Below are 71,750 nucleotides of genomic sequence, written 5' to 3' on the forward strand. Positions count from 1 at the left end.
GTCCTGGATGCAGATGTTGGGTGCTTGCTGCAGATGTTGGGTCCTAGCTGCAGATGTTGGGTCCTGGCTGCAGATGTTGGGTCCTGGCTCCAGATGTTGGGATCTGGCTGCAGATGTTGGGTCCTGGATGCAGATGTTGGGTCCTGGCTGCAGATGTTGGGTGCTAGCTGCAGATGTTGGGTCCTGGCTGCAGATGTTGGGTGCTAGCTGCAGATGTTGGGTGCTAGCTGCAGATGTTGGGTCCTGGCTGCAGATGTTGGGTGGCTGCAGATGTTGAGTCCTGGCTGCAGATGTTGAGTCTTGGCTGCAGATGTTGGGTGCTGGCTGCAGATGTTGGGTGCTGGCTGCAGATGTTGAGTCCTGGCTGCAGATGTTGGGTGCTGGCTGCAGATGTTGGGTGCTGGCTGCAGATGTTGAGTCCTGGCTGCAGATGTTGGGTGCTGGCTGCAGATGTTGGGTTCTGGCTGCAGATGTTGGGTCCTGGATGCAGATGGTGGGTGCTTGCTGCAGATGTTGGGTCCTAGCTGCAGATGTTGGGTCCTGGCTGCAGATGTTGGGTCCTGGCTGCAGATGTTGGGTTCTGGCTGCAGATGTTGGGTCCTGGCTGCAGATGTTGGGTTCTGGCTGCAGATGTTGGGTCCTGGCTGCAGATGTTGGGTCATGGCTGCAGATGTTGGGCCCTGGCTGCAGATGTTGGGTCCTGGCTGCAGATGTTGGGTTCTGGCTCCAGATGTTGGGATCTGGCTGCAGATGTTGGGTCCTGGATGCAGATGTTGGGTCCTGGCTGCAGATGTTGGGTGCTAGCTGCAGATGTTGGGTCCTGGCTGCAGATGTTGGGTGCTAGCTGCAGATGTTGGGTCCTGGATGCAGATGTTGGGTCCTGGATGCAGGGCTGTGGAGCGTTAATGAGCTCCAACACTGATGGGACCTGAATCTGGTTCATCCTGCAGATGTAGGACAGTGTTGAGGGCAAATCAGTTTTATTTCCAGCTGCAGTCCTTAGTTTCACCCTCAGATCTAAGAGTCTCTGGTTTGGACTAACGTAACCCTCCAGCTCCCTCTGGTGGTCCAGCAGCTCAGCTCAGCACAGTCCTCCTCCTCCTCCTCACCATCATCGCTGCCGGCTCTCCTGGAGCTGATTGGAGGTCGGCCGGCAGGTGGAGGCTTCGCTGGGCGGGGCCGAGCGTCAGCAGCTTCCTCAGGTGAGCCAGGACCAGGTGCTTCATGCTGCCGGACGGCTTAGAGTGGGCCAGAGCAATGGATTCTGGGAGATCAGGTCTGAGAGGAAAGAATGAAAACGCAGAGAGGTCAACTCAAGTGCTAATTACTAGCTTTTTCTGATGCTTTCAACAGTAGCATGATCTTCCCAAACAGAATACATTCATTTCACTGATTAAAACAGTGAGATCTGAGTGTGTTGCCTTTATGGCTTAAGTTTGTATATGCTTTAATTTTGAAATGTATTTTATTTTGAAATGGGTTTTCTCTACGGAGGGAGTTGCATGTGTACAATTCGCTTCCTGTTAGTAGTGAAGAAGCTACCAAACAATTCATGCTGTAAACGCCACAGAGGCAATGTCGTAAGTAGATAATTTCATGTTTGAATATAAATAATTGTTAAAAAAGGATATATTATTTACACGAAAAAGGATTTGATTGGTTGTTTTAAAATATTTAATTTATATGTATTTACAATGAGAAAAAGCACATGTTGAAAAGTAAAATGCAGATTTTTGTATTTTTATGTTACAGTTTTCACTCTGCCCTGTATAATGATACAAAAGAGGAACAGTAAACAGCAAAGAAAAGCTCACTATGCCTCAAGTCAATCATTTGCAGAGAAGAGTTTAGCTAGTTGGATAGCTGCAGTTGCTACACTGTAGTGAGGACAACATACTGAGAGACAGCAGTACTGGTACTACTACATTACTACCATTACACTATTGTCATTATTGCTGCTGTTCTACTACCATTACTATGACCACTGCTACTACTGCCGTACCACTACTACTGTTATTACTTCTTCTACTACTTCCCTTTAATTTCCTCTAATACTACTACTTTGAATACTGCAAATACCAGTACTACCAGTTCCTCTACTGCTCCTACTACAGTTATTATTGCCACCACTACAAATCCTACTTCTGCTACTACTACATTACTACTATAGCTCTACTGTCATTACTGCTGCAGCAACTACTAATATCACTACTGCTAATACTTCTACTATAATTACTACCACTGCTACTGCTGCAGTAATACTACTTCTAATGCTACTTCTTAGGGAACTGCAAATACTACTGTTCCTACAGTTAAGTCCAACTTCTGCTACTTCTACATTATTTCTACTGTTGTACTGTTACTACTCTACTAATACTACTGTTATTACTACTGCTGCAACTACTGATGCTACTATCACTGATACCTCTACTTCTTCTACTACTGCTACTACATCAAGTATCACTACTACTAATGCTACTGATATAACTACTACCAGAACTACAGGTACTGGTTGTACTCCTGCTGTTATTACTGCTACAGCTAGTACCAATACTACAATACTACTGATGTATTCATGTGTACTGCATCATCACGCATTAGCATGTCTGTCCATGTGGCTGTTACAGATGTTGCAGGTGTTGCAGATGTTGCAGGTGTTTTTACCTGTTGAGTCTGCAGTGGTGTCTGTAGTGGAGGTCGAGGCCCTGCCGCTGGGGTCCTAGGGGCCAGTGAGGACTCCCAGGGGCCCTCAGGTTCTTGGACAGAGCCGTCAGAGAGTCTCTGTAGATCAGACCGCGACGAGACGAAGCGACGGGACAGTGGTGACACGTCGCCAACTGAAGTCCAAGCACAGAGAGAGACATGGTTTAATTTACAGATGCTGCCTCCTTAGTTAATCTCTTTTAACTCTGAAGTCACATGATACTCTCAGTCAGAGCTGAAATTGGAAAAATGTGTCTTAACGCTCCTTACATTTAAACAACCTGTACAAGGCCTTTAAAAAGTGTGTTGTTAACCACCCTGCCAAATTTGAATGATTAAAAAAATCGCCAAATATATGAAATTAGGCTTCAAAGTTGTGTAAAAATCAGCCTCTTTCTCTGCTCCCAAACGCTGTGGGCGTGGCCTCCGAGTTCGCTGAAGCCCCGCCCCCTTACCAAGTGTCACCTGTCAATCAAAGTCACCACCTCTACCAGAAACATGGACGCTAGGTCTGAGAGCTTTCTGCTACTAACTTGGCGGCTAGCTCAGCTGCTAGCTCGACGTCTAGCTAGGCTGCTACCTCGGCTGCTAACTCGGCTGCTAGCTTGGTGGCTAACGCAGCTAACAGGCTAACTGTAGACTGTAGTAGTAGTGTGTGCTGAATGTATTTATACCTCTACAGCAGCAGGGGCGGGTTTATGCTAATCCTAGCTCCACAATTCAAATCTAAATGGTTGAAATGCTTTACACAGTCTTTAATAAATCAATATGACACATAACAGATTGTTTATTTTGGGTTCTTTAAGACTAGAAGTCTAAAAGTCAGTCTAGTATATTTATATGTGAGTATATATTGATATATATTTAATTGACTGGTACTTGAGTATTGTATTTCACTCTTTCATTTACCTACATGACTGGATGACAAGGCAAATCACTGGTCTGGTTTGTGATGTTTCCTGTCAGCACATCTCAGAGGAGCTTCAGTCTAAATAGAACAGAGACCTACTTCCTGCTTTAATTAGAGCTGCGCCTCCTTTAACTGCTGCCGGCCGGCACAGAAACACCCAGATCACTCAGCACAGTTTCTATCTATGGTCATAAGAATCATATTCAGTCATGTTTCTGTCTCAGATATTTATCATTTACATTTTAATGTATTGACCCCGTCTGTTTTGGCTGTTCCTTCCATTTTTATGTTTTTTCTCTCCTCTCTTTATTAATCTTGTTATATTTCTCTTTTTGTTGTTAAAACCTAAAGATGAATCTAATAATAAAAGAGAAATGCTCTGTTACTGAAGTAGTCACCAATTAAAGTACCATTTAATAAAGTAACAAGGTTAAGAGTCGTCAATGCATGAATTAATTAATACATTTAAATATTACACATAAACATGCAGAGATGTTTTAGTTTCCTGTGATTATAAAGATTAACCTAGTTCTATTAAAAATGGTTTACAAGCTTTATTTATTTATTTATTTGTTTATTTTACTATTTGTTTCTCTTTTAATCTTTTATTGCTTCACATGTTTTATTGTGAAGGCACATTTGAAAAGTGCAAAACAAAACATTTTATTCACTTTTTTACTTAAATAATGAAATAAGTACATTTATTTTTTATTTCTTTTGTGCATTAGTGTCATATTGTTTTAATGTTTATATTTATATGGTTTTAATTATCTTCTTATGTATAATCTGTAAAATCACACTCATCTATAAAAGGTGCAAATGAAGATTGATGGAATGATAAATTGAACCAATTTAAAGATATTAATATCAGGAAATACTTTAATAAACATAATCTGAGTTTTGCCAGTTTTAACCCATTTCTGAGGCAAAATATCAAGAAAACTTATAACACAATATAATACAATATAATATAGTATAATATAATATTCAATACAATAAAACAGAGTCCCATAATTTGCCAAACCCTAAAATGAATCTATATAATATTTAGCAGGTGTTGTTATTTTTGTGTCCACCTCTGAACTATAATGAACTATAACATACATCTGTATAAATAAGATTTTAAAAAAGCTTTAATTTGACATCAAGAAAACACAGGAAGTGAATAAACAACATTTTCTGTTCTTATTAAATAACAGAAACGTTCCTAATGTCTCTACAGATCATCTCCTCACATCACTTATAAATAACTCTATCGCTGCTTTTAGAGAATAAAACACTCAAATATTTAAAAAACGATTGAAATGAAAGATTTAAAATGTCTTTACTCACTGAGACGAATGTGGCCATGTTCCTGCTGTCAGCCTGAGAGATGAAGTGTGTGTGTGTGAGTGTGTGTGAGTGTGTGAGCTCTTTAAAAACCTCCATCTGGCCTCAGAATGTGTGATGTCATCAGAAGGGGGCGGGGCCTCGTCTACACAATGATGTCATTATTCGAGTCTTCCTGCAAAATGTAATCCAGAGTCAGATTAGAGATTAAAGACATGAGACATGCTCACACACACATTCAGACGTTCATGCACGTGCATCAGTGTGTGAGGACAGCAATCACACACACACACACACACACACACACACACACACACACACACACAGTTCTTTATTTGTGAGGACCGTCTCTGATATAATTCATGTCCCAGCCTCCAACCTGAGACTATAAAAACAAATCTGAGGCCTTTAAATATATCCAAAATGTCCTCATGTCCTAAAAATGTCCCAACATGTCTTTAGTTTTCCAAAAATGAATTTCCCTAGTCTCTGAAAATGTCCTCACTTCCCCTAAAATGGTCCTCATGTTTTTAAAAAATGGCCTCACTTCAAATGTCTCGTCTTAATCCTCACGTCACTTTCTAGAAATGTCCTCACACCGTAAAGATGTCTTCATTTCAATTTCTAACAAATGCCCCTGCTTTTTAAAAATGTCCCCACTTTTTAAGAAAATGTCCCCACCTTCTAGAAATGTCACAACTTCCTAAAAATGTCCCCACTTTGTAAAAAAAAATGTCCCCACTTTTTTTTTAAATGTCCCCCTTCCTTAAACTGTCCCCCTTTCTCAAAAATGTCCCAACTTTTTTAAAAAAAATGGCCCCTTTGTAAAAAATGTCCCCACTTTTTAAAAATGTCCCCCTTCCTAAAAATGCCCCCATGTTTTAAGAAAATGTCCCCCTTTCTCAAAAATGTGCCCACTTTCTAAAAAAAATTCCCCCTTCCTAAAACTGTCCCCCTTTCTCAGGTGTAACCCTCTCCTGTGTCCTCACAAAGACAGAACAAACTCACAGTCACACTTCAGTGTCCTATTTTATGTTCAGAGTGATTCTCTGACAGTCAGTTAGATAACAGTTACACAATGTGTGTGTGTGTGTGTGTGTGTGTGTGTGTGTGTGTGTGTGTGTGTGTGTGTGTGTGTGTGTGTGTGTGTGTGTGTGTGTGTGTGTGATAATAGTTTAACAGGAAATCAGAACTGTTGAACAGTAATGAAGTGATTGGTTACTGAGGCTCAGAGAGGAAACGGCGCCCCCCGGTGGCTGATGTGAGCACAGCAGGGATTCATGTGAGGATCAGAGTGTTCAGCTGGAAGAGTTTAAACATTAAATAAATCACCAGCAGCTTCACACATTATATTTAATGAATGAAAACAAATATTAACACAACCAATCATTTTCAGGTTTGAAAGAAACGCTCATAAAAAAAAATAAAAGTGTGCCTTTCATTTATTGATTTAATTAGTTTAGTTTGATATTATGAGGAAACATCCTTTAAATAACTCATAACTCAAAAGCTATCTTTAAAAATAAGTTTTATTAACAGCAACATGTTTTATTATCTTATATTATAGTTTAAAACAGGGGTCTTCAACGTTTTCCAGGCCAAGGACCCAAACTTGAGAGATTTGAACCCAAAGGAGAGATGGAGCGAGGACCCCCTACTTATATATATAGTATAAAATGGTGTTTTATATTAAACTGGTCCTACAGTGCCATCATGTATAACACACCTTGTTATTGTGCATTAACCCTCCTGTTGTGTTCGAGTCAAGGGAGGAAGGGAGGGAAGGAAGGAAGGAAGGAGAGAGAAAGGAAGGAATGACAAGGAAGAAAGGGGGATGGAGGAAGGAAGGGAGGAAAGGAAATAAGGAAGGGAGGAAGGTAGGAGGAAAGAAGAAAGGGAGGAAAGATAAGAAGAAAGAGAGGAAGGTAGGGGGGAGGAAGAACAGAAGGAAGGAAGAAAGGGGGATAGAGGAAGGATAGAAGGAAGGGAGGAAAGAGAGAAGAAGGAAAGAAAGAGAGAAGGAGAGAGGAAGGACAGATGGAAGGAAGGAAGGAACAGTCAAAACAGACGGGGTCAATTTGACCCTGGAGGACGACAGGAAGGTTAAATACTAAGATATTCAAATAATACCAAACCTGCAAAAAGTCATTTCAGAGGGGTCCGTTCGGGGGGGGGGGGGGGGCGTCAAGGAGCCGCTATCAGCTATCAATATGATCAATATGCGGGAGACTCCAGGAACTTCCGGGAGAGTTGGGATGTGCAAGGTATACGGTCTCGTGATTGGCGCAGCAGCGATAGGGGGCGGGTCCTCCTCGTTGGCGGGAACAGGTGTTGTGAGTGAACCGGTGCCCAGCTTGAAAGAGCTCGTGTGTGTCGCTGAATGTGTGCGAGACGTCTTCTGCCTCCATGTGTCTGTTCACTGCAGTGTGTTGGATTTGTATTTAACCTTTGTGTCTTCTTTCCTCCCTTCCTTCCTTTCCTTGCTCCCTCCTTTCCTTCCCTCCTTCTCTCCTTCCTTTCCTTCCTTCCTTCCTTCTTTCCTTCCTCCCTCCCTCCTTCCTTACCGCCTTCCTTACTCCCTCCTTTCCTCCTTCCTTCCTTCCTTCTTCCTCCCTTCCTTCCTTCCTCCCTCCTTTCCTTCCATCCTCCTTGCTTTCCTTCCTTCCGTCCTTCATCCTTTCCTTTTTTCTTCCTCCCTCCTTTCCTTTCTTTCTTCTTCCTCCCTTCCTTCCTTTCATCGTTCTTTTCCTTCCTTCCTCTTCCCTTCCTTCATCCTCTCTACTTTCCTTGACTCAAGGACAACAGGAGGGTTAAAGATATTTCAAGTTGTGGAAAAAATTTGCGAAGGGGAATATAAAAAAATGTGTAATCAACCAAAACTTTTGCGACCCCCCTGCAGTACCTCCGCGGACCTCCTGTTGAAGACCTCTGATGTAAGAGGATCCGAGTGTTCAGCTGTCAGAGTGTAGAAGGGACATTAAATAAGTCACTACAGCAGCTTCACACATTATTTTTTTTATTAATGGATTTGATGAAAACAAATATTAACACAACCAATCATTTTCAGGTTTGAAAGAAACGCTCATAAAAAATAAATAAAAATCAACAAGTAGCCTAGTAACAAGTCTGCCTCTTCTTCTGCAGAGAGATTACAGTCTATTTAATATTCTTATATCATTTCATTTATTGATTTACTTAGTTTAGTTTGACATCAGAGGAAACATCCTTTAACCCTCCTCTTGTCCTCGAGTCAAGGAAGGAAGGGAGGAAGAAGGAAAGAAAGGAGGGAAGGAAGGGAGGAAAGGAAAGAAGAAAGGGAGGAAGGAAGGAAAGGAAGGATGGAGGAAATAAGGAAGGAAGGGAGGGAGGGAGAAAGGAAAAGAGGAAGGGAGGAAGGAAATAAAGAAGGACAGAGGAAAGAAGGAAGAGAGGAAGGAAATAAAGAAGGACAGAGGAAAGAAGGAAGGGAGGAAGGTAGGGGGGAGGAAAGAAAGAGAGAAGGAGGGAGGGAGGAAAGAAGGAAGGAAGGAAGGAAGGGAAGGAAGGAAGGAAGGGAGGGAGGGAGGAAAGAAAGAGAGAAGGAAGGAGGGAGGAAAGAAGGAAGGGAGGAAGGAAAGGAAGGAAGGAAGGAAGGGAGGGAGGGAGGGAGAAAGGAAAAGAGGAAGGGAGGAAGGAAAGAAAGAAGGACAGAGGAAAGAAGGAAGGGAGGAAGGTAGGGGGGAGGAAAGAAAGAGAGAAGGAGGGAGGGAGGAAAGAAGGAAGGGAGGAAGGAAAGGAAGGAAGGAAGGAGGGAAGGAAGGGAGAAGGAGGGAGGGAGGAAAGAAGGAAGGAAGGAAGGAAGGGAGGGAGGGAGGGAGGGAGAAAGGAAAAGAGGAAGGGAGGAAGGAAAGAAAGAAGGACAGAGGAAAGAAGGAAGGGAGGAAGGTAGGGGGAGGAAAGAAAGAGAGAAGGAGGGAGGGAGGAAAGAAGGAAGGGAGGAAGGAAAGGAAGGAAGGAAGGAGGGAAGGAAGGAAAGAAGGAGGGAGGAAGGAAGGGAGAAGGAGGGAGGGAGGAAAGAGGGAAGGGAGGAAGGAAAGAAGGAACAGTCAAAACAGACGGGGTCAATTTGAGCCGGGAGGACGACAGGAAGGTTAAATAACTAATGACTCAGAAGCTATCTTTAAGAATAAGTTTTATTAACAGCAACATACTTTACGTTATGTCACGTTGTTCCCAGTCATTACACACATCAGTCAGTAAACAGCGTCAGTGCGCATGTGTGAGGCCGGTTAGCTCAGTTGGTTAGAGCGTGGTGCTAATAACGCCAAGGTCGCGGGTTCGATCCCCGTACGGGCCACATGAGTTTTGAACTGACACACGGCTGGTTCAATTTAGGTTTATGTTCTAATTCTGATAATGTTATGTGAGATATAATGGACGCAAATGTATCCGGTGATTAAATAATAACATATTAAAAATGTCAATTATGAAAGAAACATGCAGGAGTCTTGATGACGTCATGCTACAAACACAGAAACCATCACCAATAAATAAATAATAGTAATCTCTTTAAATCAAACATCCAAACCATAAAACTCAGCTATATTATCACTCAACATTAATATTACTATTATACATAAAGTTACGATTATTTTATTAGATTTATTTTTCTGCAATTGTTTTTTTTTATTGTTCTTCTTATTTATTGTTCTTTATTCTTTTTTTTATTATTACTGTCCACTCTGCTGCTGTAATACTGCAACTTTCCCCATCATGAGAATAATAAAGGAATATTTTATCTTATTCATATAAACTGTGATTACAATGCTCAGCTAACACTTCCTTTACAACTTTAAGATTATCTTTCTACTAAATGTCCCCACTTTCTAAAAATGTCCCCATTTTTTAAAAACTGCCCCCCCTTCCTAAAAATGTCCCCCCTTCCTAAAAATGTCCCCCTTTCTCAAAAATGTCCTTGCTTTTTGAGAAAATGTCCCCCATTCCTAAAAATGTCCCCCTTCCTAAAAACTGTCCCCCCCTTTCTCAAAAATGTCCCCCCTTCCTAAAAATGTCCCCCTTTCTAAAACTGTCCCCCCCTTTCTCAAAACTGCGCCCCCTTCCTAAAAATGTCCCCCTTTCTAAAAATGTCCCCACTTTTTAAAAAATGCCCCCCCTTCCTAAAAATGTCCCCCTTTCTCAAAAATGTCCTTGCTTTTTGAGAAAATGTCCCCTGTTCCTAAAAATGTCCCCCTTCCTAAAAACTGCCCCCCCCCCTTTCTCAAAAATGCCCCCCCTTCCTAAAACTGTCCCCACTTTTTAAAAAATGCCCCCCCCTTCCTAAAACTGTCCCCACCTTTTAAAAAATGTCCCCCCTTCCTAAAAAAGTCCCCACTTTTAAAAAATGTGCCCGCTTTTTAAAAAATTGTCCCCCCCTTCCTAAAACTGTCCCCACTTTTATCAAAAATGTGCCCCTTGAAATGTTCATATCTTGGTGTTAGTGAGTGTTAGTGAGTGTTAGTGAGTGTTAGTGAGTGTTAGGTGTTATCATGCTTCTTCTTCTTCTCTGATATTGTTTTGCTTGTTTTTTACATTTCTTAATAAAAGTTGAAAAAAACAAAACAAACAAGAACATGCTGTCAGTGTGTAGTTGTGTAGTTGTGTATATTGTATATTGTGTGTGTGTGTGTATTGCATGAAGTCAGTGTGTAGTTGTGTATATTGTATATTGTGTGTGTGTGTATTGCATGAAGTCAGTGTGTAGTTGTGTATATTGTGTGTGTGTGTGTATTGCATGAAGTCAGTGTGTAGTTGTGTAGTTGTGTATATTGTGTGTGTGTGTGTGTATTGCATGAAGTCAGTGTGTAGTTGTGTATATTGTGTATATTGTGTGTGTGTGTGTGTATTGCATGAAGTCAGTGTGTAGTTGTGTAGTTGTGTATATTGTGTGTGTGTGTGTCTTGCATGAAGTCAGTGTGTAGTTGTGTATATTGTGTGTGTGTGTGTGTGTGTGTGTGTCTTGCATGAAGTCAGTGTGTAGTTGTGTAGTTGTGTATATTGTGTGTGTGTGTATTGCATGAAGTCAGTGTGTAGTTGTGTAGTTGTGTATATTGTGTGTGTGTGTGTGTTGCATGAAGTCAGTGTGTAGTTGTGTAGTTGTGTATATTGTGTGTGTGTGTATTGCATGAAGTCAGTGTGTAGTTGTGTAGTTGTGTATATTGTGTGTGTGTGTATTGCATGAAGTCAGTGTGTAGTTGTGTATATTGTGTGTGTGTGTGTGTATTGCATGAAGTCAGTGTGTAGTTGTGTATATTGTGTGTGTGTGTATTGCATGAAGTCAGTGTGTAGTTGTGTAGTTGTGTATATTGTGTGTGTGTGTATTGCATGAAGTCAGTGTGTAGTTGTGTATATTGTGTGTGTGTGTGTATTGCATGAAGTCAGTGTGTAGTTGTGTAGTTGTGTATATTGTGTGTGTGTGTATTGCATGAAGTCAGTGTGTAGTTGTGTATATTGTGTGTGTGTGTATTGCATGAAGTCAGTGTGTAGTTGTGTATATTGTGTGTGTGTGTGTGTATTGCATGAAGTCAGTGTGTAGTTGTGTAGTTGTGTATATTGTGTGTGTGTGTATTGCATGAAGTCAGTGTGTAGTTGTGTAGTTGTGTATATTGTGTGTGTGTGTGTATTGCATGAAGTCAGTGTGTAGTTGTGTAGTTGTGTATATTGTGTGTGTGTATTGCATGAAGTCAGTGTGTAGTTGTGTAGTTGTGTATATTGTGTGTGTGTATTGCATGAAGTCAGTGTGTAGTTGTGTAGTTGTGTATATTGTGTGTGTGTGTATTGCATGAAGTCAGTGTGTAGTTGTGTAGTTGTGTATATTGTGTGTGTGTATTGCATGAAGTCAGTGTGTAGTTGTGTAGTTGTGTATATTGTGTGTGTGTATTGCATGAAGTCAGTGTGTAGTTGTGTAGTTGTGTATATTGTGTGTGTGTGTATTGCATGAAGTCAGTGTGTAGTTGTGTAGTTGTGTATATTGTGTGTGTGTATTGCATGAAGTCAGTGTGTAGTTGTGTAGTTGTGTATATTGTGTGTGTGTGTATTGCATGAAGTCAGTGTGTAGTTGTGAAGCTCTGAAACTCATTTGACTGTCAAACTGGAACCAGAAACCAACCTGCAGCTCATCAGCAGCTTGTTTCCATCTTTAATGATCCTCTCCACACATGATGCAACTTATATATATATTTATATATATGAATATCCTGCTATGAATCATAATAATAATAATAATAATAATAATAATAATAATAATAATAATAATAATAATAATAATAATAATAATAATGTGTCTTATGAAGGTTTTCTGGACTCCCTGAATATATATTACATGCTAGTTTAAGTGTCTTTGTGCACTGGAGGCTGCAGGTTGAATATTGGACAACAACTGGTGTCATAAATCATGCAGATACAAACAACTTTATCTAAGGCAGGGATGTCAAACATGCGGCCCGTGGCCCAGAACCGACCCTCCTTCCTTCCTTCCTTCCTTCCTCCCTTTCTTTCCTTCTTGTCTTCTGTCCTTCCTCCCTTTCTTCCCTCCATCATTCTGTCCATCCATCATATCTTTCTTCCCTCCCTCCCTCCTTCCTTCCATCTTTTTAATGATCCGGCCCACATGAGATCAAATTGGGCTGTTTGTGGCTCTTGAATGAAATGAGTTTAACTCCTCTGCTCTAAGGTGAGCACAGAGAACATCATCCAACTGAAGTAACAAGATGAAAAACATATTATTGAGTGGACTGAGCCTTTAATAGCTTCACTAGTTGTATTTGTCACTTGTGTTGCTGCCTCTCCCATTAAAGTTGTATTTATCAACCCGAAACTATAACAACGCGGCCTCAGACACACCATCACATGCTTCTCATGCAAATATCTAACAAATAGCTCCGAGACTTTGACTCACAAATCTTCATTTCCATACGAGAGACGAGGAGAATCCACTCTGCTGCTGACGACCCGCGAGCAGGTAGGACTCCGATTTCACCTCATAATGACTAAATATGAGTTATAAAACATGAACTAGTTATATAAGAGGATTAGTTTGGAGAGAAAAGTGGGACAAACACGTCACACCAGCAAATTAGACTTTTGGAAATCCCCAAAATGATTTCTTAATGGGATAAAAAACAAGTTACAGCACACAGTTAAGTCTTTTGTGTAACAAACGTCCATTTGTCTGTTCTGTAACGTTGAAATTGGGACAGTGGGACAGATCATCATGTTTTATGCTGACTATGAACAGAGTAGAGATCCCTTGTGTGTGAGCAGCTTAGATAATATAATAAGAGTTTAAATAGAAATTGAATTAATTATTTTGACTATTTAACTTAAATATAAACTATGTGTAAAGTTTCTATATTGACTTAATGATCTCTGAGCAGCATCTAGTGCAGGGGTGTCAAACATGCGGTCCGTGGGCCAGAACCGGCCCGCCGAGGGGTCCCACTTTCCTTCCTTCCTTTCATCTTTCCTTCCTGCCTTTTTTCCTTCCTTCTTTCCTTCCTTCCTGTCTTCTTTCCTTCCTCCCTTTCATCTTTCCTTCCTGTCTTCTTTTCCAACCTCTCCTTTTTTCCTTTGCTTTCTTCCTTCCTCACTTTTATTCTTTCCTTCCTTCCACCTGTCTTTCCTTCCCACCTTCCTTCCATTTGTCCTTCCTCCCTTTCTGCCCTGATTCCTGTCCTTCCTTCCTTTCTTCTTTCCTTCCTTCCTTCTATCTCTTCAATGATCCGGCCCACATGAGATCAGATTGGTCTGTTTGTGGCCCCTGAATGAAGATGAGTTTGACACCTCTGCTTTAGTGGATGTTGGATTAACTGCTGCTGACTTCAGTTATACAATAATCAAAAAAATCAATTTAACATGACAAACATAAAGCTTTCTGAACTTAAAAAACTATGTGTAAAGTTTCTATATTGACTTAATAATCTGAGCAGCATCTAGTGGATGTTGGATTAACTGCTGCTGACTTCAGTTATGAGTTCTTATTGAAGCCCGTCTCCATCTCGTCGTCCTGTATCTGCGACCAGACGGCAGCAGTGTGAAGTGAGGGTTGAGAGGGTGGTCCGGGTCGTTAGTTATTGCTTGTGTGAGGCGTGTGACTGCTCTGTGGTTGAGCTCGGTGAGGTTTGGGTGTGGGATGGTTAACCTTCCTGTCGTGCTCCCGGGTCAAATTGACCCATCTGTTTTGACGCTTTCTTTCTTCCTTCCTTCCTTCCTTCCTTCCTCTTTTCCTTTCTCTCTCCTTTCCTTCCTCCCTCCCTCCTTTCCTTCCTTCTTTCCTTCCTTCCTTCCTTCCTCTTTTCCTTTCTCCCTCCTTTCCTTCCTTCCTTCCCTCCCTCCTTCCTTCCCTCCCTCCTTCCTTCCTTCCTTCCTTTTCCTTTCTTCCTTCCTTCCTTCCTTCCTTCCCTCCTTCCTTCCTTCCTTCCTTCCTTCCTTCCTTCCTCTTTTCCTTTCTTCCTTCCTTCCTTCCTTCCTTCCTTCCCTCCTTCCCTCCTTCCTTCCTACTCGAGCACAACAGGATGGTTAATGATCTTGGATGCAGTATGAGTTATTATATCCTCAGCTCTCTGTTTCCAGTCCCAGCTCACTTCCCTCTGACTCCCCAGTCCTTACACTTTCCTTTCTTTCCCCGTCTACTCACCTGTTTCTACTTCTCATCAGTCCTGCAGTTAGCTGACCTACTCCATCCTCCGCCTCCTCCGCCCTGCAACTCATTCCTTTGTCAGCCACTTACTTAACAACCGGCCCAGATCCTTTGTTCCCCTGTCAGATTATTATGGTTATCATGAGCCTGTTGTTATCGGTTACCCGGACCTACAGCTCTGTGGATTAATACTACTCCTGGTTAGATGATCTGGACTTCTTTATCTTCATTGAGCTGTCCCTGCCTGCTCTTTATAATCTGCATCAATCTTTCCCCTGCTGTAACACACATGACCTGAAACACCACACCATCATACAGGGTTAGGTTTTCTAGAGTATTAGCTCAACTCGCCGGGTCGTTGTGTCTACACGGTGACAAACCTCCAGAATCAGGCCAAACACATCCAACAGTAATACTGAACTGTAGATACTTAACCCTCCTGTTGTCCTCGAGTCAAGGAAGGAAGGGAGGAAGGAAGGATGGAAGGGAGGGAGGAAGAAAGAAGGAAGGGAGGAAGGAAGGATGGAAGGGAGGGAGGAAGGATGGAAGGGAGGGAGGAAGAAAGAAGGAAAGAAGGAAGGAAGGATGGAAGGGAGGGAGGAAGGAAAGGAGGAAGGAAGGAGGGAAGGAAGGAAGGAAGGAAAGAAGGAAAGGAGGAAGGAAGGATGGAAGGGAGGGAGGAAGAAAGAAGGAAGGGAGGAAGGAAGGATGGAAGGGAGGGAGGAAGAAAGAAGGAAAGAAGGAGGGAAGGAAGGAAGGGAGGAAGGAAAGAAGGAAAGGAGGAAGGAAGGATGGAAGGGAGGGAGGAAGAAGGAAGGAAGGAGGGAAGAAAGGAAGGGAGGAAGGAAAGGAAGGACAGAGAGAGTAAAGAACAAAGGAAGGTAGCAGGAAGGAAGGAAGGAAGGAAGGAAGGAAGGATGGATGGATGGATGGATGGAAGGGAGGAAAGGAAGAAGGAAGGAAAGAAGGAGGGAAGGAAGGAAGGAAGGAGGGAAGGAACAGTCAAAACAGACAGGGTCAATTTGACCCGGGAGGGCGACACAAGGGTTAAAAAGACTTCAAAGAAATTAAAACCAGTGTTCATATCTGATATTCAACAAGTAAACCTTTATATTGTGCTGCCAGCCTTTATTAGCTTGTGATGACCTCGCCCCCAGATCATCAGAAATCAGACTTTTAATTAATTACTCTCATTATTTGAGGAAACACAGGGTCTGAAGTACAGTCTTGAGGTACTTGGACTTTACTCAGCTCTAAAATAAATATATTGTGTATTTATTGTTATTGTTAAATAAACAATAAATTAATAAAATACCTTGTCATGAATTTTATTCTCTCGTCACAAAGCACCTTCCTGTTTCAGAAAGCTTTATATTTGAGCATGGTCCCGTCTGCCATCTCAGCACTCAGTAACCTCCCCCAATAACCCCATATGGACCCAGCAGCCCTCCTCGGTGTGATGTATGTGTCGGTTGTTCAATGTCTGGTAGTGTTTGTGCAGTGTGTATCTATCTATCTATCTATCTATCTATCTATCTATCTAGCAGATTTTGAAAATGGCGTGTTATGTCAGCCAACTCAAGGTTCAAGGTTTATTTGTCATTTACATGTTTGCACAAGAAGCTAAATTTGTAAAAATAATCTATAATAACATCACAGACTCAGGCTAAAAAATATACATCTCTGTTGTTTGTAGTAACGTACAAGCGCCACAAGATGGCAGTAGCTACATTTGAGGTTCTCCTGCAACTATACTTGTCAGACAGAGCAAATCAGAAATGAAGGCTTCTTCCTAATATAAGCCTGCTTCTAATAAAGGCCTGGTACGCTCTGCAGTTGAGGTGAATAAAGTACCAACAACTATTAGAGGAAATACAGACTTACTTTCCATAACTGAAAAAATGAATTAAAATCTGAAAAAACAGAAGGACAGTACTACATCCCAACTAGGAAGTATACTGTACCACCAGTAGTAAACTTAACCCTCCTGTTGTCATTGAGTTAAGGAAGGAAGGAAAGGAGGAAGGAAGGAAGGAAGGAAGGAAGGAAGGAAGGAAGGAAGGAAGGAGGGAGGGAGGGAGGGAGGAGGGAGGGAGGAATTAAGGAAGGAAGGAAAGAAGGAAGGAGGGAGGGAGGGAGGGAGGGAGGAGGGAGGGAGGAAGGAAGGAAGGAAGGAAGGAAGGAGGGAGGGAGGGAGGGAGGGAGGAATTAAGGAAAGAAGGAAGGACAGAAGGAAGGAGGGCGGGAGGGAGGAATTAAGGAAGGAAGGAAGGAAGGAAGGAGGGAGGGAGGAAGGAAAGAGGGAGGGAGGGAGGGAGGGAGGAATTAAGGAAGGAAGCAAGGAAGGAAGGAAGAAAGGAGGGAAGGAGGAAGGAAGGAAGGGAGGAAGGAAAATAAGACAGGAAAGAAGGAAGGACGAAAAAGAAGACAGGAAGGAAGGAAGGGAAGATGGAAGGAAGGGAGGAATAAGGAAAGTGGGCCAGAGTGGACCCCTCAGCGGGCCGGATCTGGCCCACGGGCCGCATGTTTGACACCCCTGGTATAAGGATTTGTTTTAAACACAGAATTAATTCCAGGTTCCTCTCCAGAGACTCCAGAGACCTAAAGAGACTCATGGCTGATCCTGTGGTCAACATGCGTCCTGTGTGCTTCCTGCTGCTGGCTGCACTGATGATGCCAGGTAAGATTTACTTCTTTCCTTCCTTCCTTCCTTCCTTCCTTCCTTCCATCTGTCCTCCCTCTCTCCTTCTCTCTTTCTTTCCTTCTTCTCTCTTTCCTCCCTTCCTTCTTTCCTTCCTCCATCCCCCTTTCTTCCTTCCTTCTGTCCTTCCTCCCACTACCTTCCTTCCTTCCTTACTTCTTTCATTTGTCCTTCCTTCCTTCCTCCCTTATTTCCTTTCCTCCCTTCCTCCTTTCTTCCTTCCTTCTGTCCTTCCACCCACTATCTTCCTTCCTTCCTTACTTCTTTCATTTGTCCTGTTCCATCTGTCTTTCCTTTCTTCTTCCCTTTCTTCCTTCCTTTCTTCCTTTCTTTCTTCCTTCCTTCCTTCCTTCCTTCCTCCCTTCCATCTTTTTAATGATCCGGCGCACATAAGATCAAATTTGGCTGTATGTGGGCCTTGAATGAAGATGAGTTTGACCCCCCTTGGTGTAGACTGAAGCCTAAACTTATTTTGTCTACCCTTTTAACACTTTAAGGTACGTCTGCGTTGGCCTCAAGCTGTGGTAGTTGTTTCCTTTGTAGAAGAATTTCTTAAGAGTTGATGTTTCTCTGAAGAATTAAAAACACTGAGCGATTAATCTTTCTCTTAACTCTTTACATGCCAGCACGGAGAAGGAAACACATCCTCAGTTTTTATACTGTAACTCCTAGTGGCCATTATGAAGAACAGAGTAATAAAGCATATAAAGAAAAGTCGTTGTATGTCCTTTAGGCATTTAACAGAAGTTAAAGTATACACATGACACAATAAATCCCTCACACTTTCTTTAAGGAGAAATATGATGTTAGAGATCTCAGCCCATTCTTTTTTCCTTTCCCAGAATCCATCGCCACTGTACCTGAAAACAACACGGGCCTGAATTTCATTGCTGTTTTTCCAGAGAACATTGCCTACTATCATCCTTCTGACCCCCAAAATCAGGTTCATATCACCGCCTTGTACGGCAACACCCAGGTCATCATCAAACAGTCTAACTTCGAAACCCAATATCTGACGTTGTCCGCTGCAGAGAAACGGGAAATCATAGTTGTAAATAAACTGGAGATGAGAAAGACAGACATTTCCGACAGGACTCTCCAAATTACCAGCACCAAGATTATCACTGTCCACGCCGTCAGTCTCAAGGAGAGCAGCGTGCAGACGGCTCTGGTTATACCTACTGACAAACTGGGGACGGAGTACTTCATCCCACCTGTACCCACAATCCAAGGAACCACTGACTCTAACATAGTCACGACTTCTGTCACTGAAAGAGGTCCATTCAGACTTATTGTTGTCAATGCAGATCAAGAGAACAAGATAACTGTTGAAGGTGCAATGACCAGTGAAGTTCCTCTTCAGCCCTACGAGAGCGCTCAGATCTTACTAAATACAGAGGCAGCATTGCGGACTGTGAAGACAGACCAGCCGGCTGCGGTCCTCTTTGGTCACACTTGCGCCATGCGGCACAACTGCTCCTGTGGGATGCTGTACACCCTCCTGCCTCCAGCCAAGAAAAAGAAGCTCAAGTACTTTATTCCTCCTGTACTGGCCACAGATGCTGAAGCTGAAACATTTGTACTTCTGTCAGAGGGAAAATCCACCAAAGTAAAAGCCTTTAACCCGAAGTCACCCCTGGTGGAGACCACCGGTACTGCTGTTCTCTACCGTCCCGGCTTGCTCCTCACTCTGATCCCAGAGACAGACTTTGGCTCTTGTTATGTTGTCAGTTACATTTCCAGCATGATAAACAGGGCACTGATCATAGTCCACAAAGATCGTACTGATGGGGTTCATGTTCACAGTCTTCCTCTGGAGGGTGCGGAGTGGGAAACACTGACAGGGACAGAGTTTGTCTCAACGCTTATTACTTTGTTGCCGGGAAAGACCATCATCTGGCATTCTTACTCCAAGATGGCGGTCTACTTTGTAGGACAGAAGGACAGCACTCTGTTTGGGAACCCAGCAGCTATCATCAGCAAAACCCCAGGTAAGGAGTCTCTTTCTTTCCTCTGTCCTTCTTTCATACCTTCCTTCCTTCTTTCTTTTCTTCCCTTCTTCCTTCCCTCCTTCTTCCTCCCTCCTTTCCTTCCTTCTTCCTTCTTTCCTTTCCTTTCCTCCCTTCCTTCCTTCCTCCCCTCCTTCCTTCCTCCCTTCTTTCCTTCCCTCCTTCCTCCCTCCTTTCCTTCCTTCTTCCTTCCTCCCTCCTTTCATTCCTTCCCTCCTTTTCTTCCTTATTCCTTCCTCCCTTCCTTCTTTCCTCCCTCCCTCCTTCTCTCTTTCTTTCCTCTGTCCTTCTTTCATACCTTCCTTCCTTCTTTCTTTACCTCCCTTCTTCCTTTCCTTCCTTCCTTCCTTCCTCCCTCCTTTCCTTCCTTCTTCCTTCTTTCCTTTCCTCCCTTCCTTCCTTCCTCCCTCCTTACTTCCTTCCTTCCTTCCTCCTTTCCTTTCCTTCCCTCCTTCCTCCCTCCTTTCCTCCCTTATTCCTTCCTCCCTTCCTTCTTTCCTTCCTCCCTTCTTTCCTTCTCTCCTTCCTTCCTCCCTCCTTTCCTTCCTTCTTCATTCTTTCCTTTCCTCCCTTCCTTCCTTCCTTCCTCCCTCCCTCCTTCTCTCTTTCTTTCATCTGTCCTTCTTTCATACCTTCCTTCCGTCTTTCTTTTCCTCCCTTCTTCCTTTCCTTCCTTCCTTCCTTCCTCCCTCCCTCCTTTCCTTTCTCCTTTTCTTTCCTCCTTTCCTTCCCTCCTTTCCTTCCTCCTTTCCTTTCCTCCCTTCCTCCCTCCTTTCCTTCCTTCCTTCCTCCCTCCCTTCCTTACTTCCTTGATTCAAGGACAATAGGAGGGTTATGAAAAGTGCTCTCTAATGTGAGTTCTTCTCTTGTGTTTCGTCTTCTCTCACTATTCACCAGATTTCAGAGGTTGCGCCGTCACTGCAGAAGTTGTACAAATCGGTGAAGAGGCAGCCAGCTGGCAAGAAGCTCTGAAGTACTGCAGAGACAACAACATGGAGCTGGTCAGCATCTCCAAAGCCAAACTCCTGGAACAGATCAAGGAAAAAATTCTGCAGGCGAACGACGACAACCTGCGGGAGGTGTGGATCGGCATGCGTCGGAGCTCCCTGAACGGAGAGTGGTATTGGCTGAACAAGGATACGGTTGAAAGCACCAATTGGGACGATGGGGAGCCCGGCACGGTGCAGGACGGCCAGTGTGTCAGCATGAGTCTGGAGACCGGAAAGAATTTTGTTTGGAGTGACAAGGACTGCTGCCAAGCTGCCCGTCCCGTCTGCTACAGCAGCCCCGTCTTGTTACCCATGTATTGAGACGATCAGGCGGTCAGGGGGAAGAGGTTTAAAGCCACTGGAAACTCAAATCCACAATGGCATTCCTCTAATATAATTTAGGGTCTTAGTAAAGCATTAGAAACTAGATTTAATCAATAATATTGGTTTGAATTGTGCCGTGGTTATGCTAAAGAATGATAAGTCAGTCAAGCTACTAACATTTTGATCGTCTATTAATTGTTGAAGTGGTTTTTCAAGTAAAGCTGCCAAATATTTAATGCTCCCAGGTTCTCTGATATAAAAAATGTGTTTTTATGAATGGTCCTCTGTTATATTAAAGCCACTGGAAACCCACAACAGCCTTCTAACTATGTAATTTAGGGTCTTGAGTACGTAATCTAGAAAGTAAATTAGTTTCAATCCAAATTTGAAATATTGTTTAATTTTTGTAACTTTCCTATTATTGGGTTGAATTGTGCTTTAGTCATGCGATGAATGCAAAAGCTCCCCAACCAGTCATAATCTACATGATGTGCTGCAGAGATTCCAATCATATAAACATTTTTACTATTTCAAGCCAAATGTTCCAGAAGTTTTAAGGGATGTAAATACTTAGACCATGGGTGTCAAACTGTGGCCGGTGGCCACATACTGCCCAATTTAATCTCACGTGGGCCGGATCATTAAAAAGATGGAAGGAAAGAAGGAAGGAAAGCAGGAAGGAAGGAAGGAAAGATGGATGGAAGAAAGGGAGAAAGGACAGATAGAAAGAAGGAAGGAAGGAAGGAAGGAAGGAAGGAAGGAAGGATAGATGGATGGAAGGAAGGAAGGAAGGAAGGAAGGAAAAGGAGACAGAAAGGAGGAAGGAAGGAAAAGAAGACATGAAAGAAGCAAGGAAGGAAGGATAGATGGAAGGAAGGAAGGAAGGAAGGAAGGAAGGAAGGAAAAGGAGACAGAAAGGAGGAAGGAAGGAAAAGAAGACATGAAAGAAGCAAGGAAGGAAGGATAGATGGAAGGAAGGAAGGTAGGAAGGAAGGAAGGAAAAGGAGACAGAAAGGAGGAAGGAAGGAATGTCTGATTAAATGTTGTCAAAAGGCTCTGAGAAATTGTGAGTAATTATTATAAATATAGTGAACATGATTATGAATCATTCAGAAACCGTTAACTTCACCACACATTGGTCATGTCAGGTATGAAGAATGGAACATCAGGTTTATAGGATGCATAAAAAACAATAAGAGCTGTACATTTCTCTTTGATCCAAACGGTAATAAATTATAGTTCCCTATTCAACACAAGCATAAAGTAAAGTTTTAAAATAACTGCTGATGTCATTTTCAACTCTACACGTTTTATTTTGATTTTCTTTGAATTATTGGTTGAAGTAGGCATAAATCATTGATTGATTGATTCTTTCAAAATCACTTTTGTCTTAATAATTGTTTGAATTTGTTATTAAATAAATAATTTTAATCCATTTATAGAGACTCAGTGTACTGTGTGATGGTGTTGATGGTGTCACTGTGAGAAATGAGCCTGTGTCTTACTGTAAAAGTGAAGAAGGATCAACGATTGGTTTGATCATTTTAATCTAAGATTCACTAGCAAAGACCACGCCAACTAAGATATGAGTTTTTTATTTATTTATTATGTGGAAGGAAAAAGGGTTGAGGGATAGGGAAGAAGGGATGAGGGGTGAGGGGTAGGGATGAGGGGTAGGGATGATGGATGAGGGGTAGGGATGAGGGGTGAGGGATGAGGGGTGAGGGATGAGGGGTAGGGATAAGGGGTGAGGGTAGATGGGTGAGGGGTGAGGGACGAGGGATGAGGGGTGAGGGTAGATGGGTGAGGGGTGAGGGACGAGGGATGAGGGGTGAGGGTAGATGGGTGAGGGATGAGGGGTGAGGGGTGAGGGATGAGGGGTGAGGGTAGATGGGTAGGGTTGAGGGATAGGGAAGAAGGGATGAGGGCTGAGTTCCTGGAATAGAACAAAATAGAGAAAGACGTTAGAAGGAGGGTGAGGGGTGGGATATTCGAAATGAGACGGAGGGCGATAGAGTGGTCCGGGTGTGACTTAAATACTGCTTGTGCGGAAATTGAGAAGGCATGGGGCGTGAGGCGTGAGGCGGGGTCTCTGCTCCTGAACTTTGTTTTAAAGCTCCATGTGTGGATGTAGGATCACTGCTTCCCTCTCATGGCTGTGTGTCTGGTGGAATGTGTTTCGTTGTTGAAGGCTCATTGCTCTTCTTCTATCTATATATATATATATATCCAAATCAGGTAGAAGCTCAGAGTCCTGGTCCTGGGTTTGGGGACTCTGGGAAAGTGTCAAGAAATCATTAATGACCTGAGGGTCTGGTTTTAAGGCTGCATGAGTGTAGGATCTGCTCCGTGGTCGTCTACTATTGGGTAAAATGATACAGGCTCATATATGTATATATATATACACATATATATATAATAGTTTAGACTCTTTGCTCGTTGAGGTGAGATGATGTCATCCTGTATGTTTGCTGTGTCCTTATTGTACAATAATAAATGTTTAATCTTCAACCCAGCTGTGTTTGTGTATTATTTCATATTTATGTTTCTGTTTCTTGTTTTGGAGCAAATGTCTCTTCATGTTTGTTTGATTGTATAAAATACCACACAACTTCATTATCAGTTTACACTTTAATTCATTTATTTCAATAGAATTTAATTTCAAAGTCAACAGAAAGACACACTTACACACAAATATAAGTCTACAGAGAAATGAACTGAGTAGAGTCTGAACTGAAACACATTATTATTATTATTATTATTATTATTATATGTGAGGCAAATAAACACAATCTGACTGATGGTTAATTTCATGTCTACAAGCAAGTAAACACTTCAACATACACTACCAGTCAAAAGTTTGGACACACTCTCATTTAAGGGATTGGGAAAGTGTGTCCAAACTTTTGACTGGTACTGCAAAAGGAAAATATATTTCCCAATAATACATAAATAATAACTTAATATTATGTAATGATTTCTATGCATCACTCCAGAAGAAATCAATAGATGATAATAGTTTATAATAAAACATTTTGTGAGGACTTAATAGTTTTTCTGTCAGGATGAAAAAGCTCCTGAAACTTTTAGATTATGTGATTAACCCTTACATATTGTTCAGAGTCCAATTTAACCCATTTTAACATTTGAGAGCTTTAAAAAACATCCTATTACACATTTCCTCTAGGTTGACTTTTCCTAATGTGATCCCGAATATACAAAAACAAAAAAATATATATAATTTGTTTAATTTTTGTGCAGCTGATAAACATTATAAATATGCAAATATCTAAATTTGATCTGTGTTTATTGTAAAATTCAGAAATCACCATTCAAACATGTGGTGGTATTCTTCATATTCTATCAAATGTTCTCCTGGACTATACTATAGTGATTGTGAACGTCTTTTTATCCATAAATAAATAGAAGAAAAACCAGACAGGAAGGAAAGAAGGAAAGAAGGAAGGAAGGAAGGAAGGAAGGAAGGAAGGAAGGAAGGAAGGAAGGAAGGAAGGAAGAAAAACCAGACAGGAAGGAAAGACGGAAGAAAGGGAAGAAAGACAGATGGAAGTAAGGAAGAGAAGACAGGAAGGAAGGAAGGAAGGAAGGAAGGAAGCAAAACAAGACAGGAAGGAAAGATGGAAGAAAGGGAAGAAAGACAGAAGGAAGGAAAATAAGACAGGAAGGAAGGACAGATGGAAAGAAGGAAAGAAAGAAAGAAAGAAAGAGGGCTGGATTGTACCCCTTGGCGGGCCGGTTCTGGCCCACGGGCCGCATGTTTGACACCCCTGGTGTAGAGACTAATTATGAGTGATAATATGAACAGTATGTAAAGGGTTAATCACACACAGTCTGATGAACATGTATCTATCATCAGAGCAGGTTACTTCCACCAGCAGCTGATTCCCTGCAGAGCTCCACCCTGCACCATCCACACCCCCATCCCCACCAGCAGGATGACCTTTGCCCCCAGACAGACCGACAGCAGCAGCAGGAGAGGCGGCGATGTTCTGGCCATGGACATGGGGGGTCGGGGGGGCAGGACGTACAGCGTGGCCTGCTCTTTGCCCAGCGGGTTGGAGGCGCTGCAGGTGTACTGGTGCCCAGGCTCCACGTCTCTCAGCTGGCTGACGGTGTGGTAGCGAGCCGGAGACTCCTGAGCCAGCGGGCCGACCGGCGAACCCTCCAGCAGGTCGTCCGGTCCGAGCCACTGGACGTCCGGCAGCGGGGAGCCCTGCACCCGACACAGAGCTCTATAACCCACCTGCTCGCTGCCCTCCACCGACAGATCCAGGATCTTTGGAGGAGCTGCAACAGGAAGAGGAACAGATGAGTAAGTGATGGAAATGAAAAGTGTTAGTTTAACAAACCACAGCGTGGTGTCTATTTCAGATGTTTGTGGGAGTTCTACAGAGGTCTATCAGACTACCATGCATGTTGTTTAAACCAGTGTTCACCAACCCTGCTCCTGGAGAGCTACTGCCCTGCATGTTTTAGGTATCGCCTCACTCTAACACACCTGATTCTAATAATGAACTCATTATCAAGCCTTTGTCAAGCTTCAGCTGCTAATAATAATAAGTTCATTATTAGAATCAGGTGTGTTAGAGTGAGGCGATACCTAAAACATGCAGGGCAGTAGCTCTCCAGGAGCAGGGTTGGTGACCACTGGTTCAAAGAAACATCGGAGGATGAGCTGGGACATTAACATTCATGTTCTATTAATGCATCAATAAGCTAAACTTCTTCCCCGGAGTTGTCTGTGCTTTCTGGTCTCACAGGTAATCTGGGCCTGGAGACGTCCGGATGACAGATTCCAGTCCCGGACCTTCAATGTGCTTCTCTCTCCTCCTCTTCCTCTCTCTCTACTCCTCTTCCTCTCTCTCCTCTCCTTCTTCTCTCTCTTCCTCTTCCTCTCTCTCCTCTCCTTCCTCTCTCCTCCTCTTCCTCTCTCTTCTCTTCCTCTCTCTCTCTCTCTGTCTCCTCTCTCTCCTCTCTCCTTCCTCTCTCTCCTCTCCTTCCTCCTCCTCTTCTTCTTCCTCTCTCTCCTCTTCTTCCTCTCTCCTCCTCTTCCTCTCTCTCTCTCTGTCTCCTCTCTCTCCTCTCTCCTTCCTCTCCTCTCCTTCCTCTCCTCTCTCCTCCTCTCCTTCCTCTCTCTCCTCTCTCTCCTCTCCTTCCTCTCTCTCCTCTCTTTCCTCTCTTTCCTCTCTCTCTCTCTCTCCTCCTCTTCCTCTCTCCTCCTCTCCTTCCTCTCTCTCCTCTCTCTCCTCTCCTTCCTCTCCTCTCCTCTCCTCTCCTCTCCTCTCCTCTCCTTCCTCTCTCTCTCCTCTCTCCTTCCTCTCTCTCCTCTCTACTCTCGAGGCAGATGTTCTCCCACTCTGAGTCTGGTTCTGAGGTTTCTTCCTGTTAAAAGGGAGTTTTTTCTCTCCACTGTCACCAAGTGTGTCTCATGTGGGAATTAGGCATGGGCCGGTATGAGATTCTGGCGGTATGATAACCATAAGCAAAAAAATCACGGTTTCACGGTATGGCGGTATTGCGCAATAGCTCTAAAATGTTCCTAAAAGGAAGAAAAATAAAGACAGACATGTTAATTTAACCTGAATCTGTAATGACAGAGTGAGGGGTCGTGATACTCTACGCTGCAGCTGCACCACCTGAGGGGTTTCTGACCAGCACTTCCTGTCTTTGACCAGCACTTCCTGTCTTTGACCAGCACTTCCTGTCTTTGACCAGACTAAAAACAGCTCATACCTCAAGAACGGTATGAGGAAGGAAAGGAAGGAGGGAAGGAAAGACAAAAGGAAGGACGGAAGGAAGGAAGGAAGGAATGGAAGGAGGGAAAAGGGATTAGGAAGGAAAGGAAGGAGGGAAGGAAAGACAAAAGGAAGGAAGGAAGGAAGGAAGGATTTATATGACCAGACTAAAAACAGCTCATACCTCAGGAACGGTATGACAGAAAATTTGGCGGTTTCGGTTATTGTGGCTTTTTCAAATCGCGGTGAACCTTGAACACAGTTATCATCCCATGCCTAGTGGGAATGTTGGGTCTCTTTAAAGTTAAAACCTGAAGAGTTCGGTTTAGAACCTGCTCTATGTGTAAAGAGCCTTGAGATGACTTTGTAGTGATTTGGTGCTATACAAATAAAGTTGCATTTGGCAACGCAACATAATTGGGGAGAAGACAATTTATAATTTATTAGAGCACTTTATTGAAAGTACAGTATGTGTTGCACAAATGAGCTTCTTGGTTGAGCTTACATTTTGCTTCTAAGACCCCCAACATGCATCTAGTGGTTTTTATGTATATTTGACCCCTGCCCTCTGTAGAAGCCTACCTTCCACTCTCAGTCTGGTTCCCATCTTGTCCTCGAAGCTGACGTGTTCCCGGCCCTGGACCTCCACCCGGCAGTAGTAGCGTCCATTGTCCTGCAGGGTGGCGCTGTTGATGCGTAGCGACAGGTCGTGCTCCCGCGGGTTTCCCTCCAACCGGTACCGCTGGTCCTGCTGGGGCCCCGGCTCGCAGGTGGGGGCTCCGGTCCGGCTGGTGCAGCGGTACAGGACGGTGGCGCCCTGTCCGTGGCCCAGACGCCACACAACCTGCAGGGAGGAATGCTGGGAGTGCTGTGGGTGGCTGAAGGTGCAGGGCAGCACCACTGGGTAACCCTCTATGGCCCGTACCTCCGGCTGCACACGAATGGACCAGCCGTCATCTCCGGCAGCGAGGCCTGGAGGAGGAGAGTTTGTGATAGTTTATTTTATCAAGAGGAATAAAATATATCAGGCTTTGATACTGTTGTCGATTATTATCAACACCAGATTGATGCCCTTGACCCTTGAATTGGTGGTTTATTGCAAGAAAACCCAAGAAATCCTTTGTACGTCTCATAGTTATATATACTAGTGCAGTGTCCGTGCAAAATCTGTTTTTGCGTGTGTTTTTACTACAGCGTGTGTGTTTTTCACAGTGTTTTATCCAAACAACGTCAAACTTGGCACAGCACTTACTCGCGCCACGTGGCAGCAAGACACCTGTCACGTTTGAAATCAATCGGATGAACGGTTCGAGAGATATGTGAATAACAGACAAATGGACAGACAGACGTTACTGTCATTTATAGATGTCAGATGTCATCATCCAGAACATGAACATTTCCTGTTTTAATGCCAATACCCTACATCTGCATGCCGTGTGACTATCAGTATCACTTCCCAGCCAGCATGCCCATGTGGGCCCCACATTGGTTAAATGCCAGCTATGTGGATACTGAGCATGGGCTTGAACTTGACACATTTCAGTAACATGGGCCCCATACTGTATGTGAATCCCACGTGGGCTGACTGTATGAGCCCCATAAGGGATGGAAGTGGGCTGAGTGGGCATAAACAGGGGAAACTGTGTGGGTTCCATATTGTTTCAGAAACATGGGCCCCATTTAAGGTCCATTCTGATCCTTCTTAGACCCCATATGGGCAAACATATGGTGCCTACATGGGTCTCACCGAGTTGGGCCTCACCTGAAGCCCATATGGTGAAACACAGGTGGGGTCACCATGGAAATTGCAGACAAACCCACATGGGACCCATATTGCAGCCCAGGTTTAACCCCTATGGGACCACATGGACATCCTGGCTGGGTTTGTACAAACTGCTTATTCAAAATGACCTTACAACACCATATAATGTCCCTTTGGGGGTCCCCAGAACCCCAAACAACCAACCACTGTGATGGCAAAACCCAACCAAGTCATTGTCAATCAGCAGTATTACTTCACTCATAACCTCGTACTTTCTAGTGATTATACAGATATACATACGATAAACATCGGATATTTGGAGTCAGTTACAAATTTACTTATTTGTTTACCTACTTTCTGAGTGTGTTTCTGAGTGTCAGTGTGTGTTTCTGAGTGTGTCCATGTGTGTTTTTGAGTGTGTCTGTGTGTGTGTCTGTGTGTGTTTCTGAGTGTGTCTGTGTGTGTTTCTGAGCGTTTAGGTGTGTGTTTCTGAGTGTGTCCATGTGTGTTTTTGAGTGTGTCTGTGTGTGTGTCTGTGTGTGTTTCTGAGTGTGTCGTGTGTGTTTCTAAGCGTGTCGTGTGTGTTTTATCAGCTCACCTCCTGTAACAGATACCAGCAGACTCAAAAAGCTGCAGACCAACCAGACATCCATGATGAGACTGATGGAGAACCAACAGGGATGTGTGTGTGTGTTTGTGATTCATTTCAGTATGATCCGCTGCTTCAGCCTCTGTGTCATATGTGGGTTTTTTCCATTCCTCTGTTTCTATTTCCTGATTTTTTGAGTCAGGAAACAACATTATATATATTATTTACAACATTATAGTTCAAACATTAATATTATTCCAACTTTAACTTTACTTTGAGCTCCAGCAGCTGAAACCTGCAGTAGAAGAAGTTATGAGTGATGTAGTATGCAGTATTACAGTAAAAGTACTGCAGTATTATAGTGATGTAGTATGCAGTATTATAATAAAAGTACTGCAGTATTAGAGTGATGTAGTATGCAGTATTACAGTAAAAGTACTGCAGTATTATAGTGATGTAGTATGCAGTATTAGATTAAAAGTACTGCAGTATTATGAGTGATGTAGTATGCAGTATTACAGTAAAAGTACTGCAGTATTATGAGTGATGTAGTATGCAGTATTACAGTAAAAGTACTGCAGTATTATGAGTGATGTAGTATGCAGTATTACAGTAAAAGTACTGCAGTATTATAGTGATGTAGTATGCAGTATTACAGTAAAAGTACTGCAGTATTATAGTGATGTAGTATGCAGTATTACAGTAAAAGTACTGCAGTATTATGAGTGATGTAGTATGCAGTATTACAGTAAAAGTACTGCAGTATTATAGTGATGTAGTATGCAGTATTACAGTAAAAGTACTGCAGTATTAGAGTGATGTAGTATGCAGTATTAGATTAAAAGTACTGCAGTATTATGAGTGATGTAGTATGCAGTATTACAGTAAAAGTACTGCAGTATTATGAGTGATGTAGTATGCAGTATTACAGTAAAAGTACTGCAGTATTATGAGTGATGTAGTATGCAGTATTACAGTAAAAGTACTGCAGTATTATAGTGATGTAGTATGCAGTATTACAGTAAAAGTACTGCAGTATTATGAGTGATGTAGTATGCAGTATTAGATTAAAAGTACTGCAGTATTATGAGTGATGTAGTATGCAGTATTACAGTAAAAGTACTGCAGTATTAGAGTGATGTAGTATGCAGTATTACAGTAAAAGTACTGCAGTATTATAGTGATGTAGTATGCAGTATTACAGTAAAAGTACTGCAGTATTATGAGTGATGTAGTATGCAGCATTACAGTAAAAGTACTGCAGTAATATGAGTGATGTAGTATGCAGTATTACAGTAAAAGTACTGCAGTATTATGAGTGATGTAGTATGCAGTATTACAGTAAAAGTAGTGATATATTATTATATATGACATCATTAGATTATTAATAGTGAAGCATCAGTGTTAGAGCAGCATGTTACTGTTGTAGCTGCTGGAGGTGGAGCTAGTTTATACTACTTTATATACAGTTAGCTAGTTTATACTACTTTATATACAGTTAGCTAGTTTACACTACTTTATATACAGTTAGCTAGTTTACACTACTTTATATACAGTTAGCTAGTTTACACTACTTTATATACAGTTAGCTAGTTTACACTACTTTATATACAGTTAGCTAGTTTATACTACTTTATATACAGTTAGCTAGTTTACACTACTTTATATACAGTTAGCTAGTTTACACTACTTTATATACAGTTAGCTAGTTTATACTACTTTATATACAGTTAGCTAGTTTACACTACTTTATATACAGTTAGCTAGTTTACACTACTTTATATACAGTTAGCTAGTTTATACTACTTTATATACAGTTAGCTAGTTTACACTACTTTATATACGGTTAGCTAGTTTACACTACTTTATATACAGTTAGCTAGTTTACACTACTTTATATATGGTTAGCTAGTTTACACTACTTCATATACGGTTAGCTAGTTTACACTACTTTATATACGGTTAGCTAGTTTACACTACTTTATATACAGTAAGCTAGTTTATACTACTTTATATACAGTTAGCTAGTTTACACTACTTTATATACAGTTAGCTAGTTTACACTACTTTATATATGGTTAGCTAGTTTACACTACTTTATATACGGTTAGCTAGTTTATACTACTTCATATACAGTTAGCTAGTTTACACTACTTTATATACAGTAAGCTAGTTTATACTACTTTATATACAGTTAGCTAGTTTACACTACTTTATATACAGTTAGCTAGTTTACATTACTTTATATACAGTTAGCTAGTTTAGTCCAGTGGTTCTTAGTTACTTTTTACCACTGAGTTAAACTTTAATAACTCTGTGTCTCTGACACATACATAGAAACATAAAAACTAAGATAAAAATACTCAGAAAAAACAGTGAAACCCGTGTGCGTGTGTCGTATGCCCTGTGTGGCCTCCTTCTGTTTTACTTCCTTTAACAGAATAAAGTTTCATATGACACGTTTCACAACACTTCCTGAATCTGAGGCCACACTGCAGTTTATTTTAGTCTTTCTTTATACGTTTGAGGTTCAGTTGCTTGTGACTGATGAGCCGAAGGATGTGTCAGTGTTTCCTTCTTATTCTGTTTGGGATCATCACAGGTAAGATCATTTATTTTACTGCAGGTACTGGGAGGACTGGACCTCCTTTTAGACTAAATTAAAGCTGGTCATTTAGATTTATAACTAAAGGTCAATCTGCTTTAAAGTCAACAGGCATTTACAGGACTTTAAAGGACTAGTCCACTTATTAAGTATTTCATCTCCTGATATTTAATGCCCAGTATGGATCAAACTCCAAACATAACATAAACACCAGTGTCTTTATAACGCCACACCTCCATTTTGTAATGCAGACTTTCTGTTGGACATGTGAGGTCTCTGAGCTCAGCTTTCAGTGTAAAATAATGTTTGTTGGTTAATAATTACAGAAGTTATTATTATCAGTGGTTGAGGCAGATGGCCGCAGACTTAGAGCCCAGTTCTGTTTAAGGTTTCTTCATGTTAACCCCTTACGTACGGTTCAGGTTAAATTTAACCCTTTTTGACATTTAACAGCTTGTGAAAACACCACAAATGTCTTTTATTCTGAAATTTGATGACTTTTCTTGAAGTGGCTTATCTCTGTATCTATGTCCATGTGTTTTAGTGAAATGAATAGTTAATAGTTTTAATAAGATAGTAGTTATGAGGATTTACTTTTATGATGTAGCAGTGAAGACTGATGGCTCTAATGTTTCTACAATAAACCCCACACTTCCACAAAGCTCTGCTCATTTTACCTTTACATTAAATACATTTCAATGATTATGTCTATGTTATATTTTCATGTCTGAGGTAAAATAGGACATGATATTGTGTGATAGGAGATGTTTAGTCTCTCTGCTCTCTGAAACATGAATCAAGGTTTAATCACATTTATTGATCAGTCAGATTATTGATTATTGATGCTTTCTGAACACATCTGTGCTTCAACATTTGGTAGAAACACTTTTTATGAGGAGATATGAACAGTATGTGAACGGTTAAAGGTGAGGGTTTTCCTTGCTGCTGTCGCCAAGTGCTGCTGAGGTGGAAATATTGGGTCTCAGTACCAATGTTTAATGTATTTTCTTTCAGCTCAACATCAGCACCAAATGAAATCAGTCAGTAAAGCCATTAAAATAAATCAATGAAACGTAAAAATATAGTTTCATTTCCATGTTTGAGGTAGATTAATTTTCATCTTGTACATTTGTATTCTCACTTCTTCCTCTTTTGTTTGGTTTGAATGTTTGTGATGATGAAAGTTACCACAAAACCACTATCTGTCTTAACAGCAAGATATCTTTGGATTTAGACATTTAATGTAGAAATTATGACTTATGAGAGTTACTGTTCCATGAAATCCATGAAAGATGAGCAAAAACACGGAAAAGCCTTTAAAAGCAATGAAGGTAAACCCAGCTGTAGACACAGACTGGGAAGCAACAGGTAGTTTGTATTTGGATGAGGTAGGACGGTCCAGAGAGGGGAGATCCAGAAGTGCATCGGTCTGCTCTGTAACACTCAACACACACAGGGAGAAGAGGGAAAGAGAAGCTGGAGAACTGACTCATTGGATGTAGAGAGAGAGTCATCAGAGACAGATGATCTAACAGTAACACAATATGTCAGTAAATTAAAGGTTCTGTTCTACTCAGTGATGGTCTGAACATCTGAAGGTGAAAGATGCTTTAATTGCTTCTTTATTTTCATTCTCTGCTGTTTGACTTTGGATGTATTGTACTGTGATCCTGGCTTGTTTGAATGTGTGGTGTCTTGCAAATGATGCAAGTTTCTTGTAGACTTTGTGGAAGTTGAATTTTCTGTTAATTACGTTGAAGCAAAATCAGGATTTCCTGAAGGAAGTGAAACTTTCTGCATGTTCTTCTTCTACAGTATAGTAAAAATAGACTAGAATAAATAGATGCTATAAAGACCTTAGCTTAATGAGACCTTTGGCTGTGTCTGTTGGTCATGTGACCCTCGACTTGCAGGTTGTAGAAATCTGTCGAGGCCCAATAGTGACACTTTGGCCCTTTGTAGGATCATAGTTTAAGATCTCTGCCTGATTTCTGAGCAATCAGTTACAATCATTACAGTAATTACCAGTGTTGGAGGTAATGTGTTAGAGTAATCTGATTACTTTTTTGATGTAATGAGTAACCTAACACGTTAGATCCACAGTTTAAGTTCTCAGTTGTTAGTTATGTTTTGTTATTATTTTAACCAACTATTCCTGTAGAAAAGAAGAAGAAGAAAATCCACCATGAATTGGCAGCATTACTACTTTTTTGTCAGGCAGACACTTGGCTGCGTGCTCCGGTTCTATCACTGCTCACCTGTACGGCAGCTCAGAAGGTAAAGCCTTCACTTGGTGTAAATATTCCCATTATGTAGAATGAGTGTGAGGAAATAAGAGCAGAAACATTCCAGTAACATGTAAGTTGTGTGTGTTGATCTGTTGCAGTGATGTAGATGTGTTTAAAAGCCTGGATGGAGTTTATAACTTTAGTCCAATAAAGACTGTAAATGGGATGTTGTGTCTATCATTCCTGCTGTTAGTGTAAAGATTTACAGATGATGGGTAAGACTTGGCTGTGTGATGATGGGAGTCATTATATTTAAAGGAGGTCTGGACTAAAACTAGATGAGGAATCACAAAGTAACACTAAAGTACTCTAACCAGTTACTGTTCTCACAAGATAAAGCTGGTCTAAAGTCCAAACATGACCATGACCTCTTTGCTCTGATGTTCAGGTTCTCTCTCAGTTTCCTGGGACATGACCGTCTCTCCATTGGTCAGCGTGTTGAGAGGAGAAGACGCCGTCCTCAGCTGCTCCTTCACTCATCCAGGACAGCAGGACTACTCAGGGAGGATCACAGTTAAATGGCGGGCCAGAGATTCCAAGGAGTCGTTTTTACAATGTTCAGTTAAAAACGACTCAACAGCAGGACTCGATGGCTGTTCAATACCAGGATTCAAATATTCTCTGTATGGAGACCCTCGGCAAGGGGTGCTGTCGCTCCTCATCAGGAGGGTGCAGTTGAGTGATAACGGTGCTTATTACTGCAGAGTGGAGCTGGACGGGAAGTGGAGTTATTTCGAGAAAAAGACAAATCTTGAGGTTACAGGTGAGATCTTCCTTTGTTGAACAGTATAGCAGTTTGTATGGTGGAAAATAGATTTGTTGTCTTTATCTATGTATAGATGCGTCATGGTAGTCAGAGTACATCCAGCATGTCCATGTGGGCCCCATAAGGGTTAAATTTGGCCTGCAATATGGGTCCCAAGTAGCCTGGGTAAACCCATGCTCTCTTTCCACTTCGCTCAGAAAGTTAGCATGGCCACCAAGACAAAATCTTAACCTGAGATAGGGAACCAATCCCAGCATCCTCTCTCCTCGCTAGACCCTACCTCTCTTGCGTTAGCCAGGCTGGGTCACATGTGGGTTTGTCTGCATTTTCCATGGTGGAACCCCTTCAGGTTAGGGTTAGGGGTTAGTTTGGTGAGACCCAGTTTGGTGAGACCCATGTAGTCCCCATATGTTTGTCCATATGGGGTCTAAATAGGATCAGAATGGACCTTAAATGGGCCCATTTAGCCAGAAACCACATGGGATTCACATGTAGAAGAACAAAATTTGCCCATTCAGTACCCTTGTAGCCCACACTGACCCCATGTGGGACCCACATGGCCATGCTGGCTGGGTGTTGGTAGATTACGATCCTGAACCTTTGGACATTATCACCGCCATCAGGTGTGTCAGCAAAAGACAATATTGAAAAAAAAGACACCAACACTAATGAAATACTTAATTAAAGTAATACAAATATAGAAAATAAATGTTCTCCCTGGTGTTTTTCTCACAGTGAAACCACAGATCCTGAACGTCTCTGTGGTGGAGATGAACCCCGCCTCAGAGAGCGCCACCCGCAGGCTGCAGTGTGAGGTGGAGGGCAACCCACTGCCCACCATCACCTGGCTGTCAGGCTCCACACCTCTGTCAGGTGACCAGGTCCAGACCTCAAAGTACTGGGTGACGAGCTCCGTCCCGTACCCGGAGGAGCAGCCGGTGTTCACCTGCAGGGCGGAGAGCGAGCTGGGCGTGGCAGAGCAGAGCTATCCAGCCAGTAAAACTCTGCTGATAACTCTGACAGTCTGTGGCACCATCGTGCTGTTGCTGCTGACAGGATTCATCATTTACTGTCTGAAACACAGAGGTGAGTTCCTCATAAAGATCTGTCTGTGTCTAAAACTGTTACACGTCATTTCTATGATGCAACAATGACGAAGGAACTAACTTTCTGTAAAAGGGTGAGGCTCTGCCCCCCCTCCCATCTGCCTCTGTACTGTTCTCTGTGCTGTGAGGTTAGCTAAGTCATGGTCAGAGTTACAAAAGCAACGCTGACTCACAGTTGGAAACAGGAAATTGTTTTTTTCCCCTCATGTTAAAAATCTGATGTTTTGTTTAACATTTTTGAATTCATCAGTTTCTTCTTCGTCTTTTTATTCCCCAACTGTTACAGCTCCAACTGAGAAACCTCCAGAGTTTGGAAACACTGACAGAGGTGAGTGAAGTCTACCTGTCTCCAGTTACAGAAGCTAACTACATTTATTTAACAGCTTTAGTTACTTTTCAGATGCAGATTCGACTCAATGGATAATACAACAAGCTTAAAATACAACACATTGTTAAAGATGAAACCAGTCAGCAGTGTGTAGTCGGCTCACATTTCAGATGTCTATGAGTTGTTAACAGCTCCACCAAATAGTGATTCTTCCCTCTAAACTTCTCACATGCTTTCATTTCAATAAATGTTCAAATGATCCAATATTTCAGCAGAAATCAAAGATTAGAGAAAAAGTCCAAAAACTGAAAACATATTTGTGTATCAGAACTTTGTTTTTTCTTCTTTCCTCTCCCATTAATCATCTCACCAATAATACTGCATACTACATCACTCATAATACTGCAGTACTTTTACTGTAATACTGCATACTACATCACTCATAATACTGCAGTACTTTTACTGTAATGCTGCATACTACATCACTCATAATACTGTAGTACTTTTACTTGTAATAGAGTATTTTTAAATAGCTGAGTACTTCTTCCCCCTCTATTGTGTGTAACTGTGAAGTTTTAAAGAGTATCACCGCCATGTTGGAAGTTAGAAAAAGAACGTAGAGAACATTTCCACCTGTTTTGACTTGACCCCATTTGACAGAACAGACCTGTTAAAAAAGGAACAGGTGGTTTGGTTTTTACTTTTACTGACTCCTCCAACATGTTGGTGAGTTTCTGATAAAACACTTCAAATATTCCACTAAACTTTTATGAAACTTGACCAAAATACAACCAGAATGTCTCAGTTTTCACATTAAGTCACATTATTATAAAAAAGCAGGATTTTGACAATAATTTGCTCCTCAACCTGTCATGAACTTAAAAATGTCACTTTATTCTGAAATTATCAGAATAATCATATTTTTAATGTATTTCTTCTCAGTTGGAGCTGATGTTTCTCCTGTTTATGAAAACAATGAAGTCGGTAAGTCAACCTTTATTAATAAGAGGAGGACTGCAGGTATCATGTGATGATGTCATGTTAGGTTTCAATCCAAATGTAGCACAAATTTTAACTGAATAACCTGAAACTGTCCATTTATCATTTACCAATAAAATAAAAACCTTCCACTTTAATCTGTGCTGTGTTTGTTCTCATGTGTCTGAAGTGGAGAATCATCGACTGCAATGCTCTGAAGGTCCAGCAGCCGGCGACGTTGAGCCTCATCTTTACTACGCTGTCTCCCTGCAGTACTCCACTTCCTGTGAGTCCTCTCAGCTGTTACAGATTAATATGGTTATATCCCATTCCCAACCAGCATGTCCATGTGGGGTTAAAGCTGGGCTGCAATGTGGGTCCCAAGTGGGTCTGTTTGCAGTTTCCCGCGTGGCCCACCTGTGTTTGCCCATATGGGCTTCAAGTGGGTTCTCGCTGACTTTCAGGTGGGGCCCAGCTGGGTGAGTTACACATGTGGGCCCATGTTTCTGAAACCATGTGGGACCCAGAAAATGTGTCCAGTTCAAGACCACTCAGTACTCACACACAGGAGCCCACATTTAACCCATGTGGGGCCCACGTGGACATGCTGGCTGGGAAGTTAAGTTTGATACACAGAAACTGTAAACACGTAGCCAGACCGTACCACAAGTGAGGTAGGGTCTGGCGAGGAGCCGTTCATTTCCTTGTATTTGAGGCGGGATCAACGAATGTCAATCAAATGCTTCTGTAGGCTACTGGACAAACTTCAAACACTTCCTGTTTATAAAGGAAAAATCATGCAGCGCAAGTTTTTGTTCTATTTTCAAAGTGAACTTCCAATATATTTAGCACACAATCTACTGCTAAATTGATTACCTTTGTTTTTTTTCATCTACAGCTCAACATGCCACTTTTCAAAGCTCCACACAGCCTCATGAAGACACAGGTGAGTTTAATCTACCTGTGGAGTCCTGACAGAGCAGAACGAGCCCAGATTGATCAAAACCTGTCAGAATCACGCAGTCGCATTTCATACACATGTATGTAGTCTGACTCTGACGACTCCTCAGAGAGTGACGTCACTGTTTTCAATAAGATTATTCTCACCAGGCTTTCATAAAACATCTCTCCTCTTTCTGAATGAGTCAAACTCCTCACAGACCAGGATTCCTCTGAAGCTCCTTCATATCAGCAGAGATGTTCAGTCATAAGATGCTTTTAGAGGATTTTTGACCAGTTAGTAAAGATTTCCTGCTCGATAAGCTTGATAACTATAGGCCCAGATGATATAGTGTTAACACACAGTACAGAAAACCACTAGATGGCGCTGGCACTAAATCACTTTGTATGTTTACATTTGAATATAAAGATGTGGTTGAAGCCAGGTTTTAAAACTTTGTCATTTCAGGCATCGTCTACTCTCTCTTGAACGACCAGCAGTGAGCAAGGTTTGATAAACATTTGAATAATTCACCATAAATATGATGAAAATATTAAAACAAATGAATATAGCACACATCTTTCTTCTGTCTTTCAGGAACAACAGAGAATATTCCAACTTCAAACCTCTGAACACCAAGTGGCAGAAACTGCCAACTGCAGTATTTTTCATTTTATTATAGTTTTCATATGAATGAATGGTTGAAAAATGACTCCCTTGTGGGCTTCCTGTTATACTATTTTAGTATAACTATTTATAGTATACTAAAGTTAGTCATTTTTGTAACAAAACAAGGCTATATTTATGTTGATATATATATTTGATAAGAAGGTATTTGCATTTTTTATGTAAAAGTTATAAAATGAAAAATAAAAGAGTATTTCATATAATGATCATTTTATTTATTGTTGGGACCTCATCACAAGGGGTTTGGTCATTAATAATAATCAATCATTATCATAAATAATTATTAATAAGAAATTAAAGAATAATCAATTGTAATTATTAATTTGGGGCACCACCCGCAAACTGGGAACAATAACCAAACTGTCAAATTAGCCTCAACCAAGAATAAAATGTGAAAAGTGAAGGAGTACAGTCTGAGCTCTGATTATTTGGATCAGCCATTTATCATAATAACATATGCACAATGATCACAAGACACTTCTCTTTAAAGCTAAAAACTATTAACAAACCAAATAAACAGGTTAATCAACATATACATCAAAACGTGCGGCTCGATTGGGAAAGTGGTGCTATTACTTTTGGTGTTGAAATTCCAATTTTTCCCAAAGTTATTCCCAAAAAAAACGGGCATAATTCTCTATTGGAAATGAATGGGATTTTTTTTTTAAAACCCACAAAATGTCACCTAGCTCATACCTGCACATAGAAATTTAATTCAAACATTAAAACAGAGGAAAACTTGTGCTCTCTCTAAAACACCAAACTGTTTTTACATAACATGTTAACTTTTCAAACTATGAGCAGTCAAACGAGGAGTGGAAATCACTTTTTCTTCAAAGTCAGAGTGGAAGCGTCAGTTAGCTTGAGTGAGAGAAGCAGTAAAATATAACCTTAATTTTTATTTTTAACTCGAGCTCACGGCCAAACTGTAAAGAGGAGAGAAATAATTGTTGGTCAAAATGTAGACATAGGTGTTGGGATTCATAAAGTGTGATGTAGACAGGCGGGGTCTGCACAAAATTTAAACGGGGGGCTGAGACCGGTGTGGGTACCAGATCTGCTCGGGTGCCAGATCGGCTCGGGGTCCTGCGCACGCAGATGACGTCACGCACTGTGATTGGCTGAACAGCAGTATTCGGTAGTAACCATGGAAACTGTAGTAACAGCCATATAAAAAAAGAGGGAAATACACAGCCAGGTCGAGGGTGAAGACGGAGAAGGAGAGAGCGGAGACATAACGAAGAGAAACAAAGATAGAATTGACGAAGATAGAGCGACTTTCGTATTATTTTGATCTTATAAAGCCCTAACAAATGACTGTGATGGGTTAGTGTTAAGTGTTAATAAATATTTATCTGGTCATAACGTCATATCTATGTGGTATTGTTAATTTATATGATAACACACGCACGCACACACACACACACACCCGAAAACCGTGCCAATGTAGCCTTTCTAACACTATATATATATATATATATATATATATATATATATTGGCTTCCGAAAACCGAGCCAATCTAGCCTTTCTAACACGCATTTTCTAGCCTATATAACTATGTGAATGTACAATAAAGTTTGTTTTTTTTAATCCTGTGCGTGACGTCATCTGCGTGCGCAGGACCCCGAGCCGATCTGGCACCCGAGCAGATCTGGTACCTATACCGGCAATACCTGTCTCACTCCCCATTGACCCTAATGTAATCGTCTTTTTTTTCAAAAGAATCTCACTCTGTGTTCACACTGAGCTTACTCGCTCATTTTAAGGAATATCTGAATAAAATAAACACTGCTGAACACTGAACACTGAATTTGCCGGCTTCTGTGTCTCTCACAGTGTTTTCGGTTTTTGGACAGGAGTTACGGTTTTCTCACAGTTTGTAATTGTTCGGGACCTTGTCAGAAGCCAAATTCTTGGGGGCATTTTAAGAATTTCCAAGCAGATTCTCACACATCACCGTAGCAACCGTAGGGCCTTAGCTGCCCTTAGCAACCATAGGGCATTAGTAACCTGTTGCTGGGCAGAAACTGAGCTACTTTTTTGTGATTGGCTATTTCCTGTCTGTCTGTTTTGCCAGTTAACTGAGCTAATTCACTTGAATGGAGTGATTAATTCAAGTTCACTGTGGACAAAATAAATAGTGTTATTGTTTTGTATTGTTTTGTATTGTAGCTATATGATTTGTGGTGTATAAAAAGATTCAACATTTATCAATAGAAGATCAACAAAATGTACATAATATAATTTCATACAACCAAGTAATTTAAAACAAAAAGTATAATAAAATATATTCTCTTAATGATAAGATTTACTTAATAATTTCATAACAGTGATGTTCCTGTCTGTGGAAGAAATGACGTAGACTTTAATTAATTGGTGTAAATAAATATTATTTATGGTTGAATATGATAATAACATTTACTTAATATTTTCAGGGATGTTAAATTGAGAATAAAGTACATTCATAAGGAAAAAATAAATCCCTGGAATTTTCTAGTTATAAATTGTTCTACTTCTAACACCAAACAATAGCTGTGTATAATTGACTCTATAAATAGACAGGTGTGTGTGTATGTGTGTGTGTGTGTGTGTGTGTGTGTGTGTGTGTGTGACAGTGAGGGATGTTTATCATCTAAATAGCAGTGTATAAACGGTGGATCCCACAACTGGGCAAAAAACTTTTGGGCCCCCCAAAGCACAAAAACAAGAATGTGTGTGTGTGACAGTGGGGGGTGTTTATAATTTAAATAGAATAAGTTGGTGATTGTGAGGAGTTGTTTTCCCCTCACACACCTTTCCAGAAACCAAAGGCCCCATTCTTTTGCTGTGCAGTGTTTTCTGTTAGTTTCTGGACCAGCGATTCTCGTCTACCAGGTTTTATGTTTTGTGAGAAATATTTTTCTACTTTGACTTCAGTAAGATCTTGAATGCAAGATTTTTTAACACATTTTGTTTTATTTTTCAATTATGCTTACAAAAATATAATCCACTAACACTTTTAATATGAAAATTAGAAACTCAAGTACTGTACTTCAGTGTCTTATGCCCTGTGTGGCCTCCTTCGGTTTTACTTCCTTTAACAGAATAAAGTTTCATACGTCACTTTTCACAACACTTCCTGAATCTGAGGGCACACTGCAGTTTAGTTTATTTTAGTCTTTCTTCATACGTTTGAGGTTCAGTTGCTTGTGAATGATGAGCCGAAGTATGTGTCAGTGTTTCCTTCTTATTCTGTTTGGGATCATCACAGGTAAGATCATTTATTCTACTGCAGGTACTGGGAGGACTGGACCTCCTTTTAGACTACATACATTAAAGCTGGTCATTTAGATTTATAACTAAAGGTCAATCTGCTTTAAAGTCAACAGGTAACATTTACAGGACTTTAAAGGACTAGTCCACTTATTAAGTATTTCATCTCCTGATATTTAATGCTCAGTATGGATCAAACTCCAAACATAACATAAACACCAGTGACTTTGTTGGACATGTGAGGTCTCTGAGCTCAGCTTGTTGAATTGAATATGAAGTCATATTTTGGTGGGACAATTTATGAAAACTTAACACAGGTGAAAGAATAAAGAAACTCAGCAGGTTGATGAACAAACTTCAGTTCCTCCAGGATTTCACAGTTGAAAAATGTTTGATTCTGCAGCTGCTATTCTCAGTTTATTGATGTTGTTCTGGCAATATTTAGCACAAAGTCGTTCCTTGTCTTTCTCTAGTTTATTCAGTCGTCTGACTCCTTGCTGTCTCAAGCGTGAGATGGCACAGCGAGCCCAGAGCAGAGGAAATAGTCAGATTATATACAATACATTATCTCGTGAAAGAATGACCTTGTTCTATCATCAGAACAATGTAAACACTATAGTCACGTCATAATGTGTGTACAATCAGGACAATGGTTAATCAGTAGATTTTAACATGATGTTCACTCAATGTTCAATGATGTTCACTCAATCAGCATTTCATGTAACATAAGTGGTGTCATGGTCAGCAGATTATGACACACACTTAATCATATGACATAGTTACTCATTTGATCAGAGAAGATGAATAATAAGAATTCCCATTACAATGTTTTATGAGCTGTTTTTGTGATGAAATTGCAGGAATTAAGTTCAAGTTTTCTTTTGAATCAATGTGCAGAACAAAGAACTGGTGGGTTTGTTGTTAAAGGATAATTGGTGTTGATGGCTTGATGACTTGATTGAAGGCAGCTGTGTGAACTATAGAGCATGCCCAAGCCCCCTCCACTCATGCCAATTATAACCCGAAGTGGAGGGTATTCTCAACATGGTGTCGAAATACACGGGACGACCCAACTACGTGACCCATTGAGCTGGTTCTCCGTTTTCTTCAGTCACTCTTGGGCTCAGGGAGGGCTGCTATCACCATTAAAGTGTACACTGCTGCTATATCTTTCTTTCACAAGGCAGTGGGAGGGATTTCAGTAGGCAGACATCCTCTGGTGTCTCAGTTCATTAAAGGAGCTTATTGCGTTTCTGCCTCAGACAGTAAACCAAGTTATTGAAATCAGTGCTTTTCGACCTGATCCGACTTCCTCAGACTTACATTTCATGTACTTAATCTATGAGATGCTCACATTCTCAGTTGTTTGTGTGTTTAACATGGTAGCAAATTGGGGCTCTCTGTGTTCAAGTGTCTGTCCCACTAGAGTGTCAATGCCATTTCTGTGGCATACTCTATGCAGGGCTTCCCGGTCTCCACCAGGAGTTTAGCCACCTCCTGCGCTGCTTTCAGGGGGGTCCCTCTCTCTGACATCTGTGCAGCAGCATCATGGAGTGCCCCTGTACCTTTTCCTGGTTTTACAGGATCAACGTGGCGTCATCCTCTCCACTGAGCACTGCTGTTTTGTCAGCTGCTAGATGAGGGTGAGAAGGTGTGGAGTCGTCTGTTTTGCGACACTGATGGTACAAGTAATTAAAGGTGAAGACCATGGTGATGGTCTGAGTGAGGTCGAATTAAATAGTAAGTTATGGCTATAGCTGTGGATCTATGAGACCGAACGATAATGTCACCATTTTTTGACGATCAGAACAGCTGAGGCATTCCAGGCAAGAGGAAGAGGCGTGCTCACCTGGATGCTTTTATAGGCGACGAGTCAAGCCTCCTTAAGGTCGGTCACATGACTTTGTTGTTATATGGTCTCGAGGATATGGAGATGATGGCATCATTCAAGGTGTAGACCGTGGTGACGGTCATCGCTCTGTCTCACAGATACATAGCTATAGTCATAATGTACTATTTCCTGGAGGAAGTGAAACTTCACTGCATGTTCTTCTTCTACAGTAAAAGTAGACATGCTATAAAGACGGTAGCTTCATGAGACCTTCGTCTGTGTCTTTTGGTCATGTGATCCTTGACTGGCAGGTCGCAGGAATCTGTTGATGCCCAAAAGTGACCCTTTGACCCTTTGAAGGATCGTAGAATTAGATGATAAATGTATTTTAGTACATTTCAATGAACCTCTGCACAGATTTCTGAGAAAAAGTTAAAGTAAAATTTTTGATGTTCAGGTTCTCTCTCAGCTTCCTGGAACATGACCGTCTCTCCGTTGGTCAGCGTGTGGAGAGGAGAAGACGCCGTCCTCAGCTGCTCCTTCACTCATCCAGGACAGCAGCACTACTCAGGAATGATCACAGTTAAATGGCGGGCCAGATATTCCAAGAAGTCGTTTTTACAATGTTCAGTTAAAAACGACTCAACAGGAGGACTCGGTGACTGTTCAGGACCAGGACACAGATATTCTCTGTATGGAGACCCTCGGCAAGGAGAGCTGTCGCTCCTCATCAGGAAGGTGCAGCTGAGTGATAACGGTTCTTATTACTGCAGAGTGGAGCTGGACGGAACGATATGGAGGGAGACTTACGAGAAAGAGACAAATCTTCAGGTTACAGGTGAGGTCTTCCTTTGTTGATGTTTGTAACAGTTTGTATGGTGGAAAATAGATTTGTTGTTTTTATCTATGGACTAATTTTATGGATATTTATTTTGTGCATCTTGGTGGCCATTGTTGGATGATTAGGATCAGAGCTCTTTACTGAACCTTTGGACATTATCGCCACCTTCAGTTTATCCTTTAAATATATCAAAGTGTGTTTGTACATCCCAAATATTCAAACAGGGGTGTCAGCAAAATGCAAAGTCAATATTGAATAAAAAAGGCACTGACTTTATCTCCAGCTCTGTATTAATATTCTGTGTCTCTACTGGAATATCTTTACATGATTTCCAGTTAAAAACTCCTTATTTGTCTTCTACTGGTCCTTTATGCAGCCGCTCAGTTCAGCCGTCTGTTAACAGGCCGTTTTAGCTCCTGTCTCTTTAAGAGTCCCCCCTCCTGATGAGCCCACTCTGCTCTGATTGGCCAGCTTCTACATAAATTAACTCTGGTAGCAGGATTTCACTTCTTTTTCTCCTTTACTCCAAATGTTCAACTTCTCAATGAAATAGAGGATTTATTTTTTTGCTGTTGGAAACAAAACATAAAGACTTTTAAATACAGAAAATAAATGTAAATAAATCTTTTCTCACAGTGAAACCACAGATCCTGAGCCTCTCTGTGGTGCAGATGAACTCCAGCTCAAACGGCACTACCCGCAGGCTGCAGTGTGAGGTGGAGGGCAACCCGCTGCCCACCATCACCTGGCTGTCAGGCTCCACACCTCTGTCAGCTGACCAGGTCCAGACCTCTCAGTCCATCCCGTACCGGGTGGCGAGCTCCATCCCGTACCCGGAGGAGCAGCCGGTGTTCACCTGCAGGGCGGAGAGCGAGCTGGGCGTGGCAGAGTGGAGCTATCCAGCCAGTAAAACCAGTAAAACTCTGCTGATAAATCTGCTGAGAATCTGTGGCATCAGCGTGCTGCTGCTGACAGGATTAATCATTTACTGTCTGAAACACAGAGGTGAGTTCCTCCTAAAGATCCGTCTGTGTCTACAACTGTTACACGGCATTTCTATGATGCAACAATGAATGTGTGTGAATTTTGGTTTCCTCCTGATGAGCAGGTTGGCACCCTGTATACTCCTGTCATCAGTGTGTGAATGTGTGTGAATGTAAAAGCGCATTGAGTGGTCAAAAAGACTAGAAAGGCGCTTTATGAGTACAGTCCATTTACCATTTCTTCTTCGTCTTTTTATTCTCCAACTGTTACAGCTCGAACTGAGGCACCTCCAGAGTTTGGAAACACTGACAGAGGTGAGTGAAGTCTACCTGTCAACAGTTATAGACACTAAGCACTGCAGTACTACACATATCATCTTTCTTCTGTCTTTCAGGAACAACAGAGAATATGTCAACTTCAAACCTCTGAACACCAAGTGGCAGAAACTGTTAACGGCAGTATTTTTCATTTTATTACAATTTTCGTATGAATGTTTGGGGTTTTTTGCCTTGTAATATTATTCATATCACTTGTGGGCTTCCTGTATAGTATAACTATTTATAGTTTACTATATATTTAACAAGTGAGTCATTTTTCTAACAAAACAATTGTGATTATTTTCTATCAACAACATAAAATGATGTTTCTGAAAAAATGAGTTTCTGTTTGACTTTGTTCTCTATGATCTTTAACAGTAAATACAGTTTAGTTCATTTAAGTTTAAATGTGTTTCCTTCTTATGCTGTTTGGGATCATCACAGGTAAGATCATTTATTCTACTGCAGGTACTGGGAGGACTGGACCTCCTTTTAGACTACATTAAAGCTGGTCATTTAGATTTATAACTAAAGGTCAATCTGCTTTAAAGTCAACAGGTAACATTTACAGGACTTTAAAGGACTACTCCACTTATTAAGTATTTCATCTCCTGATATTTAATGCCCAGTATGGATCAAACATAACATAAACACCAGTGTCTTTATAACACCACACCTCCACTTTGTAATGCAGACTTTCTGTTGGACATGTGAGGTCTCTGAGCTCAGCTTGTTGAATTGAATATGAAGTCATATTTTGGTGGGGAAATTTATGAAAACTTATCACAGGTGATAGATAAAAACCGACTCATGATCTCAACACTTCAACAATCTGCGAAAAGGGCCTGCAGAGATTATACTTTCTGAGCAGACAAAATTCTTTTAATGTTGACAAGATTTTAATGGTTTTATTTTATAAAGCTTTTACTGAGTTTATTTTAACATTTTGCTTAATCTCATTTTATGGAAACTTGCAAAAAATAGTGACAGAAGCCAGTAAGGTAATTGGCATGCAGCAGCATTCTCTCTCAGAGATCTTTGACAGGCTTGTCTTAAAGAAAGCACGGTCAATCATGTCCAGCTCTGATCATCCACTTTTGGAGGAATTCATCCCCATGCTGTCTGGACGGAGGTTGAAACCTCGAGCTCGAACAAATAGGTTCAAATTTTCTTTTGTCCCACATGCAATCAATACAGTTAACCTGTACAAACCCTAAAAACATTTATTTTATTCAGATTGAGATTGTTCTTATTAAGTTTGGTTGTATGTCACTGTTTATTTATCTAGTTATGGTTGTTGTGTTAGTTTTTTGTTACTGTCACTGCAAACCAAATTTCCCCTCGAGGGATAATAAAGCTCTGAACTGAACTTAACACAGGTGAAAGAATAAAGAAACTCAGCAGGTTGATGAACAAACTTTCAGTTCCTCCAGGATTTTACAGCTGAAAAATGTTTGATTCTGCAGCTGCTATTCTCAGTTTATGATGTTTTATGAGCTCTGCAGGAATTAAGTTCAAGTTTTCTTTTGAATCAATGTGCAGATCAAAGAACTGGTGGGTTTGTTGTTACAGGAAATTTTACAAAAAGTCTCAAATCTGATGTGGAGGTCTGGTGTGGACGGCTTTGATGACTTGATTGTAGGCAGCTGTGTGGTTAGGTGAGATGATTCACAGACTCATTATTCAGCTCCACACTTGTAACAGCTCAGGAGGCAGGGAACCCAAAAGCATGACAACAGGAAGATATTTCAGAGTCCACAGATATTTAATCAGAGTCAAAACCAGGCAGACAAACCCAAGGGAGCAGGCAAAAATCCAAAAATCGGGAACCAGGCAAGACAGCATGAAAACACTAGACAATCTGGCAGAGGACAAGTGGAAATGGGCCTGTATATGAAGGGGAACTGATGATGATTGTAACCAGGTGTGAAGATGGGCGGGGAAGCACAGGTGAGGGGAGTGAGCTGATGAGGGTGACAGGATCTGTAATGACAGGATAATTAGTGAAGAAAAACCATGACCACAACTGATCAACACTCACAACAGAGAGGAACAATAGCTCATATCACTCATAATACTGCAGTACTTTTACTGTAATAGAGTATATTTAAATAGCTGTGTTGGTAGTTTTACTGCAGTAAATTATCTGAGTACTTCTTCCACCTCTATTGTGTGTAAGTGTGAAGTTTTAAAGAGTATCACCGCCATGTTGGAAGTTAGAGAAAGAACGTAGAGACAGTTTCCACCTCTTTTAACTTGGCCCCATTTTACAGAACAACCCTGTTAAAAGAGGAACAGGTGGTTTGGTTTTTACTTTTACTGACTCCTCCAACATGGTGGTGAGTTTCTGACAAAACACTTTTTTGCTTTTGTTTTTTTTGTTAGCCTTTTTTTCTCCTTGTGCCAAATTTTAATTTAATTCTTTTTTAGCTTTTTTTTCTTGTGCCGGACTTCTTTTTTTGTTTTTTTTTCTTTTTTCTTTTTTCTTTTTTCTTTTTTCTTTTTTCGTGTGCTGGACCTCTGGATTAATTTTTTTTTTTTTTTTTTTGCTTTTTATTTATACGTATATCAATCAGAATGTCTGTTTTTTTTCTGGTTATATTTTTTGCCTTTTTTTCCTTGTGCCGAAATTTTTTTTTCTTTTTTTCTTGTGCCGGACTTTTTCTTTTTTTTTTTTCTTTTTTTTTTCTTGTTCTAGACTTTTTTTTTTTGTCTGGCCCTGATACTACAGAATTGACAAAAATGGATATATTTCAACTTTTTAAAAACATTTTTTTGCAGCTGATACACATTTTTTTGAGTGTTTGACTCTTATTTATTAAAAACAAAATTAAAAACCACCATTCATATATACGTTTATTCATCTCCATCATTCATTGAAAGTGTTCTGTCCTCCAGTGTTTATATAACAATGGACTATTATAAAGTGTGATTGCAAATATTTTTCTCCATCAACAAAAAGCAGAAAAATTAAATATTACACTCTCTCTGCTCTCTGAGAGCCTCATTACGGATTCATCACCAGTTTATTAATTATCTGATGTTTATCAATGATTGGTGGTTCTTAAATTGTACTGTGAAAGGCCCAAACAGTATATGAGGGTTAATGTAATGTGCGTTTGCTACCACTAGATGGCAGAAAACGTGTATATGAAGGAGGACAACAGATTAAAGTAGCAGCAGAATCAAGTGTGAGGATGCAGGGTCTCACAGGAGGTTGAGGGTCTTGTAATAACTTACAGAGGCCAACACTGAGAGACTCCCCTCCTTTGGTTTTATGATCTGCAGCTTCTGTAGACGTTTGTAAAAAGCAGCTGAAGACTCACCTGTTTAAATTAACTTTCACCTTCATGTTTTAGTGCAGAGGTGTCAAACTCGTTTTCATTTAAGGGCCACATACAGACCAATCTGATCTGTGGGCCGGATCATTAAGAAGATGGAAGGAAGGAAGGAAGGAAGGGAGGAAGGGAGGAAATAAGAAGCGAAGGAAATAAGAAGCGAAGGAAGGAAAGACAGACAGTGAAGGACGGAGAGACAGATAGAAGGAAGGGAGGGAGGGAGGAAGGAAGGAATGAACGAAGTAAGGAAAAAAGGAAGGGAGGAAGGACAGGTGGAAGGAAGGACAGAAGGAAGGAAGGAATGAAGAAAGGAAAAAAGGAAGGGAGGAAGGACAGGTGGAAGGAAGGAACAAAGGAAGGAAAAACGGAAGGAAAGAAGGACAGGTGGAAGGAAGGACAGAAGGAAGAAAGGAAGGAAGGAACGAAAAAAGGAAAAAAAGAAGGGAGGAAGGACAGATGGAAGGAAGGACAGAAGGAAGGAAGGAAAAAAGGAAGGAAAGGAAGGAAGGAAGGAAGGTGAGAAGGACAGATGGAAGGAAGGAAAAGAACACAGGATGGCAAGTGGGCTGGATCGCACCCCTCGGTGGGCCGTATCTGGCCCGCGGGCCGCATGTTTGTCACCCCTGTTTTAGTGCTGGTTTCTCTTGTGTGTGTTTCTGCTTTTATATCTTTATGTTTTATTTCCTTGCTTCTGTCTCATTTTGCATGTTTTTATTCTGTGAAAGGTTCTATACCAGGGGTGTCAAACTCATTTTCATTCAAAGGCCACATACAGACCAATTTGATCTCATGTGGGCCGGATCATTAAAGAGATGGAAGGAAGGAAGGAAGGAAGGAAAGAAGGAAAGAAGGAAATAAGAAAGGAAGGAAGGAAAGACAGGCAAAAGGTAGGAAAGAGAGATAGTGAAGGATGGACAGACAGAAGGAAGGAAGGGAGAAAGGAAGGAAGGACAGATGGAAGGAGGGACAGAAGGAAGAAAAGAAGGAAGGACAGATGGAAGGAAGGACAGAAGGAAAAAAGGAAGAAAAGACTGATGGAAGGACAGAAGGAATAAAGGAAGCAAGGACAGATGGGAAGGAGGGAAGAAAGGTAGGAAAGAGAGACAGTGAAGGACGGACAGACAGAAGGAAGGAAGGGAGAAAGGAAGGAAGGACAGATGGATGGAAGGACAGAAGGAAGAATGGAAGGACAGATGGAAGGAAGGACAGATGGATGGAAGGACAGAAGGAAGAATGGAAGGACAGATGGAAGGAAGGACAGATGGAAAAAAGGAAGGAAGGACAGATGGAAGGAAGGACAGAAGGAAGGAAGGAAGGAAGGACAGATGGATGGAAGGACAGAAGGAAGAATGGAAGGAAGGACAGATGGAAGGAAGGACAGAAGGAAGAAAGGAAGGAAGGACAGATGGAAGGAAGGACAGAAGGAAGTAAGGAAGGAAGGAAGGAAAATAGCACTGGATGGCAAGTGGGCCGGATTGCACCCCTCAGCGGGCCGTATCTGGCCCGCGGGCCGCATGTTTGACGCCCCTGTTCTATACTAACCTCTCTGCTGTGTTGGTTTGTTAGAGAGAGTCGACACCAGTTATTTTCCAGTTTCCTCTGTCAACCAACTTCCTTTCCCACATCCCTCCTTTCCAGTGACACCCAAACTTTGCTTCCTTTTTGTTTTGGATTCGCTTCTTTTATCATTTAAATAGAATAAGTTGGTGATTGTGAGGAGTTATTTTCCCCCTTGGACTCCTTTCCAGAAACCAAAGGACCCATTCTTCTTTTGCTGTGCAGTGTTTTCTGTTAGTTTCTGAACCAGCGATTCTCGTCGACCAGGTTTTATGTTCAGGGAAACATTTCCTCTCATAAACTGCTGACTCATCTGTCAGTGTTATGAGCATAAAATCCCATCTCATCCCACCTGCTGAACTGGAATTGCACTAACATGATGTTCTTTTAACCCTCCTGTCGTCCTCGAGTCAAGGAAGGAAGTTAGGAAGAAGAAGAAGGAAGAAAAGGAGGGAGGAAGGGAGGAAGAAGGAAGGAAAGGAGGGAGGAGGAAGGAAGGGAGAAAGAAGGTAGGAAAGGAGGAAGGAAGGAAGGAAAGGAGGGAGGGAGGGAGGGAGGGAGGGAGGGAGGAAGGTAGGAGGGAGGGAGGGAGGGAGGAAAGAAGGAAGGAGGGAGGGTGGGAAGGAAGGAAGGAGGAAGGGAGGAGGGAAGGAAGGGAGGAAGGTAGGTGGGAGGGAGGAAAGAAGAACAGAAAGAAAGAAGGAAGGAAGGAAGGAAGGAAGGAAGGAAGGAAGGAACAGTCAAAACAGATATGGTCAATCTGACCCGGGATACAAGGGTTAAAAATAAGATGAAGACATTTTTGTTTAATTGAGCTTTTATTAGTTGTGTGCCTGTTTTAATGTTTTTATTCATACTTTATTCTGTCTGTAAAGCACTTTGAGTTACATGTGTCTGCTATGATAAATAAACTTGAACATGAACTATAACTTAGTTTTGCAAGTAGTTTTACTTCAATAAGATCTTTATTATTTTAACCTATTTTTAAATGATGATTATCAAACTTCACAAGAGTTTTAATATCAGGATGATTCTCTGTAATCTAAAGTAAGATATGGTTTATTTATTGATCCACAGCCACATAATGGTGAAAGTGATCAAATAAAAAAATAAAATATGTTATATATATAAATATATAATAAACCATCTCTATGTAAAATAATCTGCAACATACATAAATTCATGATACTATATACAATGTGTACAATGTTCCTGGGATTAAACAGCATCAGTCTTTTCGTGGGAGTAGGAGTAGGAGGTACTGGGAGGTACCGAGAGGTACTGGGAGGTGCTGAGAGGTACTGGGAGGTGCTGGGAGGTGCTGAGAGGTACTGGGAGGTACTGGGAGGTACTGGGAGGTACTGGGAGGTGCTGAGAGGTACTGGGAGGTGCTGGGAGGTGCTGAGAGGTACTGGGAGGTACTGGGAGGTACTGGGAGGTACTAAGAGGTACTGGGAGGTACTGGGAGGTACTGGGAGATAATGGGAGGTAGTGAGAGGTACTGAGAGGTACTGAGAGGTACTGGGAGGTACTGGGAGATACTGGGAGGTACTGAGGGGTAGTGAGAGGTACTGAGAGGTACTGGGAGGTACTGGGAGGTACTGAGAGGTACTGAGAGGTACTAAGAGGTACTGAAAGGTACTAAGAGGTACTGAGCAGTACTGGGAGGTACTGAGAGGTAGTGAGGGGTACTGAGGGGTACTGGGAGGTACTGAGAGGTAGTGGGAGGTACTGAGAGGTACTGGGAGGTACCGAGAAGTACTGGGAGATACTGAGAGGTACTGGGAGGTACAGGGAGGTACTGGGAGGTACTGAGAGGTACTGGGAGGCACTGGGAGGTACTGAGAGGTACTGGGAGGTACTGGGAGGAACTGAAAGGTACTGGGAGGTACTGAGAGGTACTGGGAGGTACTGGGAGGAACTGAGAGGTACTGGGAGGTACTGGGAGGTACTGAGAGGTACTGGGAGGCACTGGGAGGCACTGAGAGGTACTGAGAGGTACAGGGAGGTACTGAGAGGTACTGGGAGATACTGAGAGGTACTGGGAGGTACAGGGAGGTACTGGGAGGTACTGAGAGGTACTGGGAGGCACTGGGAGGTACTGAGAGGTACTGGGATGTACTGGGAAAGACTGAAAGGTACTGGGAGGTACTGGGAGGTACTGAGAGGTACTGGGAGGCACTGGGAGGTACTGAGAGGTACTGAGAGGTACTGGGAGGCACTGGGAGGCACTGGGAGGTACTGAGAGGTACTGAGAGGTACTGGGAGCTGTGGTGTTGTGGCAGATGGTATGACACCAAGAAAATCAAAGAGCCGACCGCACAATGAGTTCCTCTCTTCTCTGAACATCAGTGGAGTCAACATGGAGAGGAAATAGTGATCACTCCCTGCTCTCACTGGATCACTCTGCCACCACAGAGCCTGAGAGAATCAAAGCATTAGATACTCAAACTGCTTCTACTCCAGAGTCGTCATCATCCTTAACAAACAAAGAGAAAAATAAATACATAAAGCAGTTTCTGACCAAAAAGGTGTAGGCTGAGGCTAATAAAAGTGAGCCTTTAATACATTAGTCATTCTTCTGATTTAACAAGGAAACATCTTGGGGATTTCATAATGATGTTAGGTGTTGATGTAATGAGCTGGATTCATATGTAAATATGATGAACAAGTCAGAATTGCAAAAAGTGTCCCACATTACCCTTCTCCACTCTATATAGACTGCTTCCATTAGGGGGTGGGGGGGGGGGGGGGGGGTAGGGTTAGGGTTAGGGTTATTTACTGCATATAAACTGAGGGTTGGGGTTCAGTAGAGTATTCAGAGAGAGAGGAGCTGACCTTTACCCGAAATCTGTTATTTTTTGTCTTCCCCCCACTGTGAGGTTTAACTCAGCCAATCAGAAGGTGTCTAACTCAACAGCAGCTCCGTCTCTGGGAAGTCACCTCACATGTTCTGTAAACCTGCCTCGAGTTGAAAACAGGAACAGGGCTGTGTGGTTTGGTTAGAGCAGTGGCCTGTGGTGCAGCTGAGGCTTTCACTGCAGCACGCTCACCTGCGTTTCACCTCCCGAAACGCACACAGCCGGGCAGATTTTAGGAGACCACTGGGTTCAAAACCATCCTGGTCAGTCTGGGCTGAGAGGTTCAGTCCGACTCGCCTTCAGCTTTCAGTCCAGAAGCTGGTTTTCAGGCTTCACTTCCTGCTACTGTGTGTGTGTGTGTGTGTGTGTGTGTGTGTGTGTGTTTGTTGGTGTGTGTGTTTAACCACCCCGTGGCCAACGGATGTGGTTGAAGGTGTGAAGCATCTGTTTTTACGTCTCCATGGTGACAGATAAAGCTGCGAAAAAAGACTTGCTGCTGCCTGAACGTATTCTGGGGTAAAGAAAGTGAAGAAGAGCAACTGTGACAGTTTCCACGGAGCCATAACGAGGACTCAGCTCTATATTTATATTCTTGGGCTCTACTGGAAAAACTCTTTATTTTATTTATCTCACACTGGCCCTTTATGAACTCTATTCTTCCTTTTACATGCAGCTGTGTGGTTTCAGTGTGACCATGTCTTTATAACCGCTGTGGGATCAGTTTGTTTTATCTTAACTGCTTTGAACTGTAAAGAATTTGACTGGTTTGGTTTAAAGGTGAAAGAAAAATTTAAATATGATAAATGATATTGACATGTTTTTGTTTAAAAAATCAATGCAGTCCAGCCATCCATCTATGCATCCATCCATCCATCCATCTATCCATACATACATCCATCCATCTATCTATCCATACATGCATCCAACCAACCATCCATCTATGCATCCATCCATCCATGCATCCATCCAACCAACCATCCATCCATCTATATGTATATATATCCATCCATCCATCCATCCATCCATCTATCTATCCATCTATCCATCCATCCATCCATCCATTCATCCATGCCTCCATTCATCCATCCATCCATCCAACCAACCATCCATCTATGCATCCATCCATCCATCCATCCATCCATCCATCCATCCATCCATCCATCCATCCATCCAACCAACCATCCATCCATCCATCTATATATATATATATATCCATCCATCCATCCATCCATCCATCCATCCATCCAACCAACCAACCATCCATCCATCCATGCATGCATGCATGCATCCATCCATCCATCCATCCATCCATCCATCCATCCATCCATGCATCCATCCATCCATCCATCCATCCATCCATCCATGCATCCATCCATCCTTGATCCTACAGTATGTGAACTCTACTGGAAGGATGAACTCCATTCTTCATGTGGTGATTTTTGATGATGATGAAGAGCATTGTCTAACACGGAGGTGTTCAGTTGTCTTAATAGTCAGGGTTCCTTTTAACAAAATCCTTAAACTTTACAGTTTTCATAATCAACCTTTCTTTTTTTTTGCTTTTCTATAAAGCCTTCAGGTCTATACATATCAAGTTGGGCTGTGCTCGTCTTAATTTGTCCAACAAACAGTTCAAACCCCCCAAATATTCACTTTATAATGATGAAAAACTGAGAACAGAAGTAAATCCTCACAGACAGCAGAGAATAATTTTCCGTTTTCTTGCTTGATGAATTAATTCAATTATCAAATTATGGACTTTCCTCTTTTTAAAGGACTCTGTGTGTGTTCCATTCTTCTCCCCCTCCTGATTTTAGTGTTTCTGAGGCTGCCGGTTAAATTATTGATGAGAGCTGTGAGAGCTTTTAGGCCAAATATTCAGGAGGCATGATGATGTAGCATGATGACTCACTGTGTTTCAGAGGAGCCAACAGATACTCTTTTAAGATTTACAGTAATCAGTCAATATGAGCAAAATGTGTGGTTATACTGAGAAGCAATATGGAAAGGATCAGTCTACTTACATCAGTATACTTTATTTAATCTTCAAAAATCTTCCAGTGAGATGAAGACAGCTGATAATGCTGATCATCTCTAAACCGCAGAAGGTTTAGCTGAATAAATTGTAGATTACTGACAGAAACTGATGAACTTTGGGTCATGATTTTCCCTCCAACGAAAAACGAAATCAAGACTTACACTTATTTTGAGAAATAACTTTCACTTTGCATGAAGTTCTCTTCCGGTACCTTTACAGAACTTTAATATATAAAAGAGAAGGATGATAACAGTGTCAGAAACAAGCTGCTGTGTAGTTCAGTCTCGTTGAAAAGTACTTTGGTTGGTGTTCCTCCTCGCTACGATTCGTTTGGGCACAGGTGAGCGCAGCAATCTTATACCAGTCAAAGTCTGCACTGAGCATGCTCAATGGGCCCAACAGTCACAAAGCTGGAGCAACATCCAAGTTGACCGTAAGTGTGAATGTAAGCGTGAATGGTTCTTTGTCTCTTTATGTGAGCCCTGTGATGGACTGGTGACCTGCCCAAGGTGAACCCCACCTCTCGCCCAATGACAACTGGGATTGGCTCCAGCGCCCCTGCAACTCCTACGTAGGATAAACAGTTTGGAAAATGGATGGAACGGGAGAATTGAATTGAGTCTGAATCAGCGTCCTGTCAGGATTTAGGCGTGATCTCCTCTAAATGTAAGATGGTGATACACAGATAGTTCATCCAATCATCTGCCAAGTATTTTTTGAAAGTGAACCAAACTGTTTCTGAGGACGACTTCTCAGATGGTTCTTGGTGAATCAGGTTATGTCCAACCTGGACTAACAACCAACAAGTACTACCAGAAATCCTGGCAGATAGGAACTTCTTCATGACATCTCTGTGAGCTCTATGAGGCTCCACTAATGTCACCGAATTGATTAAAATTCATCATCTGGGGAACATAAAGATCTCTATTAAGTTTTACCACACTTCATCTTATTATCTCATTAACCAAAGATGTGGTCACATGTTGGTGCAAGAGGAAAAGTTTTAAATGTTGTGGTATGCTGTAACAGACTGATGTTGAGTGTTTGATTGTGTCCAAACTGGGAAATGGATCACTCACACAGGATCACCACAGTTGGTAGGATTCATGAACCATATCTGAAGATGATCTGTCCGATAGCTGTTTATATATTTCAGTCAGGACCAGTGTGGTGGATTTCCCTCCTGCTGTTACCACGGTTACAAACTGATCCAACGGGACAAGCTCCAGGTGTTTAACAGGAAGCTAGATTCAATACATCCTTTTTAAATAATGTAAAATCATACATTTCTTGGGTGTCCACATATTTTTGGCCATTTAATGTGTTTTTAATGTGTTCACACAAACCACCGCAAAACAAAACTGCAACTTTACCATCCTAAACTTTTACTACAAACATGGTAACATCTAAACCACCTCCATGACAACAGAGGAAGGCCATGAGGTGTGGTGGAAAGCTCTGAAAGCACAAAGTCATTGAACCGTGTGCTGCTGAGATTTTTTTTTTTGTGGGGCTGCTTTTATGCTGCGTGTGTGCTAGAACAGTCTGCCCTGTGTGTTCGGTGTGTTCATGTGAAGAGAATCTCCCTGACAGCAGCTCAGTGCAGCGTCACCGAGGACAATACCAACAATCGAGTGTTTGAACTGAACATCATCGCTGTCGCTCTCTGGAAGCTTTCAGACTCAGCACTGCTGCTGCTGCTGCTGCTGCTGGAAGTGCTGCAGTGTTTCCTGACAGAGACCACACCTCCTGCACACACACACACACACACACACACACACACACACACACACACACACACAGAGTCAAGTCAGCTGTGAAGCACTGAACCACAGCCACACCAGAGACACAGGATGTTCACTTCAAAACAAAGCTCGATGTTGTTTATTAATGCCAAAAAAAGAATAAAGAACAATAAATGATGAACTACAAAAGCAATTAAAACAATAGTAGTAAAAAATATAATAAAATAACTGTAACATTATTTACAAGAGTAATATTGGTGTTGAGTGATTATATACCTGAGTTTGATGTTGTTATTGCACAGATTTGAAGTGAGAAATATATTAAATCATGTCCAAAAACATGAAAAAAAGAAGAAATATATCAGTGCAGCTTTGTATGTTTATGTTTGAAAATATGATGTGATATTATGGAAGGTCATATCTGCCCCTAAACCAAAAAATGTTAGTTGTGATTAAAAAAATGCTCATTGTATGTCAAAAATAAATAAATAAATAAAAAGTCAAAATTATGAAAATAAAAGTCCATACATTTGGATTTACTGAATCAAATGTTGACCTTCATCAAAAATATGAGATAAAAATGATAATTATGAGGTAAAGTTTTAATTATGTAGAAAAATATATAAAAAATAATTAGATAAGAAGTTGTTATTATGAAATTAAAAACAAATTAAATAAAAAGGCAAAATTATTAGGTCGTAAAATAAAAAGTAATGAGATGAAAAAAATCAGAATAATAAAGTTTTAAAAAGTTTGAATGATGAAATAAAAAGAGTAGACCAGACTGACCAGACATAGTTTAATGCTCACGTTGACCATGTTCTTAAATAGTTGAAGTTCAAGATGTTTTAAAAGTCTAAAAAAAGATGAAAAAAGTTAATATACTACTACCTACTACTATCACCACCACTACTACTACTACTACTACTATCACCACCACTACTACTACTACTACTACTAAGACTACTACCACTACTATTACTAAGACTACTACTAAGACTACCAGGCTACTACTAATACTACTATTACTACTAAGACTACTACTACTACTACTACTAAGACTACTACTACTACTATTAAGACTACTACTACTATTACTACTAAGACTAATACTAAGACTACTAGGCTACTACTAAGACTACTACTACTACTAAGACTACTACTACTACTACTAAGACTACTATTACTACTAAGACCACTACTACTACTACTACTAAGACTACCAGGCTACTACTACTACTAAGACTACTACTACTACTACTAAGACTACTATTACTACTAAGACCACTACTACTACTACTACTAATACTACTATTACTACTAAGACTACTACTAAGACTACTACTACTAAGACTACCAGGCTACTACTAATACTACTATTACTACTAAGACTACTACTAAGACTACTACTACTACTACTAAGACCACTACTACTACTACTGAGACGACTAGGCTACTACTAAGACTACTACTAAGACTACTACTACTACTACCAATACTACTACTACTAGTAAGACTATTACTACTACTACTACTACTACTAAGACTATTACTACTACTACTACTACTAAGACTACTACTAAGACAATTACTACTACTACCATTACCTTACTACTACGGAAGAGGATTAGGATCATTGTGGGGGAAAAAAAGTGAGTTCTGATTTTTTTCTCATAATTCTGATGTTTAAAGTCAGAACTCACTTTTTTCCTCCCACAGTGGCCCTAATCCTCTTCCGTATGACGACTACAAGTACTACTACTAATAAAGTTTTGTTTTTTTTAAGTCAAAAGCTTCACTTTTTATTCCACGCTGCTCAGCACCGCTCTTATTGTGAAGTCTCCTCCCGGAAGTGACAGGGGCGTTCACGCGGCCGTGCAGTAACGTTATCAGTCGACGGTGAGTCTCCGCTGCAGTTTCTAACTCTTTAAAACATTAATTCGGCCTTTCATCCTTCGCCAACATGTCGCACACCGTCATCACCACCACCACCAGCCGGGCGCCGGGCTCCGAGAGCGGCCTGAACACCGGATACACCCGCACCATGCCGGGGCTTCTGCAGGCGGGACAGATGGTGAGTCGGTCCAGACCCGCACATCACTGACCGGGACACACGCACCGACACACGCACCGACAAACACACCGACACACCTGAAACACACCAGGTGATCCAGCCTGAAATGAACTGCTGCTGTTTATGATTAACGTGTTAAATGTAAAGTCTTCATCTGACACACTGAATGAATCATGTTGTTTCTATGTGGAGGGAAACATATTAATACTGCGTTTGTATTGACTCAGATGGTACATGTTAATAATGTAGATATGATGCTGAGTAAATGAGCAGAGCAGTGTTTAAATGATCATAAGAGTCCATAAAAAGAAGTGATATCACCAAAGCATGATCATATCTAGGAGATGATAAAGTATAACAGATGGAAAATAGGGTGTGGAAGTCTATATTTGGGATCCATTCTCGTTTATCTATTATTATTATTACTGTTTAATGTTTATCACCACTGATACACGTTATCAGTATGTTACTGAGTTGACTTCAACAAACTTTATTGTTCATCATGTGGTTGGAAAACTAGATGCTGTTGATGTTGATGATGAGTGATGAGAGCTTCTAGCTGACTGAGGCTGGATTTTCAGGTATATAGTATAGTATAGTATAGTATAGTATAGTATAGTATGGGATGCTATGGTATAGTATGGTTAGATGCAGTATAGTATAGTATGGTATGGTATGGTTAGATGCAGTATAGTATGGTATGGTTTAGTATAGTTTAGTGCAGTATAGTATAGTTTTGTATATGGTGTATAGTGCAGTATAGTTCAGTGCCGTATTGTGTGTGTGTGTATATATATATATATATATATATATATATGTGTGTATATATATATATATATATATATATATATATATATATATATATATATATATATATATATATATAGATAGAGCGATAGAGCGATGGATAGATACTTTATTGTCCCCGAAGGGAAATGTGTCTTGGACTCTAAGTGCTGAGACAAGCTGCCGCCATAGTTAAAAAGAACAAAGAAAGTAAAAGTAAAGTTGAACATTTGCACAACAATAAATGATACAATGCTACCTGTTGACTCAATACATACATACATATAATAAGTCCACATATTGCATATTCCCACAACATATCAACATGAACTTCCCAGTTAAACAGACTATCCAAGGGAACGCCCAGATATCTGTAAGAACTGACCTGATTGATTGTTTGATCATGGATTAAAAGCGGGGAGTGGTCACCTACTGATTTAGGGTCTATCAACATCTCTTCAGTTTTCTTAACATTAATAATGAGGTGATGGTCGTCACACCACTGGACAAAAGACTGAACCTCATTGACATATGATGAGGAGTCAGCATCGATGTATAGTAAACTGAGACTTGCTGTATCGTCAGGGGATTTGAAAACATCATTCCCGTTTGCAAAGCTGAAGTGTCTTAAATGCTGCTTGTGTAACTGAATGAAGAGCAGCAACAGTTAATCATGAACCACTCTAATAATCAGATAAGCGTTCTGAGTCATTGAGTCAAAATGAGGATGTGCAACAGACTGTGAAACAGATATGAATGTAGTCAACATGGCCGTCACCTGTTGGTATGTGGGCTGCTGTTTGAAGCCTTGAGTTCAGTGATTTGACTGTTTCCATCTTAGAGTTTTGAAGCCAGAAGTGATCATATGATGCATTTACAGTCTATGGTTAACTGTGATAATGCTAATACTCATTTTCTCTTGAGGTTTAAAACCATTAAAACAAACATCCGACATCCTCAGAGGATCTTTAACTAAAAACAAATGATGAACTGGAGTTTTTTTAGGCGACCAAAATGTTACTTTCATGAATTAAAAAGACACTAAAATAACATCAGCTACACCTGTACTCTGTGAATCAGGCATTTCACCATAGTTACCATACAAAAGATAGCCACAGTCTAAAGCAGGGGTGTCAAACATGTGGCCCGTGGGCCAGAACTGGCCCGCCAAGGGGTCCAGTCCGGCCCACTTTCCTTCCTGTCTTCCTTCCTTCCTTCCTTCCTGTCTTTTTTCCTTATTTCCTGTCTTTTTTTTCCTTCCTTCCTTCCTTCCATCTTTTCTTACTTCCTTTCATCTTTCAATCCTGTCTTCTTTTCCTTCTTTTCTTCCATCTGTCCTTCCTTCCATATTTCCATCCTGTCTTCTTTTCCTACTTGCTTCCTCCCTTCCTCCCTCCCTTCCTTCCTTATCTTTTTTCTATCCACCTGTCTTTCTTCCCTTTCTTCCATCTTTTCTACCTGTCTTCTTTTCCTTCCTTCCTTCCTTCTTGACTTCTCTTCCTTCCTTCCTTCTTTTTAATGATCCGGCCCTCATCAGATCAAATTGGGCTGTATGTGGCCCTTGAATGAAAATGAGTTTGACACCGCTGGTCTGCTATATTTTGCGTGGCAGTATAATATCGATACACAGACACTAAGTATTGATCTTTTATTGTATAAATTGCTAATTAAAATATATGTTTTCAATACCAGAATAATACAAATCAGTTGCTTTTTCAGTCCACTAGCTCTAGTTTGTTTTCGGGTGAGGTCAGCAGAGGTGACAATATATCGCAATATATTTAAAATCGCAATAATATTGTATTGTTTACAGAAGTATGGTGATAGTATCGTATTGTGGAGCCTCTGGTGGTTCCCTCCCCTACTTGAGAAGCAACTGAGAACATAAACTCATTAGAAAAGTGGCTCATTTTCTCGTAGACCTCAATATGAAATTAGTGCAGTTGCCCCCTGCTGGCCAGTAGAGAGAACGCAGGTTTAAGCCTCTTCCACATTGGCTTCACTTTTCAGGTGCAGATCACCTAAAATGTTGGACTATTCCTTTAAAAAGTTCAGTTATCTTTGAATATCTGCTTGATTAATTGTTTTTTTTTATAAATAGTGAATATTTGTTGATTAATTTTCAGTCAAACAACTGATTGATCATTGCCGCTATCGGTGAGACTGTGTGTATTACTCTGTTTGTAGCTTTGATATTTCTGGTTGTGTCAGCAGTGGAAACACCTCTATGGCCTCTATGTTTAGTTTATTTCTTTTAATTGATGTAAGAATAAATAGTTGTTTTTATTCTGGGTACATATAACACATAGAAAGAAAAGTAAATGTAGAATAAATGGATTTCTGGCCGTGTTTCGGTTTGTTTTTGATGTCATGTTTAACATCAGTAAGAGTTTAAAAATGACTTGTATCAATTTTCTGCATGTTCTGTTTTACACGCTAAAAGTAGAAACGGTCTTTATCAATTATTCACACATGATGAACAGCAGCAGCTTCATCAGTTTGTGTTTGTGAAGAAAAAAGAAGAAAAACACGTTGAAGCTGATTTAGAGTTAAATTCTGTTGGTTTTTATTAGACTTCCTGTCAGCAGCAGCATCACAGTTTTAAAGCTTCTCTTATTTATAAAAACATGATGTCAAAGTTTGGATGTAAAGTATAAAAAGTCAGAACTGTTAGAGCTTTCATCAGGAGGACGAATGTTTTAGATGTGATTTAGATGTTCATGAGAAACACTGTGAATCAGTCAGCGTCAGGGTGATTGGTGGTATTATTGGACTGGAACCAAAAATACTCACTAAGCACTAAATATGGATCCACATGCTGCTGAAAATAGTCCCAACAAAAGCACCATGGGGTCAGCAGCAGTTCTTCTAGAGCTGCAATGAAAATCAACTACTAATAATAAGAATACTTTGACATTTGAGGACTTTAGGAAACACTGATCGACACTTTTTTGACCATTTTCTGGAGCGAATGGCTAATTAATTATTTAATTAATTGAGAAAATAATCAACAGTTAGTTTGTTTTTTAAACATGAAACTACGTTTGAGCTGTTTTTATAGATTTTCAGTAGGAACTAGAAACCAACCAATATAACTGGGGATTTCCACCGGGTCCGTCAGTGGTGCGGAACAGCTGCGCTACGCTTTAGCTCCGTCCTCTGCTCGGTGTCAACTCACACTGGGAGCGTTACAGCAGCGGAGCTCTGGGAGAGAAATCCGCCTTTTAAAATGAAGTTGCTCTGTTAATACAGTAATTACGGCAGCCCAATCAAATCCCAACGAGAGCCGTTAGTCTACCGTAATTACTGTAGTAGCTAGTCTACCGTAATTACTGTAGTAGCAGCACAACTAAATGGCCCGATTTTGTTAACTTGCTCAATTTTGGTTGATTTGGTAATTTTCTTTGATGTTTGTGCTGATGTCATGTGTCAGTAGCTACGTAGCTAGATGGAGTCTTTATCTGTTTGCTTTATTCCTGTTTGTTGCTGAAATACGATCGTGAGGCTGCACGGGTTGTTTTATTTTGAGAGACAGAAGTTTTATTATGCCGATTCTGTGTCTGACTTCCTGTCTGGTGCAATCTGCTCTGTTGAGCTTGTCGCAAGTTAGGAACAGCTCCGTCAAAAATAGAAATTCTACTTATTGATAGCGCTGCGGCGCGGGAGCCGCTGCTGGGACGTTCCCGGTGGAAACACTCTAGTGGTACCTATCAGCTCCGGTGACAGCGGCGCAGCTGTAACGCGCCGCTGATGGAACTGGTGGAAATTGGGCTTAACAGTCAACTGATATTTTATTTTACATTTTTTAAAGTTAAATAAGCAGCATTTTATGTATACTTGATCATTTTTCTTAATTCAATTAGTTTTGGTTTTACTGTTTTTATGACTTGATGATTTATAATCTTGATTGATACTAGAGACAGACCAATATATCAGTCAGCTGATATTATTGGCTTATCACAGATAGATCAGTGTTGGTGAATATATTGTCTGATATGCACCGATAATTTTCTTAAAAGTTATATAAGCAGCATTTTATGTTTACTTGATCTGAATTCAGGTTTAATATACATGCATGTGTTATTTTTGTTGTGTTTGGTTCTTTATAGGAATGAACTGTATAATTACTCCCAGTGATCCCAGCACAGCCTCCGTAACAAGTGTTTGATAACTAAACACAAAGAATGTGTGTTAATATTTATTCTGTATGAGATTATCAGCCGAGTATCGGCCGAGCCCTAATTGATACTATTCATTTGACTCTTTCTGTGTTTTACTTGATTTTATGGGAAGCACTTTGTAACATTGTGCTGTATACATAAAGTCATTATTATAATTAACATTAAATTTCAGTTTCAGTGCACTGATGTCATTTTACACCATAAAGTTTATAGTTCAACTGTAAAATATCATTCAGCCTCTCATCATCCAGGGAAGAGACAGGGAAGGTTCAAAGCTTTAAGTATCTAGATGTAAACCTGGATAACTAGCCGAGACGCTTCCTCTTCCTCTTCTTCTTCTCTTCTTCCTCTATTTCTTCTTGTTCCTCCTCTTCTTCTTCGTCTTCCTCCTCTTCTTCTCTTCTTTCTCCTCTTCCTCTTCTTCCTCCTCTTCCCTTCGTCCTCTTCTTCCTCTACTTCCTCCTCTTCCCTTCGTCCTCTTCTTCCTCTACTTCCTCCTCTTCCTCTTCTTCTCTTCTTCTCTTCTTCCTCCTCTTCCTCTTCTTCTCTTCTTCCTCCTCTTCTTCTTCTTCCTCCTCTTCCTCTTCTTCCTCCTCTTCCTCTTCCTCCTCTTCCTCTTCCTCCTCCTCTTCCTCCTCTTCCTCTGCAGACTGAGCTCGTTAGAGATTTGTAATGAAGTGCTGCATGTTGTGCCAGTCGGTGTTGGCCAGCGTCCTGGTCTTGCTGTGGTCTTGCTGGCAGACAGTAATGGGAAGCAGCTGGATGAGCTTGTGAGGAAGGCAGACTCAGTGTTTGGTACTCACAGTTTAGAGACGCTGAGGGAAGCTGTAGAAAAGGTGACAGGTGCAAGGGTTCAGGTCATTATGAACAACCTGAAACACACAACACGCTCTGTAACACATGTTCAAAGCTCAGCAGAGCAAAGCTGGCAGCAGGAGGCTCATCACTCTTTATACCTGCAGCCATTAGACTTTATAACTATAATATCACTAGAATCTATTTATCTATCTATCCCATAGACTGTATAGAAGAAACAGACGTAACATCCGTGACGTCACCCATTGGTTTGTGGACTGCTGCTCGGAAGCCAATAGTTTCAAATCTCGGCAGCGCCATCTTGAAAATCTCAGGTGCATGCTGGGAAAAATAAAAACACGGATTCTACTTATATGGGCATGAGGCGGAGCCATGGGCGGAGCGGGGAGGTTGCTATGGTTACGAGGGCTGGATCTCGAGGACATTGGTCAATCAACCTGTCAATCAGGACGTAGCCACGCCCTAATGCATACCCTGCTTTATCGTCACATATAAAATCAGGGAGGCCAAAATGTCCCAAATGAACATCATACTGCATTGAAGAAGGCTTTAAACTAGCGATTGAGACCATAAACACATTTTGAAAACGTTTACTGAGGTTAGAAATCAAGTGAGAAGTTGGTGAATTCTCCATTGACTTGTATAGAGACGGTCGCCCCCTGGTGGCCTTTTGATAGAATGCAGCTCTAAGTTACTTCCTGGTTGGCCTCATTTCAGAGAACCAGAATTCCCCGTCTGTAATTTACATGCTGATGCAAATCTTAGTTTTACAGTCACTATGATCTTTCCTAAACATTAAAGATCCTCTCCAGACAATATAAATATAATTTGTGTATAATATTAAAAAAACACTCCTTCACTGTGAATCCATTCTTAGTGTTTGAGCACTGCAGGCTGTAAACTGAACTTTGGCTCCAAACTATTATAACTACTATCATTAGGAATCATCTCATAGGTCTGCTACTTTAACTCAGATTTAAGGTGAAAACTGTAGTGGGAAATCTACTATGATGCTTTTCACAATAAAAGCTCAATATTATTGTGTAACCTTCGTATGTGCCAAATATTGTTCGTTCCACTTGTTATTGCCAAAAGGGGAGAAACTGTCCATCCATCCATCCATCCAGTGAGACAGAGGAACACATTGTTGGTTGACCGTATCGTTTCTTCCTCCAGCTCGCTCTGCTCATCGCCTTCCTGTGTGTCCACTGCGCTCGCGGCTGGATCAGCTGGGCGGCCTTCCAGTACTTTGAGGTGGTGACGCTGTGGTTCCTCATAGCCCTACTAATCTTCTTCCTCATGCACCTGTTCAGGCTGCAGGGGAAAATGCCGTGCATCAACTGGCCGCTGACGGTGAGTGTGACCTCACTTCCTGTCAGGGTTAACCCTTCATATTCTCTCCTCTCATACTGTTCATATTCTCTCCTCTCATACTGTTCATATTCTCTCCTCTCATACTGTTCATATTCTCTCCTCTCCTCAAAAGTGTTTCTACCAAACATTGAAGCACAGATGTGTTTAGAAAGCATCAATAGTCAATAATCTGACTGATCAATAAATGTGATTAAAGCTTGATTCATGTCTCAGAGAGCAGAGAGACTAAACATCTCCTATCACACAATATCATGTCCTATTTTACCTCAGACATGAAAATAGAACATAGACATAATGATGGAAATCAGTGTTTCCCACACATAGACTAATTTGTGGCGGTGCGCCACAGATTCAACACCGGCCGCCACATATTGCGTTTCGTTATTAATTGTTTAACGCTAATTAAAAAATACGCATCGTATTCGTTAAGCTGCATTTCCTTTTTCCTTTCTCTGCTCTCCCTGCGTCTCTCTGTCACTCACGCGTCTCTCTCACATAGCTCAGACACACAGCCAGCCGCCCCCCCCCCCCCCGTCGGCCGGTTTACCGAAGCCAACCCCCCCCCCCCCCCCCGTCGGCCGGTTTACCGAACGCAACCCCCTTCCCCCCCCCCCCCCCCCCCCCCCCGTCGCTCGCCGGACTACCACCACACATTGCCTTCAGATCTGTGGGAAACACTGGAAATGCATTTAATGTAAAGGTAAAATGAGCAGAGCTTTGTGGAAGTGTGGGGTTTATTGTAGAACCATTAGAGCCATCAGTCTTCACTGCTACATCATAAAAATACATCCTCATAACTACTATCTTATTAAAACTATTAACTATTCATTTCACTACAACACATGGCCATAGATACAGAGATAATCTGACCCAGAACAGCCTCAATGACAAACATTTGGAGCATCTATACTAAAGAAAAGAATATTTATCTTTATGCTTTTTGGGCCACTTTAGGAAAAGTCATCAAATTTCAAAATAAAAGACATCTGGGGTGTCAAATTTAACCTGAACAGTATGTAAAGGGTTAACAAGTGAGTTTCAGTTTAGTTTTGTATTGTTCATTGTTTTATTCGTATTTCAGTGAACTATTTTTTTTTTTTTAGTTTTGGTTAGTTATAATAACTCAGCTTCCTGTCTTCAGTCTCACTTCTGCTTTCCCTCAGAGATCTGATCAGGCAGAAACCTTTCACATCCGTTTGACCGCAGAGGATCTTCCACTTCCTGTCAAATAATTAGCCTGAACTCACTTTATTAACAATAAATCATTACAATAAAATAGTTCAGTTTTCTTAAAGTGAGAGGAAGATTCAGTTTGTTGATTTAACTGATTTACAGCTATAATAAGGAACACTGGCTGAATCTTTAGTAGCAGCTGTGGAGCTTTTGGTCGGAGCTCATGGTCTTCCTCCTCAGCAGATGCTTCATATCAAACAGCAGGGTTTCCCACAGCACTTTACAGCTAAAGCGGCTGCCACCTTAACTAACTTTTTCAAAAAAAAAAAATAGAATAAAATAAACAACTCCAACCAACGTCTGCAGCGGGCCGGAACCGCTGTGTCCGACTGTCTGACTGCGACCCGGAACACACCTGTAGCTCTCTGCACCTCCCGCTAGCATAACACAGACAAGCTAACAGTGATATTAAGTTTAAGGAAACAAACACAGACCGCTGGTTAAAAGATAAATCTACAACCTGCTCAGAAAGAAACACCGGAGCCTGAAAAACTATATAAAATAGACTCACTGGCTTCAAATCTAATTGAATCCAATACAGCAGCTCTGCTATAAATTCTACATTTATGAAGCTTAAATACATTTTTTGACAAGAAGGTGAAAATTCTGCTTTATGTTCATTATTGAGTGATGGTGGTGTATTAGGGTGAATTATATTGAAGGGTGTTTCTAATATTTTGTCCACTCCATTAACATACATGAGGAGGTACACCACCACCACTTAGTACAACCTCAGTAATAAACAAAGTAGAATTTATATCAGAACTGTTTATTGGATTGAATTATATTGCTCATGTGTTCCTAATGAAGTTGCAGGTGACTGTAGTTCAGAGAATAAAACTACTAAATAACTAATTACTATATAACTAATTACCCCCCCCACTGGTCCCCACCGCCTTAACTAACACATTAACACGGGAAGCCCTGAACAGGAAGTTTCATGTTTCACATCAGTCACTTCCTGTTCTTTACTTCCTGTTTCTCTTCCTCTCAGGAGTTCTTTCATTACTCCGTCGGGACCGTTCTCATCTTCATCGCCTCCATCGTCGCCGCGGTGAAGAGCGGAGGAGTCTCAGCGCTGGTGGCTGGATCCGTATGTACACACACACATACACACATTATTTACACACACATTTAATTTACAGACCAGTCCTGCCAAGAATTACACTCCATCTCCACAGCTGGCCTTAGAGGGACACACACACACACACACACACACACACACACACAACACACACACACACACACACACACACACTCTTTATTTTATGGGAACACTTCACGTTAACATTAGTGTGTGTGCGTGGGTATAATGTGTGTGTGTGTGTGTGTGTTTCCAGGTGTTTGGCTTCATAGCAACGTTCCTGATGGCCGTCAGCTTGTGGACGACTTACAGCGTCTCCTGTGGTCAAACCGGTGCGTTCACTCCTCCTGCTGCTTATTTATTCATTCATATTATAGAGTTACAGAGGGGGGAAGGAAAGGAGGAAGGAGGGGGGAGGAAAGGAAGGAAGGAAGGAGAGGAGTAAGGAAGGAAGGAGGAAAGAAAGGAGGAAGGAAGGAAGGAAAGGCTTAAGGAGGAAGGAAAGGAGGAAGGAAGGAAGGAAGGAAGGAAGGAAGGAAAGGCGTAAGGAGGAAGGAAAGCAAGGAGGAAGGAAACATTATAGAAAGAGGGAAGGAAGGAAGGAGAGAAGGAAGGGAGGAAGGAGGGGGGGAAAGGAAGGAAGAAAGGAAGGAGAGGAGTAAGGAAGGAAGAAGGAAAGAAAGGAGGAAGGAAGGAAGGAAAGCAAGGAGGAAGGAAGGAGGGAAGAAAGGAAGGAAACATTAAAGAAAGAGGGAAGGAGGGGAGGAGGAAAGGAAGGAGAGGAGTAAGGAAGGAAGGAGGAAAGGAAGGAAAGGCGTAAGGAGGAAGGAAAGCAAGGAGCAAGGAAGGAGGGAAGAAAGGAAGGAAGGAAACATTAAAGAAAGGAGGAAGGAAGGAAGGAAAGGCGTAAGGAGGAAGGAAGGAGGGAAGAAAGGAAGGAAGGAAACATTAAAGAAAGAGGGAGGAAGGAAGGAAAGAAGGAACAGGAAGGTTAAAACTATATTAACTGATTAATGGATTCATCATGTAGCCGTCTCTTATGTGACTCTGACCGGTGTAACAGAGGAAGTCAGTCTCAGTGAGGAATGCTAACAATGCTAAATGCTAATCAGCCATTAAAGGGAAACAACAACGAGTCAACTGTCTGTTTCATTATCAGTCATGTGACTCACTTCACATGATACTAATTATTTTTCCTCCCGTCTCCCATTCCTCATTTCCTCTCTCTCTGCTATCACTTTTCCATCCTTCCATCCTTCCTTTCTTTCCTCCCTCCTTACTCCTTTCCTCCCTTCCTTCCTTCCTCCCTCCTTACTCCTTTCCTTCCTTCTTTCCTTCCATCCTTCCTTCCTTCCTTCCTTCTTTCCTTCCATCCTCCTTACTTCTTTCCTTCCATCCTTCCTTTCTTCCTTCCTTCCTTCCTTCTTTCCTTCCATCCTCCCTTCCATCCATCCTTCCTGCCTTCCCTCCCCCTTCCTTACTCATTTCCTTCCTTCCCTCCCCCCTTACTCCTTTCCTTCTTCCCCCTTCCTTACTCATTTCCTTCCTTCCTTTCTTCCTTCCTTCCTTCTTCCCTCCCCCCCTTCCTTACTCATTTCCTTCCTTCCTTTCTTCCTTCCTTCCTTCTTCCCTCCCCCTCCTTACTCATTTCCTTCCTTCCTTCCTTCCTTCCCTCCCCCCTCCTTACTCCTTTCCTTTCTTCCTTCCTTCCTTACTCCTTTCCTTCCTTCCTTCCTTCCTTCCTTCCTTCTTCCCTCTTCCCCCTCCTTACTCTTTGCCTGCCTTCCTTCCTTCCTCCCTCCTTCCTCCTTTCCCCCCCCCCCCCCCCCTACTCATTTCCTTCCATCCTTCCTTCCTTCCTTCCCTCCTTCCTTCCTTCCCTCCCTCCTTACCTCCCTCCAGGCGCAGCGATGTGAAGAAGCGATCTGTCATGAAGGAACCAGATGGCTGCGTTGGGTAGTTTGCTGTTTCCTGATCAATTTTCTGCCCGGTCATTGGATTATAATTCATTCTGCAGAGGTAATGGAAGCGCTGATCCAGGACCAGCTGTCCTTTTACAATAATCTGGAGCCTAAATATCAGATCCCCAACTCTTTTTTTTTTCTTTTTTTTTTTTTAATGTCTCATTGAATCCTGTCAGACCTCTGATGTCACATGTTCATGTTAAAGGTGCTCAGTGTTAAACCATCAGAGTGTCAGTAACATTATCAAATACTGACACCGCAGTGCAAACAATCAGTCGAGACTACATTACCCATAATCCTTGCTGCTTCCCAATCCTAAAAAAATGAGCAATATGTTTTTTGTTTTTTTTTAAGAATCTTCTTTCCGTAAGGTTTTAGTCTGAGTCGCCTTATCGTTGCAGCTCCTCAGTGGTTTTACAGTATCTCAGCTTCATTTGCTCCATCCATCCATTCCAGCTGTTTTTTTACTCTACTTTTAAAAAATTCCACCTGATCGGTAAAAGCGAGTCTGGACCACGGATGTATTAAACTCTTTTAATCACTTTTTCTAATATGTCCAGAGAGGAAACGATGCTAGCCCTGTTAGCCTGCCATGCTAAAAAAAAAAAAAAAAAAAATACTCAGGGGCTATGTACATGCTTTAACAAAAAATTTAAAAGAAGAAGTAGTACAGCATGCTAAGAATTTGTATGGGAATTGAAATGTTAGCATGCAAAAAACATGCAAACAAACAAAATCCACTCACAAACATGAGCTGCATCTTTCTGGAGTTCGTCTGGTTGATTTTTCTATTCTCAAAAAGTCTGATAGTCCATTAAAGACCATTAAAAACACATCAATGAGCCGTATTTTTGGCTCAGCCCCCCCTTCGCCCCCCCCTACACAAACACACACTGCCCTGCTGCCAAAAATATTCACAGCACTAAATGTGGTGTTCATACGCCGCTGAAAATAGTCCCCGACAAACAAACACATCAGTCGCTCCTTTTATAAACATGAAACTGCGTATTGGAGCTTTTCCACTACACAG

The 71,750-nt window shown here is 41.3% G+C and overlaps 3 protein-coding genes and 1 non-coding gene across 4 annotated transcripts; 3 read left to right on the top strand and 1 right to left on the bottom strand.

Moving 5' to 3' along the window:
- Nucleotides 1–9,204: 9,204 nt before the first annotated feature.
- Nucleotides 9,205–9,278, top strand: trnai-aau (transfer RNA isoleucine (anticodon AAU)). The gene has a single exon. It is a non-coding gene; the product is annotated as a tRNA-Ile (tRNA).
- Nucleotides 9,279–24,521: 15,243 nt separating this feature from the next.
- On the bottom strand, nucleotides 24,522–27,943 carry si:dkey-11p23.7 (V-set and Ig domain-containing protein). The gene is made up of 3 exons (XM_053327705.1): nucleotides 27,907–27,943; nucleotides 26,977–27,366; nucleotides 24,522–24,946 (listed from the first exon to the last, which is right to left on the bottom strand). Exons 1-3 carry the CDS (start codon nucleotides 27,941–27,943, stop codon nucleotides 24,522–24,524), a joined length of 852 nt encoding a protein of 283 aa, XP_053183680.1.
- A 6,091-nt stretch (nucleotides 27,944–34,034) lies between these two features.
- On the top strand, nucleotides 34,035–35,558 carry siglec15l (sialic acid binding Ig-like lectin 15, like). The gene is made up of 2 exons (XM_053327706.1): nucleotides 34,035–34,401; nucleotides 35,140–35,558. Exons 1-2 carry the CDS (start codon nucleotides 34,050–34,052, stop codon nucleotides 35,556–35,558), a joined length of 771 nt encoding a protein of 256 aa, XP_053183681.1. The 5' UTR covers nucleotides 34,035–34,049.
- A 23,436-nt stretch (nucleotides 35,559–58,994) lies between these two features.
- Nucleotides 58,995–70,679, top strand: cmtm7 (CKLF-like MARVEL transmembrane domain containing 7). Its single transcript, XM_053327353.1, has 5 exons — nucleotides 58,995–59,282; nucleotides 66,242–66,418; nucleotides 68,667–68,765; nucleotides 69,013–69,088; nucleotides 70,659–70,679. The coding sequence occupies exons 1-5, from the start codon at nucleotides 59,172–59,174 to the stop codon at nucleotides 70,670–70,672; spliced, it is 477 nt and encodes a 158-aa protein (XP_053183328.1). The 5' UTR covers nucleotides 58,995–59,171; the 3' UTR covers nucleotides 70,673–70,679.
- Nucleotides 70,680–71,750: the final 1,071 nt, after the last annotated feature.

The sequence above is a fragment of the Scomber japonicus genome, chromosome 10 (genome assembly GCF_027409825.1).
Source record: "Scomber japonicus isolate fScoJap1 chromosome 10, fScoJap1.pri, whole genome shotgun sequence".
NCBI lineage: Eukaryota > Metazoa > Chordata > Actinopteri > Scombriformes > Scombridae > Scomber > Scomber japonicus.

Coding starts and splice junctions, on each gene's coding strand:
- si:dkey-11p23.7 (XM_053327705.1), bottom strand. CDS start 27,943: ATGTTACTGAAATGTGTCAAGTTCAAGCCCATGCTCA. Junction 27,367..27,906: donor CAAGTTCAAGCCCATGCTCA/GTATCCACATAG, acceptor CTCCTCCTCCAG/GCCTCGCTGCCGGAGATGAC. Junction 24,947..26,976: donor AACCAGACTGAGAGTGGAAG/GTAGGCTTCTAC, acceptor TTCCTGTTGCAG/CTCCTCCAAAGATCCTGGAT.
- siglec15l (XM_053327706.1), top strand. CDS start 34,050: ATGACCGTCTCTCCATTGGTCAGCGTGTTGAGAGGAGAAGACGCCGTC. Junction 34,402..35,139: donor GACAAATCTTGAGGTTACAG/GTGAGATCTTCC, acceptor TTTTTCTCACAG/TGAAACCACAGATCCTGAAC.
- cmtm7 (XM_053327353.1), top strand. CDS start 59,172: ATGTCGCACACCGTCATCACCACCACCACCAGCCGGGCGCCGGGCTCC. Junction 59,283..66,241: donor TTCTGCAGGCGGGACAGATG/GTGAGTCGGTCC, acceptor TTCTTCCTCCAG/CTCGCTCTGCTCATCGCCTT. Junction 66,419..68,666: donor GCATCAACTGGCCGCTGACG/GTGAGTGTGACC, acceptor TCTTCCTCTCAG/GAGTTCTTTCATTACTCCGT.